At 38.8% G+C, this 67,836-nt stretch overlaps 1 protein-coding gene across 3 annotated transcripts; it reads right to left on the bottom strand.

Moving 5' to 3' along the window:
- Positions 1-8,149: 8,149 nt before the first annotated feature.
- On the bottom strand, positions 8,150-41,939 carry rcor3 (REST corepressor 3). Of its 3 annotated transcripts, none has more exons than XM_028820160.2 (12): positions 41,677-41,939; positions 41,519-41,575; positions 40,530-40,607; positions 36,044-36,096; positions 35,658-35,819; positions 33,867-33,991; positions 33,650-33,728; positions 27,129-27,347; positions 13,439-13,516; positions 12,914-12,971; positions 10,999-11,066; positions 8,150-10,237 (listed from the first exon to the last, which is right to left on the bottom strand). In XM_028820160.2, exons 1-12 carry the CDS (start codon positions 41,798-41,800, stop codon positions 9,890-9,892), a joined length of 1,449 nt encoding a protein of 482 aa, XP_028675993.1. In that variant the 5' UTR covers positions 41,801-41,939; the 3' UTR covers positions 8,150-9,889. The 3 variants fall into 3 exon arrangements, with proteins under 3 accessions (XP_028675993.1, XP_028675992.1, XP_051775648.1); XM_028820159.2 differs by having other exon boundaries at positions 10,822-11,066; positions 41,677-41,938; XM_051919688.1 differs by lacking the exons at positions 41,519-41,575; positions 41,677-41,939 and adding an exon at positions 41,487-41,505 and having other exon boundaries at positions 10,822-11,066.
- Between the last annotated feature and the right edge of the window lie 25,897 nt (positions 41,940-67,836).

Raw genomic sequence — 67,836 nt, 5'->3', positions numbered from 1 at the left:
GTACTTGCTTTTCTAGAAGTGGCCCTGCTTAATTCCACATGACACCACATCGCATTTCACACGATCGTGTTATTGTCATGAATTATGAACTGCACTTTTTTAATAGATTCTATCGTTATATTTTGATAAAGTCCACGTGTTATCTTGCAAAAATTTAGCTGAATACTGTAATGAGAAAATCCGGTGTATGTTAACATTATCTATCCATCCATCCATTTTCCAACCCGCTGAATCCGAACACAGGGTCACGGGGGTCTGCTGGAGCCAATCCCAGCCAACACAGGGCACAAGGCAGGAACCAATCCCGGGCAGGGTGCCAACCCACCGCAGGACACACACAAACACACCCACAGGCCAATTGAGAATCGCCAATCCACCTAACCTGCATGTCTTTGGACTGTGGGAGGAAACCGGAGCGCCCGGAGAAAACCCACGCAGACACGGGGAGAACATGCAAAACTCCGAGCAGGGAGGACCCGGGAAGCGAACCCAGGTCCCCAGGTCTCCCAACTGCGAGGCAGCAGCGCTACCCACTGCGCCACCGTGCTGCCCTGTTAACATTATTTTTTATTAAATTCACACGCATGTTTATACGGTCCACACATACCGGTAACGGCATTTGATGTAACCGGCCCCACGTGGGGTTGGTCTGCCCTAGGCCCCGCACACCACTAATGCCGCCTCTGACGGCTGCACTTGGGTCCCAATTCAGGTGGTTCATCGTGTGGTGAGTGCAGGCAGTGTTGACACTCTAACTTTCTGGAAAAATATAGACCATGTAACCAGATAAACACAGAAAAACATAGACATGTTTAATAAGGTATACAAGGAATTTTCTAATTAAACACAACAGCAGCACACGTCTGCCAAATTAATCAAAGTGTCAAAAAACTCGTATCATATTCCTGATAAACAGGAAATTCAAACTCAAGCTTGGGAGCAGAATATTAAACAGGACTCGTCATCACTCAAATCAACAACTTTAACTATAAATTTTCCTGTTTGTACTTTTTCATTTTCTCTCAACATCGTTTATGGCCCCGTCCTTCTTTAACATCATGTTAGTTTTCTTGGTGTTCCTGTTTTTTTGTATTTTTTCAGCAGTGTAGTGTTTCATTGTCAGTTTAGGAGCTATTTAAGATAGGCAGCTGCCCATAGTGACTAAAAGGGATAAAGTAAAATGTTGCTGGCTCTGCATAGTGCCAGTTAGCGACCCTCAGAATCAGCCTACTTTTCAGTGGGAATTAAAGGAGTAACTGAGTCTTCTCTAGGTGCAAGGACAGGTTGTAAGCACAGCAACATCACACTTCATCTCACAGCACAGTGTAAATCCTGTCAGCTATGCCAAGTGTTCTATCGTGGGCTCATACACACACACACACACACACACATATAAACCACGAGCCTTCTCAATTCACAGATTTGCACTGTGGTAACTATTGGCAGCCGGCCTTGAACTTGCAACCTTTTGGATTCTCTCAGAATCAACCACCTAGTGTGTGCTGGGGGTGTGTGTGTGCGCCCTGCGGTGGGCTGGCACCCTGCCCAGGGTTTGTTTCCTGCCTTGCGCCCTGTGTTGGCTGGGATTAATAATAAAATAATAATAATAATTCATTACATTTATATAGCGCTTTTCTCAGTACTCAAAGCGCTATCCACACAGGGAGGAACTGGGAAGCGAACCCACAATCTTCCACAGTCTCCTTACTGCAAAGCAGCAGCACTACCACTGCGCCACCTGTGAGGATTGGCTCCAGCAGACCCTCCTGACCCTATAGTTAGGATATAGTTAGGATATAGCGGGTTGGACATTGGATGGATGGATGGATAATTAACATAGAATAAAAGTAAGGTCCTATGGCCAGGGAGGGCAAAACAAAAAAAACTCCAAACAGCTGGAGAAAAAAAAAAAAACCTGCAGGGGTTCCGAAGCCACAAGACCACCCAGCCCCCTCTAGGTGTTCTACCTAACATAAATTACCTCAATCAGTCCTCATTGTATTCAGGGTTCTCATGAATTTGATGATGATGGTCACGTGGACTTCTGGCCTTTAATCCATCAGTGTAGGGACATCACGGTGCTTTGATCAGGTGTTGGTGGTGCAGATCACTATCACAGAAAACCGTAAAAAGAACAGAAGAGAAAGTAGGGGTTAGAACGGATTTTGGAGCCACCATGAATAATAATGATAATTAATTGAATATACAGAGCATCAGGATTAAACTAAAGTGAAGTTATGAGAAAGCCTTGTTAAAGTAATGTGTTTTTAGCAGTGTTTTAAAGTGCTCCACTGTTATCAGCCTGGCGAATTTCTATTGGTAAGCTATTCCAGATTTTAGGTGCATAACAGCAGAAGGCCGCCTCACCACTTCTTTTAAGTTTAGCTCTTGGAATTCTAAGCAGACACTCATTTGAAGATCTAAGGTTACGATTTGGAGTGTAAAGTGTAAGACATTCCGAAATATAAGATGGAGCAGATTATTTAAGGCTTTGCAAACCATAAGCACTATTTTAAAGTCAGTTCTAAATGACACTGGTAACCAATGTAGTGACACAAAAACTGGGGTGATGTCCTCGGATTTTCTTTTCCAAGTTAAGATTCTAGCAGCTGCATTCTGCACTTGTTGCAATCGATTATTGTCTTTTTTTGAGTGGTCCTGAGAGGAGTGCGTTACAGTAATCTAGTCGACTGAAAACAAAAGCGTGAACTAATTTTTCAGCATCTTGCAATGTTATAAGACGTCTAACTTTTACTATATTTCTTAAGTGAAAAAGTGCTGTCCTAGTAATATGAATAATATGTGATTTTAGAAAAGAAGGTAAGTCCAGATTTCTTAAAAATGGATCAGTTTTATTGTCATCTCAAACTTATCCAAACGGGATCTGTCTCTTCAGTACTCTCAGAAACCATGCTGTCATCATCCTGCAGTCACTCCCTTCTCAGATTCAAAGAGTAGACAGACTTCATGCACAAGTGAGTAAACAGCAAGCAAACACACGGCCAGGTCAGCAGCCCCTCATCAACCAGCAGGCAACAGGCATGTGGTATGGGGAGACCGTGAGCTTGCAGTTGCACTGACATCAGACAACAAGCCTGCCTGCATTAGCAGAGGGTCGGTGCACAGCGTACTTGGGGGACTGTCAGGTCTCAAAACTCTCACAATCTATATACTAGTGTGTTCTTAGTGCATTTTAGTAATTCTTTCTGCCTCATTTAAAGTGGGTTTTTGGACTTCTAGATGTCTAACATTGGGTTTTTCACCTCAAGGTGAAAATTCATTTTGGCACTTAACTTCTTGCTATCTTCATTCCTTTAAGACTTACATTTTTTTACCATCTTTTCATGATGTTGTTTTGGATTCTTGCGAGAGGCAGCATTTTGCAAGCCTCACGTCAGCCATTGCCTAGGGGATCTCCCGAGAGCGGATGGCACATGACGTCATAAGCGTGACCAGTTAAAAGGGTCACCAGAGGCATTTCTTCCTCATGGATTGATTCAGCATATCACAATCAACAATTTTCTGCATGTTTCCCATAACGTTTTCTTGACTCAATTTCTGACCAATGAATGTTTTCTGGTTCATTTGAAAGATCTCTGGTATCTACTCTCAAACATATTTTTGACCTCGCTTCATCTCCTGACTTCTGCCAAATCAGAACAAAGATATTTCTGCTAACGTGAAAGCTGCTTAAATACAATACTGTACAATACAATTTATCTTTATATAGCCCAAAATCAAACAAGAAGTGCTGCAATGGGCTTTTAACAGGGCCTGTTTTTTGACAGCCCCCCAGTCTTGACTCTCTAAGAAGACAAGAAAAAACACCCAAAAAAAAACCCTAGTAGGGAAAAAATGGAAGAAACCTTGGGAAAGGCAGTTCAAAGAGAGACCCTTTTTCAGGTAGGATGGGTGTCAAAAAAATGGGGTAAATACAACACAATACACAGAAGAGAACACAAGTAATCCTCAATACAATAGTGCAATAGAAATATTACAAGTACAGAGCAGACTTTAACAGTAGATGATATCACAGAATACAATTTGGATTTGTTCAGAGTCCTGGAGACCTCAGCCATCAAGCTGCCTCTCCCTATTGGCCATTCCACAGCTGAAACAGGGCTGGGCCCGCCAATCCAATGAAAGGAACCCTCTACCCGACCATTCCTGTGATCTTCCATTAGAGATGACTTTACCTTAGGCAGGCAAACCAACTTGGCAGGTGGGCAATGGCACCAAGTGCCACATTTGAGTTCTGAGAAGAGAAACAGAATAGGTGAGGGTTAGTAAGAAATTATAACTTATGTTTTAGTGCTAATAACTAACAACTGACATGCAGTCTGCACAGTTAATCAGCAGCTCTAGTTAGGGTGTGCTAAACTGAACTTGTGAGTCTTCAGCTGGGATTTGAAAGCTGAGACCGAAGGGGCATCTCTTATAGTAGCAGGCAGACCACACCACAGTTTAGGGGCCCTGTAACTAAAATCTTGACCTTCCATTGTTATTTTATTAATCATTGGAATCATAAGCAGACCGGCATCTTGAGATCTTAATGTGCATTCTGGTTTGTAAGTCATGATAAGTTTAGACAAGTAAGCCAGACCTTGGCCATTTAAGGCTTTGTATGTTAAAAGGAGGATTTTGAAATCTGCTCTAAACTTAACCGGGAGCAGGTGTAAGGATTTAAGAACTGGAGTTATGTGTTCGTATTTTCTTGTTCTTGTAATAATTCTTGCAGCAGTATTTTGAATTAACTGGAGGCTGTATAGAGAACAATTTTAACATCCGGTGAACACCACATTTCAGTAGTCAATCCTACTAGAAATAAATGCAAGAATTGATTTCTCAGAATCCTGTTTATTTAGTAAATACCTTAATTTCCCAACATTTTTTAAGATGGAACAAATATGATTTAGACAGCTTTGTAATGTGTGCTTTAAATGACATGCTAGAGTCAAAGATAACTCCTAGATTGCTGGCTGATTCAGTAAAATTAATGGTGACTCCAACTGAGTTAAATGATAACAAAATACTGTTGCGATCAGCATCATCCCCTCCAATAATACCAACAGTGCCATTGCTAAAAACACTGTATAAATTAATTTTCTTTATGTGCTTGCTGGTCATGACAGAAACAGCACTGGGAAATTTCCACAATCACCATATCCTTTTGCAAGGTTGAAGAGTTATTCCAGGTAATTCACATTCCTTCTTCTGATTCTGAGAATTTGCAGCCTCCAGTCTAAATCTCCATCTTATACTTCGCTCTTAGCTTTCCTGACTGGGTCCAAGGAATGTGATCCCTACATAGTTATAACATATCCACTTGCACCCATGAAAAACAGCCACACAAATAATAATACAATGGCATTACAACTAAGAAAATATTTTCAAAAATAAAAAATATTCAAAATGAAACAAAAGGAATCACCTGCATATCCAATGCATTCCCAGTACACACTGGATTTATCAGTTTTTTCTGATTGCTCCTATCAGACTTTGATGATTTCCCCATTTTCCCCCACTTGCCGAGGACAGTATGGCCAGTGTCCCACATGTCTTTTGAAATCATTTCAAGCTTGGCTGAACCAGTCAAAGGTCATTCCATTTGGTCTCCAACTTACAGACCTTTGCCTACGGACATCTTTTCTTGTTCATTTCTCCTTGTCAGATGCTAAGACTCACCTGCTAACTTAGCACAAAAGGAGTCCTTTAATTTGACAGCTTCACTCAACCCTGGAACCTTGGGCTGTCATGGCAGTACTGAATACCATCCAGCCCCAGTCCTTAGATGCTGCTTCTATTACCAATGTTATCTAGTCTTCAAGAATAAGTAGAATGTTGAAGTGGGTGATACGTTTGCAAAATTTGCACCCCTGCTTATTAGCACAAACAAGACGGACAAACATGTAGCTACAACTCAATAAAAAACACATGTAGACATACTTAATGCCTCACAGCTGCTGTTTAACCAACCATCAGAATGTGATCTGACTGACTGTATTACAACAATGCCAGGAGTGGTGGTTCTAGCAAATCTGAAACAGATGCCCTCCTGGGATTTTTGTGTATTACATTCTATAGAATATACTATACACAGAATGGTGTTACAAACAAAAATATACCAAGATTTGCAGTTCTGTCGGGAAAAACACTTAGTTAATGAGAGAAGTAGGGTGAGCACAAATACTCAAATCACACATTACAATGGAAGGGCATCTATGAAAGCACAACCAACAACATCTTAAAGCAGATACACTATAGCAGCAGAAGACAAGGCCTTATTCCACTGCTGTTACTAAGACCATGGTGGGCAGGTGATCTACAAAACTAGTCAATGAAGACTGGAAAATCGACTTCCCCACCTGACAGGATTCAATTTTTGCTGAAACGTGTAGATGGCAGGGTCAGAATTTGTTCCATACAGCATGAATCCATGTATCCATTCTTACCTTGTGTCAAAGGGACAGGCTGATGGTTTAGCTGAATGGTGTTGGGGAAATTTTATGGACACACATCAGGCCTTTTAATACCAAGGTGAGAGTCACCTGAATGCCATTCACAGCTTACCTAACATTACTGCTGACTTTGTGAATCCCTCTTTGGCCATAGTCAAAATGATAACCTTGAGCAGGATAATGTACCATGTCAGTGAGAGTGAAAACTGCTTGATATTGTGAAGTCAGCATGAGACAAATTCCCCTATGGGTGTTTCTAGCACTTTGCTGAACATTATGTCCATAAGTCCTCACAGGTGGTGCAGCGGCAGTGCTGCTGCTTTGCAGTAAGGAGACTGTGGAAGATTGTGGGTTTGCTTCCCGGTTCCTCCCTGTGTGTGGATAGCGCATTGAGTACTGAAAAAAGTGCTATATAAATGTAATGAATTATTATTATTATTATATGGCTCAAAGAATTCAGGCACTTCTGTTGGCAAAAGGGATGTTCTACGTAGTACTAGATAGAATGAGTGCATGTTCCAACTAGTAGAGGCATTTGATATTCTAAAACAAGCATTCCAGAAGCAGAAAAATATAATGGAAAAGAAAAAAAAAAGTCAATAACCCCATAAATTGTTCTGTTGTAGTACCAGTATAGGATGTGTGCATGCAGATCTTCATTGCCAACATCTTATGTTTAGAGAAGCATGATGCTTTCAACCATTTTAGCTTAGCGTGCAGCTGAAAAAAAATAACAACGTGTTGAAAACATAAAACTTACTGTAGCAAAAATCCCTAATGATCCCAATTAAGAAACAAGTACAAACCAAACAACTTAAATGCCTCTGCACAAACACTAGTGAATTTTAATTGTTTCTTAAAACAGGCCATGTAGTCATCTAGTTATTAACGAAAAGTAATTACAGCCAGTGTACATGCAGAAAACTAACATTTACATGTTGGGTACTTAAATTTGTCACATCTGTCATAGTACACAATAGAGTTTTTTCCCCATTTTATAGTTATATACAAAAATATTAATATTGAAAGTAAATATGGTAATGTTTCCAAAATGTACATTATATTCTACATAGTTACAGAAAGAAACTGAGTTATAAAGTGGTAAAGAGTCTAATTTACCAAAGTGCTCCAGAGTTCTCTTTCCTTAAAGGTTGAGGTAACCACACAACTGTTTCACAGAAAACCAATCCATCTGAATATTAATCAAGGTATTCACTGAAGTTGACATAGATGATCACAGTACAATAAACTCACTCAAGCTCAGTAATGGTGTTAAGTTTTTTCTTTACAATTTACGTAAAGATGTAGAAGATGGAAAGAGAAAATATGTAAATTATAATGTTAATAAGCTGAAACCAAACTACATTTTAGTGATTCAATAAAGTTTAAATGGAACATTAAAAATAAAAAAAAAACAAATTTACATTTAAAATTTGAGTCTATATAAAATACTTACTTGGAAACCATATCTGTCAGGGAGAAAAATCATCTACACAGTACTGGGTGATTTAAAAAACAAGTCTGATAATTGTTATTCCAATTTGACTGGGAATGTGTCTAAGATTAGTTTTTGCCAGAAATCATATTTTTTTTTATAATCCCTATAAACCCATTAAAAAAAAGAACTGAAAAAGAAATTGTAAAATCTTCAGATTCAACCTGACAAGTTACAATTGAAACGTCCTGTTTACAGACATGTTTAATTACTGGCATTTCAAGTGAGAACTGCTACATAGTATTTTAAAAAGGACTACAACAGATTGCTTAGGTTCACAGATACCATAACCAAATGATGTAAACACACTTTAAGGCCACAGGGAACACAAAATTCTCTCTACTGCCCGATAAAAGCAAGCAGTTATTACACGTTTTCAACAGATCACATACTGAAATAATCAGCAGGTTTCATGCTTTTTTATTAAAATCTAATCATACCACTAAAGCAGTCACTGCCATTTCATATTCTTTTAATACAGATCACAGCAGGTAAAACTAACATGGGAAATGTCTCAAAACAAAAGACTCTTGACCCCAGAACTACGATAAACAGCAGTGACAGGTGCTCTCTGAAGCATTTGTTCTTTTAGCTTTACTTTTACTACTTTGTTATATACCTTCTAGAAAACCCTCTAGCTGTAGCATTACAAAAATAATGATAATAAATTAATAAAACACATAGTTTTAAATGCAAACCCCTAGTCCAATGCACCTTTATCAACTACCAGTAATGAATCTTTATCTTAAACTACCAGTAATGAAAATACGTGCCAATCTATCCAATGCAGAGAAACTTTGAACATTGACAGTGAGACACAGACAAGACCTGATTCTACATACAGTATTAATGCACTTGCAGCTTCCATTTAGCTTGGTTTCTAAAAAATAACACATGGAAACATACACTACTGTAAGATGGGGAATGTTAAGGAACCCCACTTTCACACACCTTTTAAAAATAACGGTTATTTTTTAATACATGTTTTGCTCCCTTTTAATCTAATTTCAAAATGATTTTGACTTAACATTTTATAATCCACAGTATCAATCTACTTTATAATTTGTTTACTATGTCAACATTTGGAGAGCTAATCAAACAATACTTCATTATTGTTACTTCTCTTTAACAATAGCAACTTAAGTTCTTTCCATATGTTTTCATCACGTCTGTGGACTTAAGTGCACTTTTACAGCAATAAATATTCTGCACATCTGCAAAAATACTCAAGTTAATAGCACCAAATAGAAAAATAAATAAATGCTTATATACACATGACTGATAATGATTAGTTCTGTAACAAAGAAAAATAACACTTTTAATACAATAATTAACTGAGCCATTTTAAAAGAAATTTAGCACATATGCTTGGAACTACCAAATGCCCACAGAAAAAAAAATAAATGGTAATTCCTTTCCATACAAAAGTAATGCACTCCAGATGAACAAGACTGTTCCAATACTTCATAGTAGTCAATGAAACAATTTTTAGTGTCTCCGTATAACAGGTTTCTGAGTGGTGCAACAAAAAACAAACTCTGAAAAATTAAAAAAGAAATGCTTTTGGTAGTTAAGCAGGTAACTTTGGCTAAATCTGTAAATACACATGTAACAGATACTTATCCTTTCATTTAAAATAAGATGTCATCAATATGTATTGGCCAGATTGAAAACTGTTTCACTTCAAACATGTTTCCGTCATGTCTGTTATTTGTCTTGTATATACAGTTTTTATATGCAGTTTTGACATATTTTGCTTTGTACAGAAAGAAAAATATTCTATTCCACCAAACATGGGCCCTCAAAAATAATAAAAAATCACTTTCTTTAACTGTTAAAATATGCACCAAACATAATGCAAACTGATAAGTTAGCTTTCTCACAATGTGCAAAAGTTCTTTTTTCCATTTTCTTTAGAGTTTAAATTGCAGCTTATTTAGTGCAGGGAGGAAGACTGTGCATCAGCCTGAATTCCGATCAACGTGGGAGGCTGCTGTCCACCGCCAACTATTGGAATAACTGGCCTTGGATTCAGACGTGGGGGCATTGAATTGGCAGGACGTATCAATGGTGGAGGTGGTTGGTTTAGAGTGGGTCTTGGCTGCAAGAACCGTGCCTGTTGTTGAAGTGGAGGAGGCTGCCGATGGAGAGCTGGTGCTGCCGGAAGGGAAGGCCGTAGAAGTGGGGGGGGCTGGTTTATTAAAGATGAAGGAGTTAGAGATGTTTGAGCAGCAGAAGACGTCTGAGCTGGTGGTGATGGTCCAGAAGCTGTGCTTACAGGAGCCTGGGCATTAAAAGAAGAAAAATAAAAACATTAACAATTTATAAAAATTATGGGCGTGATTTTTAATGGCACACTTTACATATTAATATGAGCCAAATTACTGATATAAAATATTTTAATGTAATGATGCATTAAGTTAATAGCAGAAATAAAATATAGCAAAAACAATTAAAGCTACATCTTTCCCTGCAAATGATGTTTAATTTTTATGTCTAAAATCACCCATATTTATTAAGATCTGTCTAGCCACTAAAATTTCAAATCGCTGCTGAAAATAAAGCACACCAAATGTTGACAACATTAATTTATCAGTATAGTCCTGCATTAGTTTGGAATCTTGCACAACAGATTTTTTTTTTCTATTGCTCTCTTCAAAAAGACATTCTTATTAATGACTACAGCAAATAATATAAGAAGCTACATTACAATTGTATCATGTGCAGCCCAAAATCAAGTCATGTTACAGTGAAATGTTTCAGACAGCAAAGGAGTAGCTGTCATTACTATTCAACTCATCTATTTACTGCACCGTGTTATTCTTATGGCCTAGGTTAGTGAAAGGCAAGTAGAGAAAATTCCACCACCTCCTCTTCCTCTTCGTCGGTACTTTTCCCTGATGGGGTGTTGGAAGCATTCTTCCCATCCTCCCCTGAGGTAGCAGTTTCACCGTTGGGGGCCTGAGTTCCCTGTTCTGCCTCCCACTCCTGCAGCACCTCCTCCAAGTTAAATCGGCGACGATAGTTCACAAAGAAGTTTTTTACCTGACCTACGGTCTTATTACCGATAACATCAGCAATAGCCTGGAAGTCTTTCCCATATTTTCGGACACCTAGACAATGAAGCAACAAATGGACTTCATTTGAAATTACTCACAGTAAGTAGCTAAGGTATCTAAAGCTAAAGTCACACTTTAATCTGTCCCACAAAAAAGGACAATAGCAGACAACCACATTAAATAAACAAATGCAATATTTAGAAAACATGATTAAAAAAATAAATTAATACAGAACTATGAAACAGTGCCAATGACACTGCGCTGAAAATCTGAACTGTCACTATAATCAAATGTACTGCTAAACTATAAAACACTGATGAGATTCATACACTTAATATGAATTCATAGTTCAAACTCTTCTTTGGTTCTGTCAATGTTTGTTTTATGTACAGTATATATGGCAAAAGTAAAATAAAACTTAAATATTGATATAACTGGAAATCATTCACCCAATGATGCCTACTAAAATGCCAGCAGTTGGATTGAAAATACAAGCCTAGCTGTACAGAAAGATGTACATAGCTTCAGTCTAAGATTTGTGTGGTTTAATAATATACTATGTATTTAAAATTTGAACAAACTTAAGTCAGCCACTGGGCAGAATAAACTTTAAAAATACAATTATGCTGAATCATAAAATACTGACACTTAAAATGATGCTAATTTAGGGATAGCCAATCAATATACCCTGCAATACAGTCAAAATCAAGGAACATGGTGAATTGCATTTGTCAACTTCTACTTAGTGCAAACTCTTCAGATCTTTTCTTTCGTGTCACTTGCACAATATGTATTGCAGGTTAACCTTCCTATGCTTATTTATTCTTGAACAGGGGTTTCAAATTTAGGTTCTGGAAGGATGCTACCATATATGTACCTGCTACTGAAAAGTCTTCATATGAGGCTAATTTGTATCTTTACCTTCTTCTCTCAAGCCACTTTCTTACAGGTAAAAATGTAAAAGCAAAAAAATAAATAAATAATAAGAACAGAAGAAATTTTACCAGAGAAGACCATTCAGGCATTCAGATTTGTCTGGGTAGCCTTCAGTAAAATCCAGATATTCTTTAAAAGCCATCAAAGTCTCTGCTTCAACTGCATGGCTCAGCTGTTTGTTCCAGATGCCATAGTCATTTATGCAAAGAAGCAGTTTTAGTTTCACTTTTGAATGCAACTCCCATATGCAACAGTGTTTATTTCAAAAGTTCTACTGGATCATCTTTTTCAATGCCTGCAGAATTTTGAAAGCCTGGATTATGTTCCTAGGTAAGCCTTACTCTTCAAAACTTAAAACGTTCAGTCTCTCAGACTTCCAACCCTTTAGTTCGGAGGTGTACTTAGTTGCTGTTCTTTGCTAAGCTACCATCACCATTCTAGTGAGTCTGTGAGTGGAACAGTACATGACAACCTTTAATTTGTATTTTACAACATAACTTAATATTTGTAGTTTAACAATCTCCTGTATATTGCATAGAGGACAAAATATTTCTAAATACTTTTTAGAGTTTGCTTCCTGCAAGTCAGAATCATATTTCTTGTATTTACATTATATTTAATAATAATAATAATAATTCATTACATTTATATAGCAGTCCTTTTACCTGTATCAATAATTTTGTACTTAGGTACCTTTATCAAGTTTTGCAGGATGTAACCATCATTACAAATAATTGTTTCTGCTTCCTTGGTATTTGCTATCCCTCCAATTTGGGGGGGACATATGATAATAATCACACATCACCTCTTTCTGTGTCATTAATATATATTAGAAAAATAGCGGTCCTAGAAAAGGTTGCAGGAAAACTCTACGTATGACCTCACATTGACATGATCCTTGTTTACTACTGTATATCAAAATCAACTAGAATTTTCCCTAAGCTAAGGACAACATCGTGACTTGCCTTGAACTGCAAGAAGCTGTTCATCAGTAGTCCATCGGGCATTTATTTTCTGGTTACACTACAAATAGAAAACATTGGCAAAGGTTAACATTCATTGTAAAATCCATTATTTTCACCAAGTCATGGCTGCAGTACTTTGGTATCTCAAAGACTACCTCAATAAGGACTGTGCAATCTATTCCAGATTTCACTAGAAGAAATAACAGACACGATGAAGAGGGCGCTCCATACTCTGGGGGAAACATACTGGTTACAGCTGAAAATGCAATAGATTTGTTATCTTTCTCTGTGCGACTTGAGCATTTTTTTAATTCTTCTGTTGTGGGAAGGGACAAAATATATATTAAAATCCTACCACAGCAGTTAATTTCTCAGTGCATCTTTCTTTATCTAGAAATCTAAGATTTGAGGAAATATGTTTATATCTAATAACCTGTTTAAAGTAATTTTTTTAAAATTAAGCATTTGGCTTTGTAATGTAAATGTTGTAATCGCATCTTAACTAAATTTTTAAATATTATTTACCTCAGGCAGTCTGTAGTCATCTATACCTGCTTCCATCTTCTGTTTCAGACCACTGTTTACTTGCTTAGCATTTTGGACCTTTGGGAAGATAAAGAAATATTATGAAAAAGAGTGTTTTGTAAAGATGAGGTATGCAACCTATCTCTGGAGTTGTGTAGTCACTACATTTTAATTTTAGCTTTCATTTCAACCAATTTGCTAACCACAGACCGATTCCTTCTGATTTTTTAAGCAAGACTTATTTTTTGTTTAATTTTGCACTGAAATTGGATTTGCTATTGCTATAAAAGAACCTGTCTTCAGTATGCACTTTTCCTAAAATGCCGTAAATGTTTACAGGCAGAAGTGTGAATAAAAATTTACATGTTTCTGCACTGCTATACATACACAGTGCTCGGTCATCACAGTTCTTTACTGTCTTCAAATCAAATAAAGTGCAAAAAACAACCTAGTCAAAGAAGCTAGATATAATTCTATGACCTAGGATTACACAATGGAATTCATATTCTGTGGTTTTATTAGAAAAGCAAAACATGTGTCATGGGATTTTATTAAATGCATTTAAAGTGTACAAGAAAAAGAAGGAAAATTAAGACTACAGATTAAATGGAAGACAAGTACTTGTTAATGGTTTACAAAGATGGGTGGTGTTTTTATCCAAAAGCAATCATGGCCCTGAACTCAAATAAAACTGCTCCATATCATTCTCTAAATGTGTAATATAGACCTTAAGTCAACCAGTGCAATTTGTACATTTAACCAGTGCAATTTGTATATATTTGTAATGTACTTTTATTACAATTCCTTTTTTTGTTTTTTATTTTAACTCTTATGCCTCACACTGAGTTGACAGCACCTTCAATTTCGTTGTTCCTTTGTAAAAGTGACAATGACCATAAAGATCTATCTATCTATCTATCTATCTATCTATCTATCTATCTATCTATCTATCTATCTACAGTACATCCAGAAAGTATTCACAGTGCATCACTTTTTCCACATTTTGTTTTGTTACAGCCTTATTCCAAAATGGATTAAATTCATTTTTTTCCTCAGAATTCTACACACAACACCCCATAATGACAACATGAAAAAAGATTACTTGAGGTTTTTGCAAATTTATTAAAAAATAAAAAAACTGAGAAATCACATGTACACAAGTATTCACAGCCTTTGCTCAATACTTTGTCGATGCACTTTTGGCAGCAATTACAGCCTCAAGTCTTTTTGAATATGATGCCACAAGTTTGGCACACCTATCCTTGGCCAGTTTCGCCCATTCCTCTTTGCAGCACCTCTCAAGCTCCATCAGGTTGGATGGGAAGTGTCGGTGCACAGCCATTTTAAGATCTCTCCAGAGATGTTCAATCGGATTCAAGTCTGGGCTCTGGCTGGGCCACTCAAGGACATTCACAGAGTTGTCCTGAAGCCACTCCTTTGATATCTTGGCTGTGTGCTTAGGGCCATTGTCCTGCTGAAAGATGAACCGTCGCCCCATTCTGAGGTCAAGAGCGCTCTGGATCAGGTTTTTATCCAGGATGTCTCTGTACATTGCTGCAGTCATCTTTCCCTTTATCCTGACTAGTCTCCCAGTCCCTGCCGCTGAAAAAATCCCAACACCATGATGCTGCCACCACCATGCTTCACTGTATGGATGGTATTGGCCTGGTGATGAGCGGTGCCTGGTTTCCTCCAAACGTGATGCCTGGCATTCACACCAAAGAGTTCAATCTTTGTCTCATCAGACCAGAGAATTTTCTTTCTCATGGTCTGAGAGTCCTTCAGGTGCCTTTTGGCAAACTCCAGGCGGGCTGCCATGTGCCTTTTACTAAGGAGTGGCTTCCGTCTGGCCACTGTACCATACAGGCCTGATTGGTGGCTTGCTGTAGAGATGGTTGTCCTTCTGGAATGTTCTCCTCTCTCCACAGAGGACCTCTGGAGCTCTGACAGAGTGACCATCGGGTTCTTGGTCACCTCCCTGACTAATGCCCTTCTCCCCCGATCGCTCAGTTTTGATTGCCGGCCAGCTCTAGGAAGAGTCCTGGTGGTTTCGAACTTCTTCCACTTACGGATGATGGAGGCCACTGTGCTCATTGGGACCTTCAAAGCAGCAGAAATGTTTCTGTACCCTTCCCCAGATTTGTGCCTCGAGACAATCCTGTCTCAGAGGTCTACAGACAATTCCTTTGACTTCATGCTTGGTTTGTGCTCTGACATGAACTGTCAACTGTGGGACCTTATATAGACAGGTGTGTGCCTTTCCAAATCATGTCCAATCAACTGAATTTACCACAGGTGGACTCCAATTAAGCTGCAGAAACATCTCAAGGATGATCAGGGGAAACAGGATGCACCTGAGCTCAATTTTGAGCTTCATGGCAAAGGCTGTGAATACTTGTGTACATGTGCTTTCTCAATTTTTTTATTTTTAATAAATTTGCAAAAATCTCAAGTAAACTTTTTTCACATTGTCATTATGGGGTGTTGTGTGTAAAATTCTGAGGAAAAAAATGAATTTAATCCATTTTGGAATAAGGCTGTAACATAACAAAATGTGGAAAAAATGATGCACTGTGAATACTTTCCAGATGCAATGTATACAAATTTGTAAGTACTGCAACACTTTAGGACTACAGCTGTCCATTCCCGATAGTAAACAGAATTAGCTTCAATAACAATTTTAGAAGTACGGCTCATAATACAGTGCCCTCCTTAAGTACACGGACAGTGAATTCATTACTCTTATTCTATTTGTATACTTAAAATTATTCACTTATATAATTATATTGAAATTGTAAAGATGTACAGGCCATAAGCAGACCACATTATACTGTATTTTATTTCATAAAATGTCTGTACATATATTATCATAGAATATGGGTGCTTTTTGTTTTCCATCCTTCATTTCAGGTGGGTTTCATGCATTTTCTATTATTTTGTGGATATGCTAGATGATTTCAGGCTCTGTGGTACTTAACACAGCACAGCCTGTAGACATCAAGCAACTTAAGTTTTTGCTTTTAATAAAAGTTGTAAAAGTTTGAAAAATCTACTTCAGTGACTTCAATTAGCACTACTCAGCATGCCATGAGAAACAATAAATACTGTAATCACTCTCTCAAGACAGCTCCCAGATTCAGCAGAAATGAAAACAAAAAAAAGTGCCTCATCACTCACTGGCATCTTAGCTATAGAGTTTCCATAGTTGGCAGTGGGGTAAAACTATAGTTGGTAAGAACTACAAAAAGCCTCTTTAACTCTTTTAGGGCGGATGTCGACTTTTGTCGACAGGAGGGGTTGAGGGCGAATGTCGACAAAAGTCGACATCCAGGGATAGAGGGCGACAATCAGCTGTTAATGGTGACAAAACTCTCTGTCACGTTGCAGGCATTCCCTCTGTGCTTGGAGGAATGCTAGACTCGTTGACTCGGCAACTAATCCTTGCATGTGCGTGAGTTGCGAAATGTAAACAATGGCAAGATGGCATCGACATGTCACAAGGGTGCGAAGCGAGTGCAGAAAAGAAAACACTCGGCAGACAATGTTTTGTGCATTATCGCGGAGTCGGACTCTGATTTTTCAGAATCGGATTTTATTGACAGTGATCAGGAAATCGAACAAGAGAGTGAGAAGCCGACATCAGCTGATCGGACACCAGCCGATGCCGCGCCAACTGATCCGCTGCCAGCTGAACGCATTCACGCAGCCGATGCATCTACGGCAAGGTTTGCGTGGGAGGAATACACAGACATTGATCCGTGGGCTACCGGAATTCACAAGATGGCATGGCTTGCTGTTGGACACGACAGATCACCAGCTGCTGAACTACTTCAGGCTGCTCTCTCCTGATGCTGCTTTTCAGCTACTGTCAGACGAGACAAACAGGTAGGCAGAGAAATTTTTTGAATCGCGGGCTGCGCTTGCATTGCATTCTCATTTTTCAAAGTTGAAACCCACAACAAAAGACGAGCTGAAGCACGCTGTGGCATTACAAATAGAGATGGGACAGAACTGGTGATATAACTTCAGAGAGCATTGGTCCAAATGTGCTTTGTCCTCTGGTGGCTTTGGACAGGTTATGCAGCGTGATGATAGGTACGTGATGCTGCAAAGTTTTATTCAGAAAATTTGGTGGCAGTGGCAGGGCACGATGGCAAACGGGTGACTTGTCACTCTACAGTACACACTAACAATATATGTGAGAAAGTGCAGCAACAGACAATTGAAAAGTAGGCACCAAAGCAACACATATTGTAAGCAGTGCAATGTGGCAATGACTGAAATTGGCTGCTTTGAGCGAGATCAGGCTTTGCAGGACTTTGCTGTGTAAAATGTATGTGATATGTATGTGAAATCATAGAGTATGCAGGCTCATACAACATGCAAGACAGTAATATTTGTCAAAAAGTAAAAAAATTTTGTTGATTTCAATTGCTTTGTGTTTTTTTTTTAAAAAAAGTTAGTTTTTGGAAAAATATTCAGCCCTGGGAGAAAAGAAACAAAAAAAAATTAGCCCTAAAAGAGTTAAAGAGAGTGATAATGACAGTTTTCATTTCATGTTGAGTGTGGGGTCACTGAAATAAATTTATGAAGAAATAATAAAATACATAAAGAAATAACCAAGAAAAGGCATAATCCATAATATATTTAATTATCTTTGTTCACATATTGTCCATCCATCCATTTTCCAACCCGCTGAATCCGAACACAGGGTCACGGGGGTCTGCTGGAGCCAATCCCAGCCAACACAGGGCACAAGGCAGGAACCAATCCTGGGCAGGGTGCCAACCCACCGCAGGACAAACACACCCACACACCAAGCACACACTAGGGCCAATTTAGAATCGCCAGTCCACCTAACCTGCATGTCTTTGGAATGTGGGAGGAAACCGGAGCGCCCGAAGGAAACCCACGCAGACACGGGGAGAACATGCAAACTCCACGCAGGGAGGACCCGGGAATCGAACCCAGGTCCCCAGATCTCTCAACTGCGAGGCAGCAGCGTCACATATTGTTTATTTCTTTATTATCATATTTTAAAATACGTTTATTTACATGTTTATTTATTTATCCCCCCACACACATATTCCCCCATAGTTGAAAAATTTGTTTCATTTTTTCAGTTACATTAAGTAACTGTACTTTTCGCTACTTGGTTTAAATAACCCAACATTAGAACACAGTCTCACAAGAATTTTACTTTCAGTGGAGAGTTCTTCTAACACACGGCCTTTTATACTGCTATATCTGTTCAACATTTATCTTTACTGTTGTTCATATCTTTCCACTTCCCCTGCATTATCATTTGTTATGTTATTCAAAGTCTTACTTTTTGTGTAGTTATGGTGGGTCTTTTTTAGTGGGTTAGAACTTAGTGTGTGTGTGGTTTTTTAATTCCCTGCTTTTCTCCGTGAGGGTTCTTTTGCCAAGGGTAGTGAGACAATTTTACTTGTAAACTGATCATGACCCAGTTTTTCTCATTTCATGTTCTTTATAGATCTCCTTTTATTCTCCCATTAACAAGCTCAGTAAACTTTGCAGTAACCTTTTGAGAAGATGAAAAGGGCTATGACAGGAGGAGATTTGTGCCAGTTATACTACTGTGTACATAAAGAACAGTCCCAAGCTATTCATCACAAACAACATGCTTATCTTTGTTTTGGCATCCCATTAATTATTTCTGTAATTCTTTTAGTCTGTTTATGAAAGCTAGTTGCAGTTAACTTCTTAATGGGCATTATTCACAAACTGTTTCATTAATTTGGAAGTAAAAGGTATTCTTTGACTTCATAATACTTCATGAGGAATTCTATTTTGAGCAACTTTGAGAAAGCAAGATGCATCTACTACTGCTACCAAAACTTGGCAATAAAACACACTAATGCCATTTACTTTTACTCCTATGATCTGGGCTTAAAATAAGATCAATGTCTCTCCTGTACATTGTAAAAGGCAACCAACAGGCATCTGCCATTAAAAACTTGCTACACTAATCCCTTGATGATAAGATACAAAGATGAGAGTTACAAAGCATGGACAAGGTACAGGCATTCATCATGCCTTGTGGGTGCCCTAGCTGCCCACATCAAGCAGAAAGTTGAGAAACCCGGTTTATGACAATCGTAGCCCTGATGCAGTATAGGGAAGTATGTTTGGTGGCAAGAGAAATGAAGAAAGGGCAGTGAGTAAAAGATGTGAAGGAAGCAGTATCTAGAAAAAGGGTAGACAAAGTGATGGAATTGAACAGGAAGAATAAGCATGCTCTAATTGTTAAAATGATTGTTAGAAAATGACTGACAAACATAGTCCTGACATATGCCCCACTGGTTTGCAGAAGCAACAAAGAGAGAGGTGAGTTTAGGACAGACTGATGGGAGCAGATGTCGGGTACCTTGGCAGATGTGATTGTGCTGGGATGTGATATGAATGGGTATGTTGAGACGACTAGTGATGCTCTGACCGATTGGCTGCTAATGTAAAATAGTTCATTGTCACTTGCTTATAGGTAAATTAGTTGATCTCAAAAAGTTCACTTTTCAGCATCTACTTTTCTAAGCTTTACTTCAAAGCCAGCAAAAGGGTCTCTGCTGACAGAAATGTGCATTTTCAGCAGAAAAGTGAAAAAAGAAGTTGCTTTAATGAGTTCAGACTATTTAATTTTGTCTTTTAATTAAAATGGACTTTCCTTTTCTGAGTATGGATGGTAATCAAGCTTGTGTTTAATACAGCAGATCACATTTTTGAATTAGAAGAAGAACAGATAAATACGAATTTTCCCTCACTGCTTTGTAAACAATAGGCTTCTTAGGAAATATTTCTGTTTTACTTGTAAACTAATTAAAAATGTTAGTCATGTATCTTCTTGATAAACACCTTACGGGCATTTTCTTTTATTAGTATTGTGGCTCACAATTATGACAAGCGTTATACTTTTATGAAATATTATAGATAAATGTTTTGTGTACATGTTTTATCGGTTTAAAACAGCATGTATTTCAAGGGGTTTTAGTATTTTATATGGTCAATGAACAATAATCCAACAGAATTTCACTTTAATACAAGTGAACAGATAACATGTGTGGTCTACAGTTTATAACCAATAAAACAGTAAAGTACATGTATGTCTCAATTTATTATATTCTACAACATCTGTATATTATGTTTACTTGAATCATGGCAAGAATTAATGTACAGGTATGTGCATCTCTAAATGAGGCCACTCTGTCTGGATGTATTCCCTTTGCAGCGGCTTGCAGCCCAGGTCAGTGTCACAGTCTGGCTGTAATTGTTATTTATACCTGAATTGAACATCAAAGGGACACCCACTGAATGTCCATCGAGTGTTTGTTTCTAAAACTGATATCAGAATCTGACTCTTTACTAATTACTGCTTTTTATTATCCTTTAAAATATAATGGGTCTTTTTAAAGTGATCTGGCTGAAAGACTAACACAGTCAAATTCTCATTTTCAAAAATATTTCTTTTAAGTGATTTAAAATCTACATTGATATTCCTAAATATTAGCTAACACAAATTATGTTTTACCAGTAACGGCGCACTGCACGATAACATGCAGTGAATACACTTGACTTGAGCATTCCTAGTTTTCATCTTCTTTCTCAGTACGTTTAGCATTCGTTTGCTCAGAGGTTGATGCGCTTGCTGCTTCCTGAGCAGCTCTTCTTTTCTCCACCCTAGAGAACCTTCTTTCGTTGGCATCTTTTTGCGTTAAAACTGATTAATTCAGTGTTTGTGTTGAAATTACTTAGTACGTTTTCTTTAATTTTTCACTTAAGCTGGCACTCAAGTCTTCAATCTGCCTCAAGAATGATTTAAGATATGAAGAGGTAGGGGAAGTGACGGCAAAGGTGGTAGGGATGAGAATGGCGCACGGCCGCATACGCCGCCCTGCTGGTCGCTGCCAAGAGTTGATTATACAATAAAATAAAATAAAAAGAGGAATAACCTTGGAGGTCAATCATCACCCAAAATGTGGATAGTAGACGTCACGTAGTATATGTGTACCAAATTTCAGGTCACTAGGTCAAACGATCTGCGAGCTACAGGCGATTTAAAATCCTGGACAGACAAACGAACTGGATTTAGGTGGCGCGGTAGCAGCTTGCAACAGCCTCTCTGGACCGAAAGTGTTTTTATGTAGTATTTGTTAATTTGTTTTTTTTTTCCGCTCTTCAGTAGTACATGGACATCAGAACAACTAGTGTCCATGTATATCAGCGTGAGACACTTCTCTGCTACTGATATTCATATAAAAACATAAAGAATGATCTGCGGAACAATCTGTGCGACATCTGTCTGCTCCAAGAACCGGAACTTCAGCCCCCAGCGTCTCCTGATGCCAATGGCTGAGGGAGTAGCACACTGAAGCGGTACACGAGGAAGCGGAGATGCGGGAAGCGAGCGGGAGTCTGTGCTAGGCTAAAAGCTAACCCTAGCCGGCCGGCGCTCCCATCCATATTACTTTCTAATTTCTGCTCCCTGGACAATAAATTGGGCTGTATTCGACTCCAGTGAACTACCCCGTGTGAGTGAGACTGTTGTGTCTTTGTTTTCACGGAGACGTGGCTCAGCGACAGAGTTCCGGACGCCGCCATTCAGCTAGATGGGCTAGCCGCGTTTCGAGCCAACATAATTGCTACTCTGTGCGGTAAGACTCGCGGTGGTGGACTGTGTGTTTATATCAACACGGAATGGTGCAGTAACTCTGTGCTTGTTTCTAGCTACTGCTCACCGCTAGTGGAGTTTATGATTGTTAAATGTAGACCTTTTTATTTGCCTCGGGAATTCACCACCATCCACATAATCGAAGTTTACATACCCCACAGCAATAATGCTAAGGAAGCACTCTGGGAACTGTACAGTGCCATCACAGACATACAGAACACACACTGGACTGGTTATTGTCGCTGAAGATTTCAATCACACGAATCTCAAGTCAGTGCTCCCTAAATTCCATCAGTTTGTGGACTTTGCAATGAGAAGGACAAACACACTGGATCTTATTTATACAAACATCCCTGCCGCGTATCGGGCGCAGCCCCGCCCCCACGTCGGAAACTCAGATCACATCTCTGTCACGTTAATTCCAGCATACAGACCACTTATCAGACGCACCAAACCGGTTCTGAAGCAGGTGAGAACCTGGCCAGCAGAAGCCATCTCTGCTCTTCAAGACTATTTTGAGTGCACTGACTGGGACATGTTTAGAGAGGCTGCAACCAACACTGACTGTATCAACTTGGAGGAGTACACGTCATCAGTGACCAGCTACATCTATAAGTGCATTGATGACGTTACTGTCTCCAAGTACATCACCGCACGCCCCAACCAGAAACCATGGATTACAGAGGAAGTGCATGTGCTACTGAGGACCCGGGACTCAGCCTTTAGGGAAGGTGATAAAATCGCCCTGAGAACAGCGAGGGCCAAACTATCCCACACCATCAGAGCAGCAAAGCATGCACACGCCCAGAGAATCCATGGACTCTTCCAACATGACAAAGATGGACGGAGCATGTGAAAAGGCATCCAGGCTATCACTAATTACAGGACAACACCACCCACCCGTGACAGTGACGCCTCCCTTCCAGATGTGCTGAATAACTTCTATGCACAGTTTGAAGCACAGAACAATGTGGTGATGAGGAAGACCACCTCTCCTCCTAGCAACCAGGCATTAAATGTGACTGTGGCCGATGTGAGAAATACTCTACGAAGAGTCAACCCATGGAAGGCTGCAGCACCAGACAATATTCCTGGCAGAGTACTAAGGGAATGTGCAGACCAGCTGGCAGAAGTTTTTACTGACATCTTCAACATCTCCCTGAGCAACACCATCATCCCAACCTGCTTCAAAACCACCACCATAGTTCCTGTGCCAAAAACGTCACAATTGTCCAACCTCAATGACTATGAAGTGCTTCCAGAAGCTTGTCATGAGGCACATCAAAACCCTGCTGCCCCCCTCACTGGACCCCCTGCAGTTTGCTTACTGCCGGAACCGTTCAACAGATGATGCAATATCCACCACTCTCCATCTGGCTCTTGCTCATCTGGACAATAAAGACACATACGTTCGAAAGCTGTTTATCGACTTCAGCTCAGCATTCACCACGATCATTCCTCAGCAGCTGACGGAAAAGCTGAGCCTGCTGGGACTGAACACCTCCCTCTGTAACTGAATTCTGGACTTCCTGACTGAGAGACCTCAGTCAGTCAGGATTGGGAACAACATCCCCAGAACCACCACACTGAGCACTGTATCCCCTCATGGCTGTGTGCTCAGTCCATTACTGTTCACACTGCTGACTCATGACTGTGCAGCAACACACAGATCTAATCACATCATAAAATTCGCCAATGACACGACTGTGGTGGGTCTCATCAGCAACAACAATGAGTCAGCATACAGAGAGGAGGTGCAGTGGTTAACGGTCTGGTGTAAAGCCAATACCCTGTCTCTGAATGTAGACAAAACAAAGGAGATGATTGTTGACTTTAGGAAGACTAAGAGTGACCATCTGCCACTGAACATTGACGGCTCAACTGTGGAGGTCGTCAATAGCACCAAGTTCCTGGGTGTCCACCTGGCAGAGAACCTCATCTGCTCCCACAGCACCAGCTCTTTAGCCAAGAAAGCCCAGCAGTGGCTCTACTTCCTGGGTAGGCTGAGGAAAGCCCATTTTCCACCAGCTATTCTAACAACATTCTACAGAGGAACCATAGAGAGCATCCTGAGTGGTTTGGAAATTGCACGGTCAGGGATCCCAAAGCCGTACAACAGATAGTGAAGACAGCTGAGAAGATCATCGGTGTCTCTCTTCCCTCCATCATGGACATTTACACCACATGCTGCATCCGCAAAGCCATCAGCATTGTGAATGATCAAACACACCCTTCGCATTCACTGTTTACACTCCTGCCATTGAGAAAAAGGTAACGAAGCATTCGGGCCCTCAACACCAGAATGTGTAACAGTTTCTTCCCCCAAGCAGTCAGACTCCTGAATACTCATGGACCAGACTGATATCTGATATATGTGTTCTGTAGTATTGCACATGGTTGCACGTTTGCACATTTGACTCACATGCACCTTGTTATATATTATGTGTCTTTATGTTATGTGTCGTGGATTCTTCGTTGTCCTGTGTTTTATGTATCACCATGGTCCTGGAGGAACGTTGTTTCGTTTCACTGTATGCTGTACTACTATATATGGATGACATGACAATAAATACTCTTGAACCTTAAACACCCACACGGTAGCGTATTATATAGAAAGATGTAAATGACCTTCTTCTAGCATTTTGAATTTCTGTATTTTTTTTCTTGAGTTTATTATTTCTTATTCAACCCCAAGTGCTTCCTGTTTGTGTATTACTCTGATTTTCTAGAAATATTTTTAACAATATTTTAGCAAAAAATGTGTGCATTTTGCACATAGTGAGCTCATGATTGCATGCCCTTTTTTCATCGGTGTTTTTCATACTTTTTGCAGTTTTTTAGTACTGTTCTCCATAGATACCCATTCTATCAGAAACTTAGTTATCTTCATTGTCCATGAAAATATGAGATAAAAAATTTTCCTTGGCTATCATTACAAGTGACTGGGAGTAAATGACATATAATAAATATTTTTGGATGGAATATTCCTTTAAATTGTTTTTCTAAGCTACTCATATTTTACATTTTTGGTTTATGTCGTCAAAAATATTTTTAATCTATATTAACTATTAAATAATGAATATGCCATGAATATATTAGTGTTTGTTAATCATTGCAAAAAAATACAATATTTAATATGTGCTGATATAACAAAACACTACAATCCACCTATTAACGTATTAAGTTACATGAAGAATTCCTGTACAAAATTTGGAATCATGGTATATAGCCACACTATCCATCCATCCATCCATTTTCCAACCCGCTGAATCCAAACAGGGTCACGGGGGTCTGCTGGAGCCAATCCCAGCCAACACAGGGCACAAGGCAGGGAACCAATCCCGGGCAGGGTGCCAACCCACCGCAGTATAGCCACACTAGTAGGACAAAAAAGTTTGTCTTTCATGTGCCAACTGATGCTTTAGCAAACACGGTCACAAGCAAAAGCAAAACCTGTTTTCTATGGCTAAAACATACTTTCACAGTACAGAATTAAAAAATACAGAGTAGCCTAAGGCAAAATTCTGTTACTGTTTCTTATACGACTAATTCTATTAATTTCTTCCCAATGATTCTTTATATGAGCAAACAGAAGTTTCACTCTGCTTTCAAATATCCAAAATGAGTAGAAAGCTACAAGCAAAACTGTCACAAATAAACTTTTACATACAAAGTTGAAGGTAAAACTACATTACAATGTGAGGATGAGCCAACACGGAAAGATCCTCATCAAGAACATTTTACTTTGACAACACTTTATTCATATTGTAAATTTCAAGCACTGATGATGGCAGAAACAAAAAGACACATATAACCTAAAACCTAATTAAACCATATCTACCTGCACCGCAAATAAAAATCAAAAAACGTCATGTCCTTCTTCTCATGATGCACATGGGAGCAAATTATTGTCATTTTAAGTTCCACTAGTGTTACCTGGCACTGCTTCAGTAAGGAAGTGGAAAGGTGGAAAAGTTAATAAGTAATTCAGGTTATATAATACCAAATGGTATTACTGTCAAACTTGCTATATCTAGCACATATATATTATCGGTTTTGGGTAGCTTCTTTGTATACAAAATATTCTTGGCATTTCCTTGTGGTGCAAATAACCCTAAATTGCAAAAAATAACTCGGGTGACAATTTGGCAATACCCGGGGTAGCTGGGGGCATAACAAAAAAAAGTATGACAAATGCTTGATTAAAGAACAAGTTACATGAAATGGGTGGGACCTGAACCCAGACTTTTTAGTTGAAAAGCAAGCATGCTAATTCTCACATCTTACATGGCGCTATTTTTCACACTGTAATATTTCATATCACTCTCTATTTTGAAACTGTAGTACTGTTTGCTGACTTTTCCTGTGGTATTATTTCCTTCTTTGCCGTGAATATACAGTGAGAAACAAAATTACTGTGTTTGGACTAAATATGATCTGTAATCCCAATTCATTACGAGATTTGAGTCAACTGTGTGTTTACAACCTTTCATTCCCACTGCAATCCACCTTTCTACCTCTCAAATGGGTAACATCAAAAGTTACAAACTCTTGAATTATGCAACACCAAATTCGATATGAAAAGAGTGCTTCAAAGTTTACAATGGCCGTGCAATGGACTAGTCAGAGATTACATATTTAACCCCAAATTGCAATAAATTACATCAGAGACAATATGTCTCCGCCATATTGGCCTTAGGTTAAAAAGAAATAGCGAGGAAAGTACCTGATTAAAGAAAATGTTAAAATCTAATGGGAATGAATTGAACTCAGATTGCTTGGTTGAAAGGCAAGTGAACTAATCATCATACCATCAACACAAGCACAAATGCTATTTACCACAAGTTAAATGTAATTTTATACTTGATACTTCTGTACTAATGTATGCATTTTCTTAGTTAAGTTTATTAAACATTTAACTGCTGTTTAATTATTGCTTTCATTGTAGAAACAAAAGAAACATTATTAAGGAAAACAACCTTTCAGTAAGTAAAGAAATGGTACCTGTCGTTTTAATGAAACCAGCTCCATGTCCAGTTGTCTAAGAATTGTGTTTGCAGCACCTGGACTACAGGAAATGGCCACCACATCCTCTTGAGTAAGGTACATGCCTTTAGGAGGGCGACATTTAGAGCGCTGTGAATGGTGGCGATGCTGTAGGTTCTGGTATTCTCGTCTTCCTAACCCAATCTTACTAGTCTGGACAGGTTGCTCAGAATGAGTCTAAAGAAAGAGAAACATAAAATAATTAAAACTGAACTCACTGCAATGACTACCGAAGCAAAGTACGTACATTAGGTCTAGACCGAATTCTCTTATCTTACTATTAGTATGTTTGTAATGGTACAAATAATACAGTTACATGAAAAAATATATTTAGACTTTAACATCCAAGAAATTTAGTAAATGTTTTGCATAAAGAATCAGAAACATGTAAACATTTACACAGAATTATGAATTACCACATTATAGTGACTCAAAATTGGCAGATATAATTTTCCACTAATTTTTTGGCATATTCTGAAGAACACTGAATGGTCTTGTGGACTATACTGGGCATTTGGAATGCTAGCATGACAGAAAAGGATTTGCTAGTAATTTTATGTTTTATCTTTATGTAGCTTGATGATGCCTATATGTTGAGAAGTGAGGTTTCAAATGTGTTGCTATTGCCTTACACTTTGTCTTGTTCTTGCCCTCTTCACTGTGTATTTTGTACCATGCAGCTAAGGGTAGGAATTTAGGATGCTCCCCATTTTGTTTTTATTTTTTAAACCGTTTTCAAATTCAAATTGGCTAAAAAAATGTACAGTTTTTATTTGCATCTTTAATTGTTGCATACTGCAGTATTAAAACACAAAAGAACTTCATTCAAAACCTAACAAGATAAAGACTGGTTTTAGAAAATTAAAATGAAAGCAATTTCCAAGGATTGATTGAATTTGTTAAAACATTTTACATTCTATAATCATCCATTTGTCCATTTACTTAACTTGCTTAATTCAGTTTTATGATCAGAAGGAGATTCTGTTTGGGAAACTTTTGAGACAAGGCAGTAACCAGCCATGTCAGCCCTTTATGCTGCACATTCCATCATATAAACACAAAAACACACGTTCATCCATAATGGGCCATTTTATAGTCACGATCGATCTTGTTATAAGGCAAAATTCATAATTTTCTTCAATAATAACAGCAAATATGTACAGAAAAAACCCCAAAAAACAACCTTTTCTTTTACAAACCATGATTCTACAGGACACCATCTCAAGATCCTTTGCAAATAGAGACATCCAATTGACTTACAGTGCAATCTTTAACCACTAGACCACAATGTCCTATAAGATACAACCTACTTTTCAAGTGTGACTTGCAAAAGTCAGATTCAAAATTAAAAAAAAATAACTCATTTTAACATTTTATACTTTAGGTAGTACCACATCTAAAATTGAATTCCTTAGCAGAGAATATCAAGCATCTAAGGCTGGGTTTCTAAAACACTGCATCACAGTTACTGATGTATTTGATGGTAATGGGTCACAGTGGGTTACCACGGTTTCATTAAGCAGTTGCTCTGCTGATCATCGTCGATTTCCCCCCAGATTTGCCGATCATCCACTATTCCCCAAGGGGGACGCTCTGATGATCACTCAGGAATTCAACAAGAAATGAACGGGTCTCTTTGACAGTATAAAGGTAAGATTGAGTTACGACAAAAAAAGTTTAAGAAACCCTGATCTAAGAATTTATCTAAATTTTAAACACCACCCAACACCAAATTTCTATAAGGGAAATCTGATACCCATCTAAGGTGATAAATCTAATTACAATGAAAATTTGTTAATATGTATTGGCCTGGGTTCATAAAACTATGTGTAATTAGACTTGCATGTTACAAAGTGATAAAATGTGTTAAATCATCACAAATAACTGGATGTCACAGCATCAAGAAAGTATAGCACACTCTTCGCTTATAGTAACTGAATGTATACTCATTGGAGCTGTGTTTTAACTAAATGTGAAAATATTCAAAGATTCAGAATACCCAAAAGGGTAAAGAGGACAATTACTGTTTAATGAATTGAATATACCACATACCTTATAAGGTTTTGACATTTAAAATGTGTAGGAGTTGAGTGGTGCAGGGAAATTCTATCTTTATTGGACTGTATGCCATTCTGTTCACACCATTTCATGAATGATTAAGTATGGACTTAAATATATATATATATCTGATATACTTTATTATTCCCTGAAGGAAAATGGTCTTTTTGCAAAACCTTTGTGAGTCAGCCATTGCACAGCACCCCGAAGTAATTTTCATATAAAGGTCCTTATAGTAACAACTTTCCTGATACCAGCGTATAAACCTTATAATTCGCAATGTATGTTTTTCCTTATAAGAATAGTCATTTACATGTATTTTTCAGTGCCAATTTTCCAAACTGACTTTCAGATCAAAAAAAAGATAAATGACAAGGAATGTTAAATTACAAATAGCCTTCATTGACTGCTGTTTTTAACAAACAAATTTGGTCAAAAATACAAGGCTAGATTAAATAGTAATATGTTTATAGGAACTGCCAGACATTAGCAGTCATATTATTCTTTTGTTTAAGATAAAGATTTACAATTGTCAGAAAGTAAAACTTTCAAGCAAAACGCCTCATGAGAAAAATTACAAACAACAAAAGAAAAATGGTATAACAGTTCAAATTATTACTTGTAACTTACATAGAACTATATCATTACTAAAATTTCCAACACACCTTTAGAGAAGATTTAAAAAGAAAATAAATTAACTACATCATAAACTACACAAAATACAGGCAAAGCACAATTGAAGATGGAGTAAACAGTGTTAACATGGCAGCATCAGACACAAGGGAACCAGGGGACATTCTAATGCAAGGCACACTTACACTTGTAGGGCCAATTTCGAGTTTCTAGATAACCTAATATGTATATATCTTTGGAATACAGAAGACATCAACGAAGCTGCATCCATGATGTAGCAGTGCTAACCACTGAGCCACCCTGCTGCTCAAACAAATGAATATGGAATACAAGAAAATCTGCTTGCACATATATCTGTAATCTGTAGGTAGAATGCCCAAAGGGGACTGGGCGGTCTCGTGGCCTGGAACCCCTACAGATTTTATTTTTTTCTCCAGCCTTCTGGAGTTTTTTTTTGTTTTTTCTGTCCACCCTGGCCATCGGACCTTACTCCTTTTTATGTTAACTAAGGTTGTCTTATTTTAATTTCTTATTTGTCTTTTATTCTTCTTTTCTTCATTATGTAAAGCACTTTGAGCTACTTTTTGTATGAAAATGTGCTATATAAATAAATGTTGTTGTTGTTGTTGTTAATTTCAGTTCAGCATTAACATAATAAATGCAGAAATGATGTTCACTTAATAGTCATACATATAGTACATACAGTATAGCTTCCTTGTGAAATATTATTCTTTCATATACTTACATACTTTACATCTACTTAATACTGTCATTATTATGTTACAATGCTTACTTTCCTTTTTCAAGTGTCACATATTATATATTCTTGCTTTTTGCTTTCTATATTATGCTGTGTAAATCAGTTAGAAAGTTATTTCTTGGGCTCTGCTACATAAAACACTAAGAAAGCTCTTTACATTCAGAAATTTCTATCAAAAGATTGGTGAAGCTCCTACATAAATACTGATTGGTTTATATTTACATTATAATAAGTGTTACCACACCCAATCATCTTGAGAACCCACCACGGCTGAAGCTGGGCACAGTGGTGCATCACAACCACTGACCTGCTTAAACCTGAGAGTTTTTAACTGTAGCGCTCCATAAACTTTCACCCTCCAAACTCCTGCAGGCTCTGACAGCACCTGAAGAAGATAACAGCTGGAGCACTTAGAACATTTATGTTAACAGAGAGAGAAAGATCATCTTTACTGTTCTATCAATTCTGCTGAATTACAAATGGGATTTCCCCAGCCAACCGCATGAATTGTATGCTTAATTATTACTCACTACAAGCCAAGTATAAAATTATATTTGTCTCAATTGATTTTTGTTGTTTTTTTATTCTTGTGGCTTTGAGGTGCTACTCTTAAGTGGAATTATCTTTCCACAGTGCGTTTCCCAACAGTGAGCTTGATCTATTCAAGGTGCTAACATGCAGTATAGTAAACTAGATTCTTTTCTTGTCGCCATATCTGCCAGTATTGGCAATAAAGTGACCAAAACACCTATACATTCATCCTTTCTAATCCAATCTGCTAATACACTGTGCTGAAACCTGCATCAGTAGCAGTGGATGCACACAAAGCCAGTTTAGGATTGTCGATTTGGGAGTAATTAGAGAAAAATCTAGACCATGACCATTTTAGGATTCACCCCCCGACATCTTGGAAATGTGAGACAGCATTCCCAACAAGGTCAAGACAGTGCATATAAAAAAAATCACAATTGTTAAAATCTACCAAATACCCTATTAGGCAAAAATAAATTGTTTACAACAACAACTATAACAATTTACTACTTGTATGCCGAAAATCACACAAGGAGTGCCTCAATGGGCTTTAACATGCCCTGTCTTTTGATAGCTTCCCAGCCATGACTCCCTAAGAAGACAAGAAAAAACTCCCAGAAAAATTCTGCAGGGAAAGAAAAATGGAACAAAACTGGAGAACGGCAATACAGACAAAGACCCTCTTCCTGGGAGGTTGGGCATGTAATGGGTGACAAAAAATGGGGTAAAATACAATACACAAAACAGAACACAAGTAATCCTCTTTACAGAGCTAGATGTATCTATCATTGCCTCCTCAGAAATATAATACAATAGTACAAACCACTTTGCTCTTGCACAGTGCTATTCACCAAGTGCAGGCGCAGACCGCCACGACAACTTTGCTCAGAGGTAGGTTAATAAAAATAAAAACCTAATCGTAAATAAAAAAGGTCTGCAACATGAACTAATTTTGTACTCCCTTCAAATGCTGGATCCCCAAATAACAACAAAATCTTCATATTAATCAATTCTCACTTTTTTTAACATATCTTTTGAAACATAATCAGCGACCCATACACTTAAAAGTGCAAACTGAATGGTCTGATCTGGGTATATGAATTACTCTTACGAACAACTAGCAGCAATTTAAAAAAATATATTAGTCCATCTCTTCATTTTCTGATCACGAATGTTGTATTTTTATATACAAGGTGAGACACAAAAATAACCGGACTGGGCTTGGGGCTTTCCTGGAAGACCGTCTGGAGGTCGGCCGAACGTGAATCATAGAACTATATCCCCTCCTACATGCCCTCTCAAACCCTCAACCGGCTAGGTATATCCTGTGAACAGCCCAGTCAGTATTTGCACAATAATCACTACGCGAGTTGCCGCTATAATGTCAGGTGAAAAAAATCGAACAGCTAATCAACATCAAATTTCTTTTGAACAATTGAACAAAATAGCCACAGAAACTTATGAAATGATAAAAACAGTGTACGGTGATAACAGTTTGTCTCGCACACAAGTTTTTGAGTGGGACAAATGTTTCAAGGAGGGACAAGGAAATGTGTAAGACTTTCAACGCCCAGGTCACCCACGCTCGTCTTGGACAGATGAAAACATCAAAACAGTGAATCAAGATTGTTCGAAATGATCGTACTGCTTTTTCCGTAGAGCAGTTTTTGACTGATAAAAACACTTCTGTCCTCGATCATCCTCCCTATTCGCCCGATTTAGCTCCCTGTGATTTTTACTTGTTCCCGAAAATCAAAAGTGACCTGAAGGAAAAACATTTTTCTTCAATTGATGAAGCGAAGACAAAAACGGCAAGTCTGTTGAAGAGCCTCAAGCAAGAAGACTTCCAGCACTGTTTCAATCAACGGAAGATACTTATGGAGCGGTGTAGAGATTGGGAGGGGGAGTATATAGAAGCTGACAATGTTTAGAATGCTGTAATTCATCAATAAATATTTTTTTTACCAATCCAGTTATTTTTCTGTCTCACCTCGTATACTAATGTCTGTTTAGTGAAAATTCCAACACAGTGCTGTTTAAACATGCATTAACAGTTTTAAAATATGGCCCAAAGAATGAAGGTCACAAATTTGATGCTGCAAAAACTAATACTGTACATTAATCCTAAGGTAGGTTAGCTCTTAAGATAGATGACATACAAACATACAGGACCACCCAAATTATAAAACAGAAGAAAGGAAGTATGTATGCAACTAAATTTAAAATATAATTTCTTCTACTATGTATTCTAGTATGTGCAACAGTAACAAAAATGTAAAAAACTAAAATTTGCATATATTAAAATAAACTTGGATAAATTACTTTTCACAGGAGAAATTATATTTGACTAAGTGTTCAAAAAACACTTAAAAAGGGGAGTGTACTTCTTTCTACAATAACACTTTCATTTTACGACTTGGTTCTATAAATGTAAAAACTTTCCAATATAATTTTCTTTGCTCACTCGAATTATGCTACATGTCATAAGATGCAGTACCTCCTTTTTAGTTTCTTTACTTGGATCGTAATCACTGTCATTGGCTTCATTCGGGTTTGCTTCTTCCATTTCTTCATCACTAAATTAAAAAGTAAAACAATGAAAACAGATCAATAACACTACAACAAAACATGTACCACTGCAACAGTGAGTATTTTGTTTGATTGACCTGAGGGGAAAAAAAACAGAGTAGAAAGAAAACTTGTTAAATAATTACCTTTCTTCATGAGTACTACGATTCGCCAGTTTCCTTGCCTGTCGGTCCATTAGACTTGTCCTGGATCTTGTCTTTTTCCATGAATAATAATATTTCACTAAACTTGAAATTGACTTATCTGGTAACTTAATAGACAACAACAATAGTATTCATTAAATTCGGTGTTGTTTTTCTGATATATTGTAAATGTGTTAAACTACAGCACTCTCAACAAAACTACTTACAGTATTTTTTTCTAATAAAACAAGTTTAGTTTTTTTTAGCTCTTTTGAGAAAGAATCTGTAATGTCAGTTACCAAAATTTAGTTAACATAACTTAGAATTATTTTACAGCCTAAGCTAAGGTTTCAGATGTGATGCTTATAAATTTTAATTTAAACACTTCAAAGCTTTCTTCAATGTGCAAATAGAAATTTGGTTACTGAGCATTTATGCATTACGACACACAATGTCAACAGTGAGAAAAAGAAAATTTCACAGTAACCTCTCTTGCACATGGATATACTGTACCTTTGATTCTAGTAAATTATTTCTCTTTACGAAATGTATGAAAAATAAAGCATTTTATAATGTATTATTTACACCAAACATGTATTTTTTAAATATTGAATATTGAATATACTGTAATTCCATCCATTTCCTAAACCCGCTTATCCTGAGCAGGGTCATCGGTAAGCTAGAGCCTATAAAGCAAGCATCAGGTGCAAGACAAGAACAGTCATTAAGATAGATATATATATATATATATATATATATATATATATATATATATATAGATATATATATATATATATAGATATATATATATATATAGATATATATAGATATAGATGGCAATAGCTGTAAGACTTACTTCTGTTTATGCACTGCTTTATGCAAGCTATCAATCAATTCCTTTATCAAGTCAATTTTTTTATAACAAAGCTGCAGAGTGCTGAAACCTATGCTGACATTACTGGGCACAACAAAAGAACCAGGACAATATGTATGTATTTTGGAAACTAAAACAAACCAGAATATCTAAAGCAAATCCACATAGACATGGGATGAAAACAAAAGGTCCACACAAGTAGTAACAAGACCAGGGATGAAATTGTAATCTTTAGAACTACAAGGAAGTAGTCCTGACCACTTTTCCATACACCTGATCTACCCATGAACCCTTTTAGTTCAATCTAGGAGTGCAGAGAGCTTGCATCAGTTCCAACAGCACAATGCATGAAATTGGCAGTGTGCAGGCTGCAGGAGACTTGCTGCTTTCCAAGACAAGAACTGCCACCAGGAAGCGGACAAAAACTGCTGACTGACAGAGATTTACTTTAGTGCCCTAATCATCCTGGGTCTGCATATCACTTCTGCTGTCTCAGGAAGGGCAGCTAGAAGAAGCACGAGTGTGGGAGTATTGCCCTGTCCGATTCCTCAAAAAATGCTGTAGTCTATCCTAGATAAAGCACCTGTTCATTTCAGGGCACACTCACACAGGCACATACACTAAAACTCTAAATTGGTTCAGTATTTCATAAATGTAACATACTGTACATAGGTTTGAGAGGTGGAAGTATACTAAAAACAAACAAAACACCTGCTGAGACACTGTGAGAATGTGCAAGCTTCACATTGCCAAAAACAGGGCTAACTTCTGAAACCAGCTGTCTGGGGATATGAAGTTTTCATTCCAGCATTCTCTAAAAGTTAGTAAATACTGTATATTCTACTGATGAAACAAATTGAAAATTTATCTGCCCAGATACAGTGTGTACTGCAGGTTTTTCAGAAACAATATCCACATACCATCTGTTGAATTCTGTGGAAGCTTTTCCCATGAAAGCTAAAAGCTTGTTCAAACAACACTTTATCCTCTACCGTCCACTCATCTGGAAAAGGGGTGAAGTTTGGAAGGTCTGCAAGTGATTTTTCAATGTTGTGTTTGTGCCAAAACAACATACCCAAAGCCTGAAGATAGAAAAATGACACCATAAACACACACAAAAATGAATTTTACAAATAAAAACAGGTTTTGACATGGACTTAATTAATGATTTATATACAGTGTATGACTAATTTCCAGGTACAAAAATATTAAAGACTAACAGTTTTTTTTACTAATCCTGGAATTTGATAACCACAACTTGAACAGTTTTATTAAAGGGAACTGTAAAAGAGTATAAAATGCATACCTGCTCTACATTATAGCCATGCTTTTCTTTTGCAATCGCAATGTACTCATCCACTGCAGAATAAAGAAGAATGGAATGTAACTATTAAAAACACCATAAAGAGAAATGACAAAGCTCTTGTCAGTAGCCTTCAGCTCTGCTTTAGAATGTCCTACAAACATAAAACTAATTTTATAACTGTTGGATTATTATTATTATGTGATTATTTTGAAACATGAGGACCACTTGCTGATAACAAAAATTACAAGCTTGCCATTTAACGCTTCTTTTTTTCCCGGGATGTTTCCCCTTTTTATGGGTTTCAAATATTTATGCAAACTCAATGCTGGGAGGTATAACAGTTCATACCAAAAACCGTTTTTTATTTTTGTTATGATATGGATTTTTATTTTACCGCAATTTAAATAGCCTAAACAATGTTTGGAATGTGGTGCAGCGGGAAACTGTTTAAGGGGGGACCTTTTTCACTGCTGCACCGCTAAACACACATGCAATGGAGTACATACGTTAATGGAGGTATTGAGCGGTGAAAATGGACAGAGAACATTCCGAAACTGAAGCTGTCTGTTGTCTGGAGATTTTGGTTTTTAAAGGTCAGATGTGGACCAAACAACAATTTACTGCAAATGCTGTTGAGCTATTTGCTTCCCCACCAGAGCTGCAAACATGCTTTGGAGTACCATGAATGTACGGAAGTAAGATTGGCACCCTCCACGTCCTCAGGTAAAACTGAAAAAGCTAGAGGACACTCGAGCCAGACGTCACTTGTAGACGCGTTTGCTAGAGGTACTGCCTACGACAAAAAATGCAAGTGGTGGATCAAGATAACCAATGCCATTACAATCCATATAGCTAACGTGTCAGTGGACAGAGATTATTAACATTAACTGAAAGTATAGTTGGTTTACAAAAAATATTTACTATTTATTCGTTTTCTAAGACATGTTCAGTGCAATACAACTTTTGACAAGCACCTCTGGATATTTTACTAAATCTAAATGCCTCTTTAGATGGTTGAAAATATGTTGTCAAAATTATAGTTTAAATTGTTTGCAAAATTTGTTTAATAAAGAGGTTCTATATTTTGACTGCATTTGTCATGTAATATGATTCCTTCTTTTCATTAGTGCCACCCCCTTGAAAACTATCACTTTATGGGGCCATGCAAACCTGTATTAATACTTGGGTGCACATTAAAATGTTTTGTTTGTACAATGTACAATTCTCATGACAGTGGAATAGGTTATTAGCCAGTCTACTGCAGTAATTACAATGGAAAATGTAGTTAACATCCACTCATGCATGGGAAAAAAATACCGTTGAATACCGTGAAACTCGTATAATTTGGAAAAATACTGTGATATAGAATTTTGGTTATACCGCCCAGCACTACTCAATAATCACAAATGTTACATTGTATTGTCATGCATCATATTAAACAATAATAATACATTTTATTTATATAGCGCCTTTCCCATGCTCAAGGCACTTCACAGAGTTTAAGATAGAACGGCAGGGTATACAGTGTATAGCTTTGTACAAACCAGATAAATAAATAAAGAAGATTAAGACAGTAAATTCAGAGAAAAAGCCTGACAGACAACATAACTGATGGTCTAGCACACACACATAGGTTACATGAGCAACTTGACATAGAGGTAAACTGAGAGAAGGTTAATAAAGTCACGTAGAGCTAAAAGCCTTCCTGAACAGTTGAGTTTTGAGTTGTTTTTTAAAAGAATTCATGGAGTCAGCTGATCTCATTAATTTCGGTAGGTCATTCCAGAGTCTGGGCGCTATACAGCTGAAGGCCCTGTCACCCATGGAGTGCAGATTAGTGTGGGGCACAACAAGATTGCCAGAATCAGAGGACCTTAGTGGGCGGACAGGCACATAGTGATGGAGTAGATCACTGATGTAGTTTGGCGCGAGGTCATTTAAGGCTTTGTAGGTTATTAGTAGGATTTTATATTTGATTCTGTAAGGACACAGGGAGCCAGTGAAGGCGGAGCAGGATGGGTGTGATGTGCTCGCTGCTGCTGGTTTGAGTAAGGAGTTTTGAATAAGCTGGAGCTGTGATATAAGATTAGAAGGGGTGCCTTCCAGTAGGGAATTGCAATACCACGTCAGAACTCTTTTCTGTTTTGCTTCAGAAAAAAGTTTATTTCCTAAAATGCAACACACTTTAAAAAGTGAATACATGTGTAATAATTATACACTGTAAAAAAAATGGCTATAATTTTACTGGTATTTTTTATAGTAAAAGTACTGTCTTATTTGTTTACAGTATTTTACTGTTGAACACAATGCATTCTAGAAAATGCATTACAGTCAAGCATGTTTATAGTAAATTATTGTATTTCAGGGGAAAAATGCAATGCATCATGGGAGGTCTAACCTTTTAGGTGAAAATAAACGAGTTTGGAATGAAACCTGTCACACACCCTGTACCACAAAGGTAGCCTTTACTCTCTCCGGGAGACAACATGACTCATCTTTTGTTTTTTCACCACTGAATTCAGCTTGACTATATCCCAAAGAACAGCTGTATTAAGCTGATATAACTTTAAAAGAATACCCTTTCATCTTAAGATAGATTATTTTTGAGTATTGTGCACAAGAGAGAAATTAGGTCTGTGTGGGTTACCATATACAGTATCAGGCAATTTTCTAGGAGTTTTTGCTATATTTTCTGGTGCATTTTTCATGGCAGAGAATTCTATATTTGCATAAAGCTGGATGATTTATATTTTGAAGCACCTTCTATGGGGTAAAGGTGCAGATGGTTCCTGGTGATTACTGCAGCTTTGGTCAGTGGGAAAAGAAGTTAAAGGTAACATACTGTATATTTATATAGAGTGCTGAATGTTTTATGTGGTTATGGAAACATATGGTTGATTGTTTAAGCTGTACAGCCTATCCACATCACAAATGCATACGTTTCCTTGTGACAAAATGCACAAGATATATGACAAGCTAGAGATGACCGTTCAGTACATTTGACACATTTGTTAAGGTAATTGCTAAGCTGTTCCATTATCTCATCCTAAGACATCTTAAAGGTCTTCACCGTTTCTGGTACTGATGAGTATTTCAATTCAGTTTACTGATATTATTTAAATATAAGTAATTATATATTTAAAATGAAAATTCATATGTCATAGTCCTGTTTCCATACACAAAGCACGATAACATATATACAATATTAAAATAAGACGTTTTGTTGCAGAATCACAAGAGAAGAGAAATGTGCAACTCATAATAATCCGTTCACAAATGAACAGGAGTCAAAAGACTGGTTCTTGTGTGGTGGCTTATTCGTGAATTAAATGAATGAGAATCATTAGGCTGATTCTGAAGCAGCGACTTGTTCACAAATCAAATGAGTCAAGGCTCATGATTCAGGCAGTTGAGATTTAAACTTCTTTCAGCGAAATGAAAGATGCTGACGACATCATGCGGGAAGGACACCCATGCGCTTTAGCACTCCCGTTGAGCTCCACTGAATCGATTTGTTAGTGCTCACAGGTCAGCTGATATGTTTCACTAAAACGAGTCATTTAATAACAGAAAATTGTTTGCGAATCACCCATCACTAGTTTCTGTGTCTACTACATGTTCTAGTAGTTTGTTCCACATTTTCACAACCCTTTGAGTAAAGAAGTGCTTGCTGGATCCAGTCCTAAATGCACTTCCCTTTAATTTCAACTGCTATCCATGAGTAAGTGATTCACTGCTAAACTGAAATAAATCAGCTGGATCTACTTTATCATTGCCTTGGAAAATTTTGAAGGCATGGTTTAGGTCCCCACACAGTCTCCTCTGCTCGAGACTAAACTAATTCTCTGAGTCTACTAGACTATGACAAGTCCAGAAGTCCTGGGATGCACATACTGTAATTGTCTTCTCTGCAGCTTTAATTGCTGCTAGGGTCCTTCCTGTAGCGTGGTGACCAGAACTGCACAGAACACTATAGATGTGGTCTCACTAGTGTAAACTTTTCCTAATGTGAATTTTCTTTGATGTTTTAAAGTGTGTAAACTAATGATTCTACTTTTAATATAAAGTTTAGTTTACAGCATATCATACTTTCGTTTTATAATGAAAGTAGTGTACTATGAAGTATACATTAGTGTATTACACATTGACTTCAGTACATTACTGATATTTTCATTTAGTTTCTTACTGTAATATTTACAGTACATACTTTGCTGGCAGTGCTTTACTGTAAAAAAAATTTTAAGACTACATTTTCATTCAAGCTGTTATCTGCTTAATTGCATACTTAATGATCTGTCCAGAACTTATAAAAGCAGAAAACAACGCTATACAGTAATAAAAACAATTGCACTTTCTAAAATATGACTAATATAAAAGGAAAATGGTGACTGTTACAGTAACATTAAATACAACATTTGGCAAAATTAATGAAGGATAACTGAGCTCTTTAAAAGCACATATGTATAATCCCACAATTCTTACTTACATTTAGCATCAGCAATAGTGTGAAATGGAGACCACACCAACATCCCCCCACTTTCTTTATCACTGTATTTTGTAGCACCTCAAAAGTGAAAAACAGAAGTGACTTTTAGTTAAACTGTACATAAAAAGGCTTAAAATAGTATAAGTTGTATTAAAATTGTAAGAATTACTTGAAAACTGCAGCATACTGGCATTCAGCTAAATGATATTTTAATGTTTTAAAGATATTTCATTCATTTGCTTGTTTTATTTTTGAATCCCTTTCAGATTAATATTTATATGGTATCTTTCATGATGAACACCACCTTAAAGCTCTTCGATACACACAGCAGCGATCTAAATGCATTCAATCGGCGCTTTGCCAGGTAATTCGGGTTGCTATTCGGGTTGCTGATGGTCGCACAGGCTGCCACCAAGGCTGGAGTGTTGACTGGTAGCCTCGATAGCCCGTTACGAGTCTGCACTTCGTTACAATATTAATTTACTACCCTTGGAGAAAAACATATATACATATGCAGGTCTTTATAAAATAACGCAATGTTCGTAAACCCTTTAATCCACTTAACTGCTGCCGGAGACCGGAGCCTTCCCCACCGCATCTGATGCCAAGCAGGAATCAACATTGAACAGAGCGTCGGACCCCCGCTAACCCACCCGCACTCACACTCGGCCAGTTCAGAACTGCCAATTAACCGAACATCGTCATATTAAAATGTGCACATTAACACACGATCGCCTTTGTTTATGCCACTTTTTAAAGTACTTTCCATGTTACCCTTTGGAAAGGCCGGAATCGCACAGTAATTACAAATTATGAAGGAACTCTCTTTGCATTCAAAAAGCTCAGACAACAAGAAAACGTGAAGGTCGCCGGCATTAGGCTAGCGTGACAGAGCTCGATGTTGGGCTCACACTGCGATACCCAGGCATTGATCTCTTGCTCGTCGAGGCTACTCACAGTAAGCGCCAAATAGTCATAGATAACGTTACCGGGATCATATTCAGGGATAGTCGCTTGATATTCCGATCCCACGCGCATTCCCACATCTACGAATAAAACAAAAAAGAACAAGTTAGCCGTTTTCAATTATAAAAAAAAAACAATGCCAAACTGCATTTGTGCAAATAGTGGAGTTCGAGGCTATCACCGTGTTCCTCGTCGCTGCCACTCTCCTCGGAAAAATGTCCATTAGAAGCGTTGGAAGGGCTTTTTGTCCCATTTGATCGTCCTTTTCCCAGATATTCTGGACCCTTTTCCATCATCCCCGGCATGATCAAATCGTCATGTATTTATTTATTAAATTAAGTAATTAAAATATACAAGAAAAAAAGGCGAATTATTAATGTGACTCGGCACGCTTTCCCTAAACAACTCCCCTTTCTGCGCAGCACTGTCACTCTGTCAAGTATCCATCCGCCTGTTCATTTATATAAATTCGCGGCTTGCTGCTTTACCATGGGCAGGGCTTTTTTATAAAGGTTTTTGCACGATTTTCCACGTGTATGCATTCGCATAAGTCCATTTGCCTCGGTCATAGGCAGAGAGAAGAGAGGGAATGGAAGAGTGGCCGAGAGCTGCTTTTCGCGGCGGAAGGTGTTTGTCATGCGCGGAGAGGCACTCTGGTGGCGTTTACAGCGGAGCCGCCGCTGCCACAGACAGTCAATGTTGCCTGGCACGAGCTGTTTACATGTCGTGTCGTGGCGTGGCAGCGGTGGAGGGCAACCAGAACGTGTCGAAAAACCAAGGAAATCCAAGTATAACAGCATGGAATTGCATGATCTACGCATTTATAATACACCTTAGGGTTTATATTTGAGAGATCGACTTGAGGTCATCAGTAGAAATTAGCCTTTAGCGTACGTTCCTCGAAAGGTTTTAATGCTTTTGATAAAAGTTAACCCGTTGTTTACATATTTTCAGAGTTCACGAAGAACACGAAAATTTACAAAATTAAACTCATTTACACCGACGGCAAAATGGGCACAGCCTGGTTACTTTTTTAAACCTACACTTTTGTAGATCCCTTGAATGCATGGAAGCGCGTGCCCACCTTATTACATTTTAACGATCGTTTACCTGTTGGAAAGAAACTGCAGGGAGTGAATTCATGCCTTTAAGCTAAAAACTTTTTAAGAGAACATCACCAGTCAAAAGTGTCACTTGATTGTTAAGGGCACAGGCTCCACACATCAGGCCGGGACGAACCTGAGCCATGGACCTTAATAGAAGAAAAAAAAATGTAAAAGGCTTTCTTTACCAAAAAATGTTGTATTCCACAGAAGATGTCCTCGTATCAGAAGTCGTATGATACGAACAGTGTACTGTGGAAAACGCATATAGAAATTAAAGCGTAACACAAGATCGTTCGGTTTTAGAATTTGCAGAATTTTATGTGGTCTTGAAGCTGAGCCACAATTCAGTATACACTAACATTCTGAGAGTATACACTAACATTCAGTATACACTAACACTCACTAACATTCTATCCCATCAATTTTCTACACCTTCCTTCTTCCGAACAGGGTCGTGTGGGAGCTGCAGCAATCTCTGGGCAGGGTGCCCCCGGCCCCCCTTAGTCTAACTCGTGGAGTAAGGTATAATTCTTGCAGCACAGGCAGGAAACATTCCTGAACAGGATGCCACCACATGGCAGACCCCACTCACTCACCCACCTACGCCAATACTCAGCCAGTTAGGAATGCTCATTTAATCTAACAAGCATGTTTTTGGGTAAGTGGGAGGTAAAAACCCACACAGAACAAAGAGAAGGTGCAAATGTGACAGACTCACAGAGAGGCAAGCAATTTGAAACCCAGAATGCTGTATCGACTAAACAGAAGCACACACCCCAGTACCATCATAAAACACTAATCCAAAACGAAATATTACTTATTAACATATTAACAGTAGGTGTACTGATCAGTGTGTAATACAAATGTATTTATGCTGATTTTCAGCCATTCATTTAGACATGGCATATTTATTAATCTTAAAACAGGGGTCTCCAACTCCAGTCCTGGAGAGCTACTGTGTCTGCAGGTTTTCATTCTAACCCTTTTCTTAATTAGTGACCAGATTTTGTTGCTAATTAACTCTTTGCCTTAATTTTAATTGATGCACATCTTAAGACTTAGGTTCCTTAATTATTTCTTTCTTCCTTAATTAGCAACCAAAAAAAAAAAAAAAAACACATAAATAACAACCTGCGTCCATCACACAATAACTGAAAATAAAGAAATGTGAAGGCCTCAGTAATGTTGATCTGCTCAGGTCCACAAAACATTTTAACAGCACTCTTAAAAAGAAAATCAACAGTTTTGGAAATGGCAGAATGAGCGCCATGGAATTAAATAAACAGGTTTAATTAGCAACGAGAATTGACTTCAGATTAAGAAACTGAAGTGAAGTTGGTTAGAGTTTGAGGCCCCAACTTAGTTGGTCATCTGTTGGCTCGCTTCACCTTAAATTCATGTTTAAGTGCCGTTTAAGGAAAAAAGAATCAATTCAGCGGTCAGAGTCTCAAGAAAAGTCAATTAAAATAAAGGGAAATAGTTAATTAGCAGCAAAAACTGGTCACTAATTAAGAAAAGAGAATGAAAACTTGCAGTCACAGTAGCTCTCCAGGACTGGAGTTGGAGACCCCTGATCTAAAAATATAAAGATGGGCACACTTGTTTTTGCACAGTCACAGTAATTGCAAGGTTTTCTTTCAACCAAGTTCACAAGTTAGATTGCACCTGTATATTATCTTCCTCCTTAATAAGTCTACTTACTGTACTTTGCATGGGCTATGTTTTAGCCATCCTGTAAATGTTTGCATAGGTTGGTCTGTTAATGCTTTATTTAAATTACTTTAACCTTATCCTTCTAAAAGAGTACTATGGAGTAGTGCTGTTTGAGGACAACACATTGGTGGAAAAAAATAAATAAAGAATTGGTTATCAGCTGTAATTCACACCAGTGTCTGCTTATCAGAAGTGACCTGCCCTTTAGCAAATAAGTGATCTGGCCAAAACGAAGAAGAGTACATGCAATAGCTATGTTTCTTGTCTGGCTCTTTACTATTCAAGATCTCTCTCTTTTTTAATCAGTGTCATAAAATTATCCTCGTTATCACATCAAATTGAAATTAATTCAACCTCAGCATTATTTGCTGTTTTTTTCAATAGAAATGGTGCACATAGATGGTTACCTACAACAACATAAGTGTTCATTAAAAATATTTAATTGCTTTTTATTTTGGAAGTATATTGATACAGTAGTTTGTGCTTTTTTATGACGTAGCGACAGAGCTCTAGATGTGAGGATTCAATATCTGCAGGTATACACATTGGGTTTGTGCAGAGTATGCATTGCATAGGGGCTCCTCAATTACTAGGGGCCCCAAGAACAGCAATATGTATAGGCTCATCTATGGTGGGCAAGGAAGAAATGTGTTGGAGAGAAGTCACAATGGTAAAAATTAGTTGAAAGTCCAAATCAGCTGGATTAGACTGTGTGTTGCTACAGACTACTAAGGCTACATTCCAGCAGTAGTTAACAGTGACTCAGTTCTGATTTTTGGCTCATATCTAATTTTTTTTGTTTAACTGTTCAAGTTAATTTTGCAAGATAATCAAATCAGATATGACTGTGCATCAATATACGTTGTATATTCTGAACCTGCAAAGTCAATAAAAATTAATTCATCAGACAGAAGTGACATAATAAACAACCAGGAATGCTTCATACCGATGACAATACCAGATATCTGTATATTTTTCAGCTTAAAAATGCTTAGAGTGGAATCATCAATGTGAAATCTGTACATTAGAGAGGAGCCATTACTGGTGGGAACAAGATGTGGAGGGGCTTAGATCAAAATAGCGATTTGACAATGTCAGAATGTTGAGGGGTGCATTTGATTATGGCAGTGTCTGACTGCAAGAGTCGCTCAGAAAAATACATGTTTGAGACATGACATTTCAGAAAACACATAGCAGCTGGGCTACGTCCTCTTTTTTTTGCATTTCATTTTTCTCTAAAAAAATTGTGTTACATGAATGAAAAGAAAAATTGCCTTTTAACCGTGTGAAATAAACAAAAACAAACCAAGATAAAGATTTGGGGTATACCAACACAGTAACCCCATATACATGGAAAACAGTTGGCAAAACAAAATGGTCTTTACAGACATAGCTCATGAATGAACTGAATACAACAGAACAAAATGGTGGTTATATAGCGGAATGACAACAAGGTTTGGGTCCAGGGGAGCCAGAACTGGAAGTGATGTCATCAGTGGGCGGTTCCTTCAGTTGGTTTGCAGAGGGAGAAAGAGATAATATACAATGGAGCAACGTGTCAAACATCGGCAAGGAGCATGGTAGAAACTGAGTCCTTCTTCCGCAACAGGGTAATTTTAAAGGGGCTTTGGCCACCACGGTCGCCGGATCTGACACCACCAGAGTTCTTCCTTTGGGGTCTGCTCAAAGGAAAAGTCTATCGGAACAAGCCTCGCACTGTGGAAGATCTGAAGGAAAACATCCAACGTGAAATTGCTGCTATTCCCCTCCAAGACACTTCCTGATACGTTCAGGAACATGAAGCGCCGCGTCGAAATGTATCTGACAGAAAACGGAAACCACTTCCAGCATCACATGTAATGCAATCGGGGTGGGGGTTGAATTTTGTTACAGTAATCCCTCGCTACTTCGCGGTTCACTTTTCGCGGATTCACGACTTCACGGATTTTATATGTAAGCATATCTAAATATATAACGCGGATTTTTCGCTGCTTCGCGGGTTTCTGCGGACAATGGGTCTTTTTACTTCTGGTACTTGCTTCCTAAGTTGGTTTGCCCAGTTGATTGCATACAAGAGATGTTATTGGCAGGTGGCTGAGAAGCTACCCAATCAGAGCACGCAGTTAAGTTCCTGTGTGCTGCTGATTGGCTCAGCGACGGAGTGCTGCATTAACCAGGAAGTCTCATCTCACTCATTCATCATTAACGTGCTACTGCTTGAGGGGCCATGTCCAAGCGCCAACAAAAGATGCAAATGATTGTAGAAAAGGTAAAAGTTTTGGATATGTTGAAGGAAGGGAACAGCTACACCACTGCAGGACACCATCACAGCATCAATGAGTCCACGATTCTTTTTATTTAAAAAGGAGGAAAAGCATATAAGATCTACGGCCGCAGTGTCCTTTAACCAGGGCGCAAAACGAGTTGCAAGTGGACGTGATAAGACAGTAGTCTGGATGGAATCTGCTTTAGGAATCTTTGCAACAAGGTCGACGACGTCATGACCGCCTACAAGCTGCTACGTGTACTTCGCTATACAGTAAGTGTAAACTTATCTACCGATTTCATATTGCTTAGCAGTTGTCCCTGTTATTAACAGAGTAAAGGGTGGGTTGTAAACAATACAGGGAGGGTTTAAAAACGTCAAAATACACGTTAAATAATTAAATAAATATGGTGTCCCTACTTCGCGGAAATTCAGTTATCGCGGTCGGCATTTGGAACCTATCTCCCGCGATAAGTGATAGGTGTATGATAAGTGTGTGATAAGTGTATTTTTTTTCTTTTTTCATACTTTATATTTATTTCAAACTAAATAGTTCCATGTGTTAAGTGAGTGTTACTTGTTTGACTGAATAGCATGTCATTATAATGTTCTGGTTTTTGTTAATAAAATACAATTTAAATTACATTAAAATGTTCACTAGAGCAGACCAGGGGTTATATTTTATAGTGATTGGCTAAAACTTTTTCAAGACACCAGGTCTCTCCCTCATCAGGGTCAAGATCGAGGTAAACTTCATTACTCCACAATAGGACATGTATTTGGTCACATATGTTACGAATGAAAGATAAAAAAAAAATAAAATTAGACCTTAAAAAAATAAGAATTTATAAACAATAAGCCTCAGTCACCTACAAACTATATGCAAGTAAGTTTAATATGATCCTCCTTTAAAATTCTTGTCTGAACTGTTCTACAATTAAAAAGCCTAACAGTTGACGGCCAACATAAACTTTTTTACTTTGCACTGCAGTTTTCTATTACTAGAGGATGTGTAACACAATTCACTGTTACAAAGCTTAAACAAAGATCTTTAATAGCACCTTTAAATTTAAATATTGATGGATTTCAGATCACAAAGGGTGTTAAATCTGGAGAGGCAGGACAGGGGGAGTTTAGTAGGAAATAAAAGATGATTTAACTCCTAGCTTCTCAGGGGGATAATGTGCCTAATTATGTGAGGAGTGAGAGATTTGTATAACTGTTTAGATGTATTGAGGTCTAGGAATCTTAAATCAGAACATGAATAAGGTAAGTCTAAAAAATTATGTGATACTGGATGTTTAAAAAAAAGTAAGCCATAGTATTGCTGTTATTAGAACATTAGAACAATCTAGACGAGAACAGGCCATTCAGGCCAACAAAGCTCGCCAGTCCTATCCACTTAATTTCTCTAAAATAACATCAAGTCAAGTTTTGAAAGTCTCTAAAGTCTACCACACTACTTGGTAGATTATTCCAAGTGTCTATCGTTGTCTGTGTAAAGAAAAGCTTCCTAATGTTTATGTGGCATTTACCCTTAACAAGTTTCCAACTGTGTCCCAGTGTTCTTGATGAACTCATTTTAAAATAACAGTCTCGATCCACTGGACTAATTCCCTTCATAACTTTAAACATTTCAATCGTGTCTCCTTTTAATCCTCTTTTGTTTAAACTGTAAAGGCTCAGCTCTTTTTATCTTTCCTCATAACTCATCCCTGGTAGCCCTGAATCAGCCTAGTTGCTCTTCTCTGGACCTTTTCTAGTGCTGCTATGTCCTTTTTGTAAGCTGGAGACCAAAACTGCACCCAGTACTCCAGATGAGGCCTCACCAGTGTGGTATAAAGCTTGAGCAGAACCTCCTTGGATTTGTACTCCACATATCAAGGCGCTATATAACCTGATATTCTGTTTGTCTTCTTAATGGCTTCTGAACACTGTCTGCAAATCGATAACTTAGAGTCCACTATGACTCCTAAATCCTTCTCATAAGGTGTACTCTCAATTTCCCAACCGCCCATTGTGTATTCAAACCTAACATTTTTACTTCCTATGTGTAATTCTTTGCATTTACTGACATTAAATTTCTTCTGCCACAAATCTGCCCAAGCCTATATGCTGTCCAAGTCCTTATGTAATGATATCACAGATTCCAGATTATCTGATAATCCACCTGCCTTGGTATCATCTGAAAATTTAACCAGTTTGTTATCCATCCATCCATCCATTTTCCAACCCGCTGAATCCTAACTACAGGGTCACGGGGGTCTGCTGGAGCCAATCCCAGCCAACACAGGGCACATGGCAGGAACCAACCCTGGGCAGGGTGCCAACCCACCGCAGGACACCATTTTGTTTTTCCTATCTAAATCATTTATTTATATTAAAAATAGCAGTGGCCCTAACACTGCCCCCTGCTGGACACCACTCTTAACACCAGCCAATTCTGATGAGGTTCCTAACACGGTTCACCGACAAATGCGCGATAGACAAATGCGCGCTGACAAAACCGCGACCGACAAATGCGCGCCGACAAACCCACGAACTGATTTTCGACAAATGTGTGCCGACAAAATCGCGAAAATCAAAATCTCTGTATCAACAAGCTGTGGAAAGCCTATTGACTGTGCTGACCCACTAATATGTAGCCAGGTATCATGTAATATATAGCAAAATGTTTTATTTCTCATATCTCATAATATTGACATCTAAATTATGTTTTACAAACCATATTTAAGTAGAACTTTTTATGCTATTATACTACTAATTATTGCACATTTGTCGGCGCGTTTTTTTCGGCGCGCATTTGTCGGCGCGATTTTGACGTCGCGATTTTGTCGGTGCGCATTTGTCTATCACGCATTTGTCGGGTCACTTCCTAACACCATCACCCTTTGCTTCCTGTGTCTGAGCCAATTCTGCACCCATCTAAAAACATCACCCTGAACTGCTTCTTGTTTTAGTTTGATGCCCAACCTCTCATGTGGCATCTTATCAAATGCTTTCTGAAAGTCAAGATAAATAATATCATATGCTCCACTTTGATCATTTTCCAGGACTGTGCTTCTCTCACACTGAACTCTATCAACAGATAAGTAGACGGGAACAGAAGAGCAGATTGCACTGCTGGTCATGCAACCAAACTAATGTTAAACAGAGACAGAAAGCTCTACAAATATAAAGTATCACACTTAATGTACTACATCGTAAACAAGGAAAATGACGCAAAGTTCTGTCGTGTGGAGCTGAACCCAGCAGTTTTCACTACACAATTCCCAGTTTTAAGATTACATGAAAAAAATGCCATTACTGTGTTAAAGGCTCATACATTCTAATGTTTCAATACTCCTCCTAGCATATTTAAAAAGGGTGAGATTACCAAATGCATAGGTATTAGCAGTTTTTTGTATTATGCATTCAATAAGTTGTCCCATTCACAAAGCTTTATCCATCCACTTAAAGCTATAACTCTGTCAGTAAAATGTGTGTTCATATGCCTGCCCTACTTGATAAACTCATGGTGATCAAAGAGATTCTGTTTGGATGAAAACACAGAAACACGAACATTAGTGATAGAGAGCATAGTTGAAAACTAAAGGCAAATAATAAACTGCTCCTGTGTTAAATTATGCTAGCAATGGACAGAACAAGATTCAGAGAGATCATGGATGAATGAATGGTGCATGTTGTTTTTTTTAAATAAACAAAAGAGAAATATTTTAGTAATAAGACAAGTTATGCATTGTCAAGCACACACGAGTAGGAGAGTAGGAGACGTCAGGGCCCTGGACACCTGAGTGATACCAACCAGGCTTGTTAACGCAACCTTTTTCTCATCTGCCACTCAGGGGAACATCAGCTGGAAGACGAGCAATGGTATTTACGGGTTTTACTCAACCAAGACCCCCTGCCATTCCAGAAATCACTTTTTTAATTCCCCCAGAATTCAGATTAGTCTGCATTAAACTAGGGTCCGCTGGATCCCCAACCCTTTTTGTGGCTCCTCTGGGTCCTAAATATTTCCAGCATACAGTTATTTAACAGAAGAAAAGATACAAATTATCTTCCCTGTGAGTTGCTTAAATATTTGCTGTAACAGGAGTGGAAACTGCTCCCATGACAGTTCTCCTGTGCTGATGAAAATGTGGCAGTCAAAAGGTTCAATTTAAGAGCATTGTCATGAAGTACAGAGATGACATTGATAAAGAAATACAGGCAATCAATGTATAATATTAAAGATAACTAGAAGGGTTTGCCCCCTGCTCGCTTCGCTCACCAACCCCTGCGGTTCTGCCACTCGCGTATGGGGATGCAGATGTACAATTTAAGCAGATTGTTATTTTCATGGGAATTGTTACATATGCATAATAGAACTCACTATTTTACATTACAGTGTGTAATTAACCATATTAAAAAATAGTAAAACATAATATTTTGAAAGTAAATTATGTTTCATGTTGTGTTTGAGTTTTTCGTTGCGGTATACGATTTAGTTCTGTTTGGCTTTGAAATTAACATGCAAATACTTTTTAAACTTACACTTTTACTGTAAAAATAAGTAAAAACAATTTTTTGAATTTAATTTTCATCAATATTGCATTGAATTTTGATTCTGTGTTTGGACTTACATCGTGACAACACAACATATTACTGCCCATGAGAGAATTTTGTTTCTTTCTCTTTAATAAATAAAACAACTTTTTCAAATGTTTGGCTGTGTGATTTGTTAATTGTCTTTGCAAAAGCTATTCTAAAGTGAAACGGTTAACATTTTAATATGAATGGCATATCAAGATTTCCTTTAGTGTCTAATGTTATCCGGGGAAGATGTACTACATTACCTTTTCTGGATGTATCCTTCTTTCAACAGTAATTCGGCTGGTGGAAGAACAGACGGTGTTAACGGTTGTAGATATTCTACGGGATATGGTAAGTTGATGTTTTCATCTTCCACACCATCACCACCAACTGTTTCAGCATAGTCTATTGATACACATTTAACCAATTTGCTATGTAATCAATCGACATTTTTGGCGTTAATTCATTTGACTTCATCGTTTCTCTGTGCTAGGATTGCCCGTGTACTCATTTCTTCTGTTGATAACCCTTCGTGATGAAATTCTTCAATAAGATTTGGACATAATAAGTCTTCTTTAATTGGGAACTTAAAGTAAAGAAAATGTTAAAATGTATAAGAGCTGAGAGAGCATTGGAAATGTGTCTGTCAAAAGCATTCACACGAATGAGAGGTGAGAGGACCGTGTGTGTGGTTGAATATGGTTGAGAGGAGGGTGGGACTTGAAACAATCTCATGTCAAAAGTCTTGTCTCGCGGGACTTGAAAAGATCTTCCAAAAAGTCTCGTCTCGTCGCAGGATTTTTTTTTATATAATAGAGAGATATGTGAAGCATTACTGATATAATAAAACTTGATATGAAAAAGTGGACTGGCCCGGTGTGAGGGTGTGTGCATGAAAAGACCTTTCAATGTACTAGTGCCTAGTCCAGGCCAAAGTGCCACTTGGATAGACCCCGGCCCACTATGACCCTCAATTGGATTATGTAGTTTTTTGAATGTTATGTACTTCTAGTTTACAAATAAAACCTTTGGAATTTTTAATATGTGTTCTTGTAAGACTTGCCAGATGTTTGATATTGAAATCCATGCATTACATAATTCACTGTATTCAAGAGCAGCCTAGGCGATGTGACACACACTCATGAATTTGCAGACATATAATGAATTTTCATGAGGATGTGTGGTGCACAAAAAGCCAGTCACTATTTTCTTAAACAGAAGGCTCTCTCACATTTTATTAATATATAATTGTGCCAACATAGAAACGTGCAACATGACATTTTGTTTAAGTCCTTCTGCTCCTTACAGTTTTCTTTGCCCCTGTTTTATACAAGACCACAGAAAGAAGGGGGATTGAGGGTTAACCCGCAAATTTGGTTAAACACAGACAATGGCAGTTGGGATACATTTTGTTTTATTCAGCAGATACTTTATCCAAATGGACGTACATAGCAAAGATGCACAAACCAAACACTTGCTAAAACATGGCATCATGTTAAGGTATTCCTCAAACTGTAGTCCACAGTATAGATTGGGCACATCAAGTCTTTTTGATATTATGGTTTCTTTCATTGCTCAAAACTCTTTAATAATATTGTCACACGCATGCTCATGGGAAACTGCTTAAAGGCTTGGGTGATGTCAGTTCTCTGCCGAGACAGGAGATGGTGCTCTATAATAATGATCTCTCTTCTCTTCCCTCTGTAGAAGGGAAGATTGACACCTTTCCACCTCTGACGTCACTTCTGGAGTCTATTCACCTAGACCCGCCTTGTGATGGTGTATAAAATCTGCAAATTATTCTCTATATTTTCATTATATTTTGCTCAGTCCCAACATGATGAATTCAGATGCAGGACACTTGTATAGGTATTATAATATCAGAAGCATATTCTCTTGCCTTATACCTCACTTTTATAACAGTTGTTTATAACATAGTGCTAAATTGGTTAACAGCCTGGGAAAGGAAGACATGTCGATACCTCATGCAACATCAAAAACCTTTATTATTTGGGAAAAGCTAGATTAAAGAGTTTGAGCAAAATTCATCCATCATATTGACAGCCAGCCAATCAGGTGTCAAGCAACAATCATGTGTTGTGAAATCCCTGGCATAAAATTTTATATTAAAAAGGCCTTGTCTGAAAGCAACGTCAGAAGAGAAACAGCGATGATGCCAGAGCGACGTCATCAAACATCGAACATGAACATTGATTGCTAAATCAAACGCCGCCCTGGGGCATTCATCCTTGACATCACTGATTCCTTTCAGTAAGCTTTTTTAAGACTATTTATCCAGACTTTATATATCAATCTTTTACTTATTATTGTTCTTTAATAAATATTAACTTGTTTTCATCTTTCTGTACTTTGTCTTTATATGCCGAGTGATTGAAGTAATAAAGTAGTTTTTTAAGCACCTGGAACAGCCAGAGGTTTGCCATACTCTCTGTGCTGTGAGGTTTATTAAGGCTAAGGGGTTAGAGCTCTACCCGATAGTAGCAAACAGGACGTAAAGAAAGACATCTTTGGTTGATAAATGGCATATAACCAAAGATGTTGAGCCTTTGTATGTTTAGATATATTCCTAGTATTTAGGTCTGATATATATATAAACATCATATGTTGCTCATGCCGATAATAAGTAAGAGTGACAGGCTGTGTTATTCTTATAGCACTTGTGTGGTTTAAAGTGCTAGAAGTTAACCAGCTGAGTGTGTGTCATTCATAGGGCACTGTTGTGGTTAGGGTCTGAGTGTATACTGTATGTGTATATCTATATATGTGTGTGTTATTATTAGGATGTGGGAGTAGACCAATCCAATAACGAACCTGACAAGTGTAAGGGGTAGACAGACAATAACACACGCCTCTTCCTCCCAGAATGCCTAAAAACTGAAAGAGCCACCATCTTGGGCAGGCACCCCAAGGCAGTCGTCCGAGGAGGTCTTGTTTTGCATTTTACACGTGTTTATTTTGCTTTTTTGCGCTTTACTAATTATATGGGGTTGGCTGCAAGGTGCCCCAAACACTTTAACATTGTTCTTTCATCTTTATAATATCAAAACATTTCAAAGAAATACAGTACAGAATTTGATTCCCATATACTTTCAGTTGAAAACTCAAACTACCATTGAGGGGAGAACATTTCTCTGTGGTAAACATAACATTACAGCAGACTGGAAGATCGAAATTTGCTACAATTAAAATTTTTTATACCTTTGAATTTGTATCCCTTTAATTTTGCCTCACAGTTAGGAGACCCGGGTTCGCTTCCCGGGTCCTCCCTGTGTGGAGTTTGCATGTTCTCCCCGTGTCTGCCTGGGTTTCCTCCGGGCGCTCCGGTTTCCTCCCACAGTCCAAAGACATGCAGGTTAGGTGGATTGGCGATTCTAAATTGGCCCTAGTGTGTGCTTGGTGTGTGGGTGTGTTTGTGTGTGTCCTGCGGTGGTTTGGCACCCTGCCCGGGATTGGTTCCTGCCTTGTGCCCTGTGTTGGCTGGGATTGGCTCCAGCAGACCCCCGTGACCCTGTGTTCGGATTCAGCGGGTTGGATAATGGATGGATGGATGGATCCCTTTAATTTGATACTTTTTTCAAACCTGAAACTCTTGTGGTCACTTAAAAATATGTGTATGTTAAAATCTAGTTACATGGGACTAATTTTGTTCAAAATTAAGAGTTCTTACAGTTCAGGAATGTAATAAAATTACCAGATTTGATCAGTTGTCTAGTAAAATGTACTACACACGTTCCAGTTTTCATTTTACCTTCCGGATTTATGTGTACAATCAATTGCTATCTCTAAATTAGCATTTGTGTGAGTGTAAGTGTCCGTTGTCACAATAACAGTCCGCAAACATCAAAAAGGTTTGGGGCAGCCGCCCGTATATCATGCCTTGGCTGCAAATGATTATTTTTGTTGAGTTGTTTACAGGTTGAAGTCCAAAACAGAACTGACTTGAGTTAGATAAAATGGCGGCTATAAAGGCCGTGACTGGAAGTGACATTATCTGGACTGGAACCGGAAGTGATGTCTCCGGGAACTGGCAGTGACGTCATCCATGGGGCCCAGCCAACCCCACTGCCCCCACCCCCACTCCCATACCCGTGTACCGAAAGTGACGTCATCGTCGTCGGTGCTGGAAGTGGCATCATCTATGGTGCCGGTGCCTAATGGGATTTCCCCAGTATAATCTGCAGAGGATGGAGAAAGTTAGTGCAGCTTGCCATTCCCTGGTCTGGCATGGTACTACTATTATTTCAGCCCTATAGCTGCCTCCCACGCGCACATGTGAGACACCGTGTATATGATTACGCTTGCTCAGCTTCTTACCTTGTGTCCAGTGCTGTGGATGTACACTGCCTCCCTACCATGCTGCACTGCACAGGCAGATTAGCAAATGAATGGATGGAGAAGTTTAGCTACAGTGGACCCTTGACTTACGAACTCAATTCGTTCACGAGGGCTGGTTGTAACTCAAGTTGGTTGTAAGTCAAGACTATTTTTCCCATAAGAAATAATGGAAATACCCATAATGCATTCCGAACCTCCCACAGCAACACTTACTTAACCTTTTCATAATAAAAAAGGGTTGTATAATGTGCATAATTTACCAAAACACCAATAATTTTTCTAATGTACTAACCAAAAAGTTATAAATAGTGCCTAGCCTACCAGAAACAACAATTTCATACTGTACTCACCATTTAATTTGACATCTTTGGGCTGCAGGAAGGGAGGAGGAGGAGAATGAAATGGAAGGTGGTTATTGTTTAGAAGGAGCCTCCTTATACAAATCTTTTCTTTGTAAAATTGTTGAGATGGTGTACATATTAGCGAGATCGGTCACACGAACACCACTCTCATATTTCCACACAATTTCCTTCTTTGTTTCGATTGTGATCACTTTCTTTACCTTCGTTACCTTCTCTTCCTTCCTTAGCAATTATCGAAAAAACTTATATAAATCACTGCACTGACCGAAATTACGTCCACAAACGCATGTATCTGGGCTTCGACTAATGCTTACAAACGCTCTTGGCTGTTTGTTTACAATCGCGCAAGCGGATACACGTGACCGCATTCAGGTCGTAACGCAAGATGTTGGTCGTACATCAAAACAAAAATTTTGGTCGTAAATCAAGTTGTTCGCATGTCAGGCCGGTCGTATATCAAGGGTCGACTGTACTTCCTTTAGACCAAACAGTAAGTCAAGTCTTGCTACCAAGTTGTATTATGGTGGAATTTCACCTTAATCCAGCTGCGTTATAGCATGCCCACGTGTGTACAGTCTTATCTGCACATCGACAGCTGCTTTAAGAAAAGAGACTTATTAGCTCAGCATTAGTAGCCCAAACAGTTAGCTGCACCCATGCCAGTCATCAAAGCAGGCGCCCTCTCACCATGCTGCTCATACTATTGGAAAACATCTTTTCCTCAGCTGCTAACCCTTGTGTGAATATGGAAATCACCCACACTTATCACTATACCTTGAATATATTATTATGGAGATTCCTGTGTTCATTATTTTGGTTCATCTACACTACAGTTACTGGTAAATAGATTGTTTATATGAGTGTTAGGTAGCTGCTTCATAGCGCCCCACGTGTACAGCCCTAACTGCATGTGGACAGCTGCCTCAAGCAAAGAGACTTAAGCAGACCAAACAGTTACGCTACAGCCATGCCAGTCATCAAAGGAGGTGCCCGCTCACCAGGCTGCTTTGTATTTAAGACGTCTCTTCTCGGCTGCCAACCCCTGTGGGAATGTGGCAATCACCCACCCCAGGTGCTCTTAACAAATATACCTTGATCTCATCAAACAATATAAGATCAATATTATAATAAAGCAACAAAAATAAAAAAACAGTAAAATCAATGGTAGCAAAAACAGGAAATGTATTTGAAAAAAAATCTTATTAAAATACTTCTGCAGAAAATAAAGGTGATGACAGAGGAGTGTTTTAAAGTCTGGGCGCAGAGCTGCTTGTGATTGTTAGTCAGTCAATTTCTGGTCTCCTTGCTTTTCTCTCTCCTGCTCTGCTCTGCATGCACCCCAGACTTAAAGGCCTAACTTCCCGTTCAGTTAGCAATGATTACGAGAATAATCAATCAGTGTTTGCCTTTCTCAGGCTGTTGGTCCATTCTGATTCTAATTACTTCAGATTTAATACATTAACAGTCTGTTTAAGATTCTAAAAGAATGATCTGAGAGATACAAGGTTCAAATCAGTAAACGTACAGAAATTAAAATCAGTCTATAGCAGTTGTTTAAAAATATACACAAGAGTGTGTTCAAAATGTGATTAAAGAGTCCAGAGTTGAAAAGTTTAAGGAGACTCTGACAGATTTAAACTTTAAATAAATGTGAAAAGGTTAAATGACCTAATTGCTGGCTGTTTACTCAGGTGTCCCTGTTGCTGGCAGGTTAGTGTTAGCTCACACAGTTCATATTCTGACTTTTCTTTGCAGTCCGTTTTCTTATTATATGTATCGATTAAAGGACTCTTCAGTATTATGAGTATTGGAACATTAAAGTCTTCATATGGCTTATTTTTATGCCCATGCACAAATGATTCCAATAAAGTTTTTGTATTTTTATGATCTGCAGGTATGTATTGTGAAAGGATAAAGGCTTCGGCCTGCTTGAAACCCTCACTTATGTAATAAGTAACGGGGGCGTTGTTTTGGCATGGAGATTCATGTGCAGCCATGCCAGAATTTCTCTTTATGTGTACAGACTTCTCTAACCTAAATATTAACTTACCTAACTAATCATATCTGCCCCGCTTTTGCCAATGACTAGTAAAAACAAGTTCATCCACCATTAATGTCATAAAAAAAATCAATCAAACAATGGGATGCTGGTGCCTGGTCTGTCTCAATGGGCATCAGATCATTGTGATATCCTTTGATATTGCCACGTGGATTTAAACGCTTAAGAAATGGCAAAAATATTAAACGGCATTAAAAAATAACTGACAGCCTCACAACCCCCTGCTCCTCAAGAAAATATCTTGTATTGGCAATGAACAGCCGAGATTAAAATGGAAAGCCTCGGACATTTCACATCATCCTTAATTTCCCGACTTGTATCACTGATACCATTTTGCAATGCTTAGATTTATTTGTTTCATATGCGGTCCCAACTTAATTTTCAGTTTTCTTAAATGAGGAGCATTTTCTCTATGATCTTTGACACTGTATGAAGCAAAAATGAACAAGGAGAATAATTAATGAGTTCCGGACACATGAAATGGTGTCGTTAACAGTGTGATGGCTCCAGATGAAGATGACGAAGGACCCCCCTGGTTTGCTTTTGCAGCAAATTAGTCCCACTAGGGACTGAGCTAATAGCTCAGCCTCAGCTGGGTACAGAGCATGCAGGCTGGGAACCCTCAGCAGCAGCAGTGCCAGGCTGCTTTGGGCCTGTGCCAGTGTATACATTGGTGGTCTCCTCTTCAGGCACATGTAGCAGGCCATATCACATCACTGGCTTTTACTTTGGCTTCAGTTCATCTTTAGAGGCCTTTTCCTTTTCGTTTGGTTCTTTGTGTTCTTTTTCTTGACACTTCTTTTATAGAAAATTCCTGTAACTCTCTGTGTGCACCAGGAAGAAACAGATCTCTGATTACATTTGTTTGTACCCATGCCAGCTGGGAGGGGGGGGGGAGATTTTATTTGTCCCTAGGGAGAAATTTGGCTCCTTACAGAAACTCTTTGAATAAATAAATAGATAAATAAATAAATAAATACAAACACACTGTGGGGAACAGCCCGGACACAGACAGGTAGACATAATGTTTAAACCACACACGTTTATTCACAAGTACTATTTACACTTATCGTGAGCACAAACCCAGTGCCGCAGCACCAATCACCCCTCAAGTCCTTGGCCACACGCACAATGCCTTCTCCCAGTCTCTGATCCGCCTCCACTCCTCTCCACCAAGCTTCATCGACTTCCACCCGACTCTTGCCCATGACTGGAGGGAGGTGGCCCCTTTTATTCACCCCGGAAGGACTCCAGGTGCATCCTGAGGGGCTCTGTAGCCACACCCCTGTGTGGCGGAAGCTCTCGCGGTACATCCGGAAGTCCTCCAGGTGTCCCCAATCCTCTTCCCCCCCCAGCACTTCCGGGTGTGGCGGAAGTACTGAGGTCCAGGGCTCCCAAGGCATCAGGGCACCCCCTGGCGGTGGCCACGGGCCCCTACAGGGTAGAGCTTCCAAGCTCTGTAACCGTGGCCCCCAATACAACCAGGGCGGATGCCCCCTCGCGTTCTGGAGGAGGAATGAGCCCTCCTCCTGGGCGTCCCGGCCGGGCATGAGCCCCGTCTGGGTGCCACAACACACACACACAGTATTTCGCTTTCACAGAAGCTTTTTTCGGTTTGTTATTATTTTCTCTCGTCTTGTCTTTTTGTCTTTTTAACTCTTATTCCTCACACTGAGTCGATTGCACCTTCAATTTCGTTGTTCCTTTGTAAAAGTGACAATGACAATAAAGATCTGTCTGTCTATCTATCTATAAATAAATAAATATATACACACACACTATAGTCTGAACACACACCAGAATTACTAAAAAGGAAGAAAATTTAGAAAGGAGGAAAACTACTGACTTGGCATTACACAGGGCCTTTCTTCTCATACATCAGGTTTTTCTAACACCTGTGGACTCTAGGGGTCGCTGTTGCCCCTTTCAACCCAACAGACAGACACACAGGACACAGGTTAAAAGCACCAAGAAGATCTTTGATTATTTTCTACTCCAAAACAGTGCGACCTAAGCACCACAGCCACAATAGTAAATATCAAACACAATAATCTTACATCTCTCCTCCACACCTCCCAGCAAGCTTTGCCCACCTCTACCCGACTCTGGCTCGCCTGCTGGGTTCACAGCAGTCCTTTAAATAGTCCTTGACCCAGAAGTGCTTCTGTTCTTCCTCCCACGTGGCTTGCCAGCAGTTCCGGTTCTGCTGGAGAATTCCGAATCTTTAATCAGCCCGGAAGTATTTCAGGCTTCCGTCCTCATGACTTCCTGGTTCTTCCCAGCCACAAGGGAAGCATGACTCCCCAGGTCCGTTCACAGCTCCCCCTGGTGGCACCCACGGCACCCAACAGGACTGAGAAACCAAACTGCGGGTATCCAGGGCAGCGCTACATTCCAGGGGAGCTGCCATCTAGCGTACTGGGGGAGGCGGTGTCCAAAAATATCTGCCTTCCCCCATCCTTCTATTTCAGGGGCTGAGCTGCCGGCCATCTCTCACACACCCTAAAGACATGCATGTAAGCTTGACCACCAGCTCTTGACCGCCAGCTCTTGACCATCTGCTTTGGCTTTGTATGGGCCTGTGTTTAATAATGGAATGTCTTCCCATGCAAGTGTGGTTTTCTTTCTTGTTTGTGATGCTGCCAGGAAAGATTGTGCCTCATGTCCTTGAAATATGAAAAATAGTTCAGAATAGAAATTTGTGAGGATTTATGAGGCTACAATGTTACAAAAATGGGTGCTGATGAGTAAGCACTGCTGGTGTCAAGGCCAGAAGATAAATGCACTGTGCAGTATTTACACTTGATTCAGTTCCTGCACAATTTATTGTGTTGTAGATTTAATTTTCAATGGATACATTTGCCATTTGTGCCCATCAATCCTCACTCAATAATGCATAATGACAAAGTGAAACCATGTTTTCAGAAAAGTTTGCAAATTTATTAAATATCAAAAACTGAAATCTCTCATATAAGTAAGTATTTGGACCTATTGCTGTGGCACTCCAAATTGTGGTCTGGTGCATCCTGTTTGCTTAAAATATTCTTGAGATGTGTTTAAAATTTGATTGGAGTCCATCTTTGGCAGACTGAATTGATTGGACATCACGCCTGTGTGTATATGAGGTCCACAATTCACACTGCATGTCAGGACAAAATCCAAGCCGTTAACTCCATTAACTTTGTAGACCTGCACAATCAAGTTGTGGTGAGGCATAGATCAGGACAAGGGTATAAAACTTTTTCTAAAGCTTTAAGGTTTAAAAAAGCTTTTAAGCTTTTTCTAGACTTCTCTAGCGCCTTCAACACAATCCAACCTCTGCTCCTTAGGGACAAGCTGACATAGATGGGAGTAGATTCATACCTGGTGGCATGGATCTTAAAGACAGACCTCAGTATGTGCATCTTGGGAACTGCAGGTCTGACATTGTGGTCAGCAACACAGGAGCGCCGCAGGGGACTGTACTTTCTCCGGTTCTATTCAGCCTATATACATCAGACTTCCAATACAACTCGGAGTCCTGCCACGTGCAAAAGTTCGCTGATGACTCTGCTATCGTGGGCTGCATCAGGAGGAGTATAGGAACCTAATCAAGGACTTTGTTAAATGGTGCGACTCAAACCACCTACACCTGAACACCAGCAAAACCAAGGAGCTGGTGGTGGATTTTAGGAGGCCCAGACCCCTCATGGACCCCGTGATCATCAAAGGTGACTGTGTGCAGATGGTGCAGACCTATAAATATCTGGGAGTGCAGCTGGATGATAAATTAGACTGGACTGCCAATACTGATGCTCTGTGCAAGAAAGGACAGAGCCGACTATACTTCCTTAGAAGGCTGGCATCCTTCAACATCTGCAATACTATGCTGCAGATGTTCTATCAGACGGTTGTGGCGAGCGCCCTCTTCTACGCCTGGACAAACTGTTGAGGAAGGCAGGCTCTATTGTTGGCATGGAGCTGGACAGTTTAACATCGGTGGCAGAGCAACAGGCACTCAGCAGGCTCCTATCAATTATGGAGAATCCACTGCATCCACTAAATAGTATCATCTCCAGACAGAAGAGCAGCTTCAGCGACAGATTGCTGTCACCGTCCTGGTCCACTGACAGACTGAGGAGATCGTTCCTCCCCCAAACTATGCGACTCTTCAATTCCACCCGGGGGGGGGTAAACATTAACATTTAACATTATACAAAGTTATTGTCTGTTTTTTACCTGCATTATTATCAATCTTTAATTTAATATTGTTTATTGTATCAGTATGCGGCTGCTGGAGAATGTGAATTTCCCATTGGGATTAATAAAGTATCTATCTATCTATCTATCTATCTATCTATCTATCTATCTATCTATCTATCTATCTATCTATCTATCTATCTATCTATCTATCTATCTATCTATCTATCTATCTATCTAAGGGTTCCAAAGAGTGCAGTGGAAGAAGACTGGAACCAGCAGGACTCTTTCTAAAGTTGACCATCAGGCCAAACTGACCAGCTAAGCTAGAAGGGCCTTGGTTAGGGATGCAACCAAGAGTCCAGTGGTCACACTAATAGAGCTTCAGAAGTCCTCTTTTGGAAGATGACCATCTCAGCAGCACTTCATCAGGATAGATGGAAGCCACTCTTTAGTTAAACACAATTACAGTTCACTTTCAAGTGTTCTACTCTGATGAGATAAAAATTTAACTCTTTGGGCAGAACTCCAAGCATTATGTGTGGCATGGACTAGGCCAGGAGTCCTCAATTCACGGTACTGGAGGGCCACAGTGGCTACAGGTTTTTATTCCGACTAGGTTCCTAATTAGAAGACAGTCCATGCTGATAATGAGACTTGGTATTGAACCGTTTGGCTTGTTAATTCTTGCACTCCTCCAAGAGTAATTTGAATTGCACTGTAGAGTTTCCTTCTGTGAGAACGTTATCCAAGTGTTCTGTGGATAAACTTAATGGTCCTTCCATTTCCCCAAATCATTTCTTTCTAAACATTTTTTATCACAGATACTTCATGGTAAGCAGGTTAACTGGAGAGCTGCTGGTTTATTGGTTATCTGCATCTCATTATTAACTAATGTCTGATTAAGAAAACGGGCAACAATTAAAACTTAAATGTAGCTACTAAAATCTAAAATAGGCAATTAAGGGTTCTGAATGGTAACAGGCAAGAAAAATAAAATGAAGCCAAAAAAACGTATTGCTTTAGTAGTAAATAAAAGGGTTGTAATTAAGAAATTGGTTAAAGTGAAAACCTGCAGCCATAGCAGACCTCCAGGACTGTAATTGAGGACCTCTGATCTACAAAGTAACTCAAATTTGTATTTGATAAATGAAGGGATAGAGTTAAACATCAACTACCATTATCAGCAAGGACTGAGTTCTAATTAGGACACTGTCTGGAATGAAAACCCGTAGGCACTGTGGCCCTCCAGGACCGTGATTGAGGACCACTGGACTAGGGACTACTTATCACCTACAAAATACCATCCTTACGGTAAAGCATGGTGGTAGCATAATGCTATGTAGGTGCTTCTCAGTGGCAGGGACAGGGAGACTGGTGGCATTTGAGGGAAAGATGAATAAAATCAGATAAAGTCCTTGAAGAAAATCTGCTCCGGAGTGCGTGTAAGCTCAGATTGGGCAACTGTTCGACAATGACCTGAAGCATACAGTCAAAATAACGCTGGAGTGGCTTCAGGACAAGAGACCGACTGTCATTGAGTGGCCCCAACTTAAATCCCATAGAACAGCAGTGGGCAATGTCGGTCCTGGAGGGCCGCAGTGGCTGCAGGTTTTCATTCCAACCCAATTGCTTAATTAGAAACCAATCCTTGTCAATCTCAGACCTTATTTAATTTTATGGCTTGTTAGTCTGCAATGTAAGGTTCTTATATCGTAGATTTTTTTCCTTTCCAAGGATATCATCAAAATGATTTGAAGCCTAAAATGCATGTTTTAATAAATCAGTGTATGATGAATCCACACAGAGATGTAAATCGAAACAAGGTAGATGGAGGACTTCTGGCTGCTTTGTCATTTACATCTTATTGCTAATAAGGAGCCATTAAAACAGTGAATGCAGCTGTTTAAGATTGAAATAAGCAATTAAGGCTGGGGAACCTTAACAAGTGAGACCACTAAAATGACGCATCAAAATGTCACTTGGGCAATTAGGGCTTCATCAACAGTAATTGACTTCTTATTAAGAAACTGGGTCGGAACAAAAACCTGCAGCCACTGTGGCCCTCCAGGACCGTCATTGCCCACCCCTGCCCTGCCATAGAACATCAGTGGGGAGACCTGAAGATATCAGTTCACAGACACTTCCCAGCCAACCTACTTGAGCTTGAGAGAAACTGTCATGTAGAATGGGTGAAACGTCGCAAATCCTGGTGTACAAAGCTTGTAGAGACTTACTGTGTCCAAGAACACTCAAAGTTGCGATTGCTGCAAAAGTGTAAAGTGCTATAAAGAATGGAATTAAGGGACTAAAAATATAAATGAGAGATTTCAGGCTTTGATTTTTAATAAATTTGCAAGCCCTCCTGATAAACATGTTTTTACTTTGTCATTATGGGTTATTAAGTACAGATTGATGGGCAAAAATGGCAAATTTCTCCATTTAAAATGAGATCAGCAGCACAATAAAATGAAGGAGACTGAATACTTTCTGAATCCACTGTATATGACGAAGACAGAATAATAAAGTGGCACTGATTCCTAGTTTGTGTATGAAAGTTTATGAAATGTTCCATGTATATTACTGTTGATACAATTTTAGGGCCTTTCGAAAGTTCCATAAAAAAGAGGAGGTTTTGTGAATTTTTGTATTCCCATTATTGTTCATGCAATGTATTATATACAGTTAGGTCCATAAATATTTGGACAGAGACAACTTTTTTCTAATTTTGGTTCTGCACATCACCACAATGAATTTTAAATGAAACAACTCCGATGCAGTTGAAGTGCAGACTTTCAGCTTTAATTCAGTGAGGTGAACAAAACGATTGCATAAAAATGTGAGGCAACTAAAGCATTTCTTGAACACAATCCCTTCATTTCAGGGGCTCAAAAGTAATTGGACAAATTAAATAACTGGAAATCAAATGTTCATTTCTAATACTTGGTTGAAAACCCTTTGCTGGCAATGCCAGCCTGAAGTCTTGAACTCCTGGACATCACCAGATGGTGGGTTTCCTCCTTTTTAATGCTCTGCCAGGCCTTTACTGCAGCGGCTTTCAGTTGCTGTTTGTTTGTGGGCCTTTCTGTCTGAAGTTTAGTCTTCAACAAGTGAAATGCCTGCTCAATTGGGTTAAGATCAGGTGACTGACTTGGCCATTCAAGAATTTTCCACTTCTTTGCTTTAATAAACTCCTGGGTTGCTTTGGCTGTATGTTTTGGGTCATTGTCCATCTGTATCATGAAACGCCGCCCAATCACTTTGACTGCATTTAGCTGGATTTGAGCAGACAGTATGTCTCTGAACACCTCAGAATTCATTCGGCTGCTTCTGTCCTGTGTCACATCATAAATAAACACTAGTGTCCCAGTGCCAGTGGCAGCCATGCACGCCCAAGTCATCACACTGCCTCCACCGTGTTTTACAGATGATGTGGTATGCTTTGGATAATGAGCTGTTCCATGCCTTCTCCATACTTTTTTCTTGCCATCATTCTGGTAGAGGTTGATCTTGGTTTCATCTGTCCAAAGAATGTTTTTCCAGAACTGTGCTGGCTTTTTTAGATGTTCTTTAGCAAAGTCCAATCTAGCCTTTCTATTCTTGAGGCGTATGAGTGGCTTGCACCTTGCAGTGCACCCTCTGTATTTACTTTCATGCAGTCTTCTCTTGATGGTAGACTTGGATATCGATAAGCCTACCCCCTGGAGAGTGTTGTTCACTTGGCTGGCTGTTGTGAAGGGGTTTCTGTTCACCATGGAAATGATTCTGCGATCATCTACCACTGTTGTCTTCCATGGACGTTCAGGTCTTTTTGCGTTGCCGAGTTCACCAGTGCTTGCTTTCTTTCTCAGGATGTACTAAACTGTAGATTTTGCCACTCGTAATATTGTAGCAATTTCTTGGATGGTTTTTTTCTGTTTTCACAGCTTAAGGATGGCTTCTTTCACCTGCATGGAGAGCTCCTTTGACCGCATGTTGTCTGTTCACAGCAAAATCTTCCACATGCAAGCACCACACCTCAAATCAACCCCAGGCCTTTTATATGCTTCATTGATAATGATATAACGACGGACTTGCCCACACCTGCCCATGAAATAGCCTTTGAGTCAATTGTCCAATTACTTTTGAGCCCCTGAAATGAAGGGATTGTGTTAAAAAATGCTTTAGTTGCCTCACATTTTTATGCAATTGTTTTGTTCACCCCACTGAATTAAAGCTGAAAGTCTGCACTTCAACTGCATCTGAGTTGTTTCATTTAAAATTCATTGTGGTAATGTACAGAACCAAAATTAGAAAAAAGTTGTCTCTGTCCAAATATTTATGGACCTAACTGTATGCCCTGTTTACTTTACCCCCAAATATGATATACTACTCAACCTCTCTTGATGTCCAGTTATGCAAGGTGTTGAACCTTTTGAGGTTTCGAGAAATGTTCAGCCCTCTGGACTCAAAAAACACATTTGTGCAGGAAATTACACCCTTATGATAAAGATGAAACCAATAAATGTCTTCAGCAAAAAATGTTCAGAAGCACTTGAAGTTGTGCATGCTACATCAACTGACCCCAGGGGTTTACCCCCCTCAGCAAATAAGAGTGGTCAAAGTTACTCCTTTAAAGAAAATTTCAAAAAAATAGGAATTGGTAATATAGTCACGTGGAATGTCGTTTTAAGCTATTTCAAGGTTGCTTATCACAAATATGATAATAATGTTGATGTCTGATTCTTTATTAGTGTTCCTAGACCTCTAAGAGTCACTCCCTGTAAGAATGACATCTTTTAAACGTTAGCCTGAGGGGTATTGGTTCAGATTATTACATAGTTTGTGATAACTGCAGGCAACCAGCCGCAAAACCGCAAGCTCCGGATTTTCATGGCCTTCTAAATCAGACTCCTCCTCAGTGTGAGCTAAAGGAGTAACTCCATTATCTCTAGACACAGAGACAGACTGGAAACGAAGCGCTTCCTGGTGATGAAAGGTGGGCTGCGTCTTGCACTCAGCCTCCACTCTACTGCATGGACCTTCACCGACACCACATTTAGTTTAAAAAACAAGTAGAGGGGCTTATTTCAGGACACATTCTTTTTTGGTTTTCCCCTTTATGATGCCACTCTGTATTATGATCCTTGCCTGTACAACTACGCCTGGGGTCCTGTGTTCTGATCATCTTCTGGTCCCGTTCCTCTCTTAATAACTCTCGAGTATTATCCATGTTACTCATAACAGATGCTGCCATTTCCCAAATCTTTTTTTCTGCTATTTGACATTTGGCAGGAGCAGTCAGTGTGGAAATGGACTAGAGCATCACTGCTGGTGTTAATGTGGCTCTGGAGCAGACCTGTTCTGTTGCAGTCCTCATCATAAGCAGCAAAGATGTCCAAGTGCTCTCCTAGAAGATGGCAAAGTTGTGTGCATTTGTGTTCTGCCAAATCAACTGGGCTGTGCTACCTCAAAGTCACAACAGTCATACTGGTAGAAGCAGATGGAGGCCATGTAAGGTGGATGTTCAAGTTTTAGGGTCTGCCAATCAGTGGTATGGTCCTCAAACCTTCCTTCTCTAGGTTCCGATTGCTGCTCATTAAAGACTTTCCTGGTGGGAGCCTGGATGCTGATGGCACAATGGTCCAAGTTAATCCCAACAGGAAGCACTTCTGTCCTGCACAGACACAGCACTTCTCTTTCAAAGTCCCGGACTGCCCCTGAGATGCATGGGTCTTTGTTATAC

This window comes from Erpetoichthys calabaricus, chromosome 15 (genome assembly GCF_900747795.2).
Source record: "Erpetoichthys calabaricus chromosome 15, fErpCal1.3, whole genome shotgun sequence".
NCBI classification, from domain to species: Eukaryota; Metazoa; Chordata; class Cladistia; order Polypteriformes; family Polypteridae; genus Erpetoichthys; species Erpetoichthys calabaricus.
Note: the sequence above shows the minus strand (reverse complement) of the source record. Positions and strands in the feature narration are given on the sequence as shown.

What these genes read in the sequence shown, in the direction of transcription:
- rcor3 (XM_028820159.2), bottom strand. Translation starts at nt 41,800, where the DNA reads ATGCCGGGGATGATGGAAAAGGGTCCAGAATATCTGGGAAAAGGACGA. An exon ending in ACAGCTTCTTGCAGTTCAAG is followed by an intron (nt 11,067 to 12,913) that starts GCAAGTCACGAT and finishes TTCATTGTCTAG; the next exon opens with GTGTCCGAAAATATGGGAAA. An exon ending in CCGACGAAGAGGAAGAGGAG is followed by an intron (nt 10,238 to 10,821) that starts GTGGTGGAATTT and finishes TTTAATGCCCAG; the next exon opens with GCTCCTGTAAGCACAGCTTC.